The sequence below is a fragment of the Pituophis catenifer genome, unplaced genomic scaffold, assembly GCF_029215685.1.
Source record: "Pituophis catenifer annectens isolate HBS135680 unplaced genomic scaffold, rPitCat1.0.hap2 SCAF_15, whole genome shotgun sequence".
In the NCBI taxonomy this organism is placed as follows: domain Eukaryota; kingdom Metazoa; phylum Chordata; class Lepidosauria; order Squamata; family Colubridae; genus Pituophis; species Pituophis catenifer.
This window is the reverse complement of record NW_027256895.1, coordinates 20,113,461-20,168,271: the sequence shown is the minus strand read 5'-3', so window position 1 is coordinate 20,168,271 and position 54,811 is coordinate 20,113,461. Positions and strand designations below refer to the sequence as shown.

The following is a 54,811-nucleotide window of genomic DNA, read 5'->3' as shown; positions in this document are numbered from 1 at the left end:
CATGTAAAGTTAAAAAAAAATCCAAGTCTCTGTTTATATAAAAAACCCACATTTAAATATATATATATATATAAATATAGAGGGATGTGTGACTTAATTTATGAAGACAGCAATAGCTCCACAGTGCTTCACAGCACTCTCTGAGCAGTTTGTATTAGCATATTGCCCAAATCAATTTAGGTCCTCATTTTACTGACTTTGGAAGGATGGAAAGATGAATCAATCTTAAACTGGTCAGAATCAAATTCCTGGCAGTGGGCAGAATTAGCCTACAAAGCTGCATTCCAACCACTGTGCCACCATGGTTCAGATATAACTACAACTAAGATTTTTTGGCGAAAATGATATTTTTCTCATTTGATATTTCTGGTATGTAAATTTAGCAATTTCATCCATAGTTAAAAACTGTGGTTGGATACTTTGCCTTTCTCATGCATTAGGAAATGATGCTTCCAATTTCAAGCCAGGGTTTGTTTTCTATTAAAAATAACTCCAGTTCTTGGGAGGATATATATGTGCCAGTATTTTGCTTTGCATTTTCCAAGATTTTTTTTTTTTTAATTTGATTTATATGCCGCTCTTCTCCGGAGACTCAGGGCGGCTTACAATGCGTTAAGCAATAGCCTTCATACTTTTGTATATTTTATACAAAGTCAGCTTATTGCCCCCACAAACTGGGTCCTCATTTCACCTACCTTAGAAAGGATGAAAGGCTGAGTCAACCTTGAGCCTTGGAGAGATTCGAACCAGCAGAAATTGCAGGCAGCTGTGTTAATAACTGGGTGCGTAGACCACTGTACTATCAAGGCTCTACTATCTTAGATGAATAATAAAAAAATAATAAAAATATTGTACTGAAACACATTCCAAAAAATGTATTGTAGTGAAGGATGGCAAGTGCCATAATAAGAAGAAACACTTTGTAATACATTTTTAATTTTGATTATTTGGTTTTACAGAATATTTTTTCAGAATTACCAGCATATTCTGGCCTTAGCGTTTACTATAAAACAGATAAATGAAAATCCCCAAATCCTACCCAATGTCACGCTAGGCTTCCACATTTTTAACAGCCATTTTAGTCCAGGCTGGACTTACTTTGCCTCAATGTTGCTGCCTTTCACTCAGGGAAAATTCATCCCTAACTACAAGTGTGGGGTCCCAAAAACTTTGGCTGCAGTCATTGGTGGACCTGACATCGCTCTTTACATGGCAACTGTATTGTGCATCTACAAAGTTCCTCAGGTAAGATGTACTGAAGATATACATTATTCTGCCATAAATTTCGTTTTATCTATTTTTTAAAAAAAAGAAAGAACTTTCAGATTCCTAGTTATTATTTTTTGCTTGGTAGGATCACTATAGCAACAAGAATAATTGTAATTCTAAACAGACGGTGAGAATATTTGGCATAGCAAATTGTTCCTCAATTCTAGACATTGAATTAAGGTTGAAATGAGACTACTTCCAGGAAAACATATTTAGTGATAATTTAGGAGCGACACCTTGGTTGATATTTCAAAATAAAAACAACTAGTATTTCATTACATAGACTCAAGGGCAGTCAAAGAAATGAATATTCATGTTTTCAGAGGCTCACATAGACCTTTGGAATTGCATATGTTTATTTTTCTGTAGTTGACCTATGGCTCTGCTCCAGTCATGGATAAAAAAACTCAATCAATTTTCTTCCAACAAATGTTTCCAGATGAATCCCACCAACGCAAGGGCCTCTTGCAGCTACTGTTGTCTTTTAGATGGATCTGGATTGGAATTCTTGTTGTAAAAGATGAGAAAGGAGAGAAATTTGTCCAGGAGATGATTCCCACATTTTCTGAGCATGGCATCTGCACAGAATTCATAGCAGAGTTACCAAATGTAGCTTTTTACAGTGATTTTACTGATACCATAGATGAAGGATTACATATATACCATGTTCTCATGAACAGCACAGCCAATGTGATAATATTATATGGTGAAATTCAGTCCATATCAGTTCTGAGAACTTTCCTCCAGTTTTCAGAAGTGGAGGATATACCAAGGAAGAATAAGATTTGGCTTATAACTGCTCAGACAGATTACACTTCAATGTCTGTTCATAAATCTTGGAATATTCATTTCCTACATGGTGCTTTATCCTTTGCAGTTCACACAAAGACAGTCCCAAAATTCCAGGAATTTCTTCAGAACTTAAGTCCAAACAACAACCAACACGATCATTTTCGGAAAGATTTTTGGGAACAGGCATTTGATTGTTTCTTTGCAAACTCAAAAATGGAGAACTTTGAGAAGAAATGTACTGGACAGGAGAGGCTTGAGACCCTTCCCACATCTGTGTTTGAAACATGCATGAGTGGACAGAGTTACAATATTTACAATGCAGTCCATGTTGTGGCACATGCTTTGCAATCTTTGTATTTATCCAAATCCAGGAAAAAAACAATAGTGAAAGAAGGAAGAAAACAGCTTCGCAATCAAGTGTGGTGGGAGGTAGGTTTGTAATTAGAGTAGTGCAGAAACCCCAATATCAGTACTTGCAACATCTGTCAGTAAACTTCAGCAAATAATATTCTTTAGAGGTATTGACACTAAATCTGAAAGCTGTACAATTCAATTGGAAAATAACTGAAACCTTTATGGGGAAATATAACAATAAACATATTCGATAAACATATAAAATACATTGGTTGTATAAGTGTACACATCTTCTTGTAAGTGGGGATAATTAATTCATAATTAATCACATTCAAACTGATGGAAACTACTAGTCAGTACACACCTGCATCAATTCAAATGTCTCTAATATAGCTTGTGTAAAGTGCAGCTGTTCTAGTAGGAGTTTTCTGACACTTACTCAGTTGCCTCTTACAGGAAAACCTATGGTCTATAACTGTGATGGCGAACCTATGGCATGCGTGCCACAGGTGCCACATGTAGCTGTATCAGTGGGCATTCCAGATCAGTTCTGGCACACATATGTGTGCCGGCCAGCTGATTTTCGGGATTTCTGGGCCCAGCAGAAGTAAGGAAACAGGCTGTTTCCTGCCTCTGGAGGGCCTGCGGTGGGGTGGGGTGGGGTGGGGAAGGTCCGTTTTTCTTTCTCACTTGGCTCCAGATCCTCTCTATGCATCTGGGGAGGGCGAAAACAGCTTTCCCCACTCCTCGAAGGCCCTCCGGTGCCTGAAACGGCCCATTTCCCAACTCCCGTTTGGACAGGAAGTGACATTTTTTTCTGTTCCCAGCCTCCAGACACTCCTAGAGAGGCCCTCCCCAGATGCATAGAGAGGATCTCGAGCCAGGTGAGAAACTGGGCCATTCCGTGCCAGGAGGGGGGGAGAGGTGGTTTACATGTGCAGGGTGGGGTGCATAGAATTATGGGTGTGGGCATGCATCCACACAAACCTTCCCCCCCCCCCCGGCACACGATGGCAAAAAGGTTAGCCATCACTGGTCTATAAAGAGCGTAAAAAAAAACATCAAAGAGATCTCATTGTAGGAAGGTATCAGTCAGAAGAATGGATTACAAAATAATTTCTGACATACTGGATATATCATAGAACACAGTGAAGGCAGTCATCAACAAGTGGAGAAAATATGGTACAACAGTTGCATTACCAAGAATTAGATGTCCCTCCAAAATTAATGAAAACCATTAGAAAATAGGTCCAAGAGGATGCCAAGAGGCTTATAACAGCATTATAGGAACTGCAGGAATTTCTGGCAAATACTGATTGCGTCCTATATGTGACAACAATCTCCTATATTCTTCATATGTCTGGGTTGTGGGTTAGGGTGGCAAGATGGAAGGTTTTTCTTAGAAAGAAAAAACATCCAAGCCTGGCTACATTTTGCTTAAACTTACATTAGGTCTGACAAAAGCAATGTGGGAAAATGTATTATGCTCTGATAAAACCAATGTTGAAATTTTGGCAATAAAATTCCAAACAGAACAACTTCCAACTTCCTTCTAGTTTTCCCATTGACTTCACTTGTGGAAAGCCAGCAAGGAAGGTTGCAAATTACAAGCATTTAAACCTAGGAGGACGCAATAGTCACAAATGCAGGCCAGTTGCCAAGATCCAGGATTGTGATCATATGACCACTAGGGTGCTGTGATAGTGAGAATTTCAAGAAAGTCATACGTGTCACTCATTCTGCAACATTTCAATTTCAAAGGGTTGCTGAACAAGCAGTCATTACACAAACATCACTTGTATTTAGGTGTTGTTCTGCTGCCTCATTTATACAGACCCCAAATGTTGCCTAAGGAATCAATAACATTTAGATCAGGACTAATTTTATAGTACCAGAATCCTACAAGTCTGAGTGTGCTTAGCCCTCCCTCATATTCTTTTGGTTTGATGTGGGTGTGACTGAAATGTTTTCTCTTATATTTGTTAGTCCAGACTCCAGATCTTATTTGACTGTTGCCTTGTTAGTGGCTCGCTCTATCCAGTCCTTCAAGACTATTCCTCTAGAGATGGAGGGAGGTTGATTTCCTTCCTTGGTTAGCTGGCCAGAAATTGGGATATCAGACATCGTAACTGTGTTTCTCATGATTGAATGCATATGACTCCTTTAAGTGAAATTATACTGAGCCCATCTAGATCAACATAACTCAATTTCCTGCATGATCATTTCTCTCTCTCTTTTCAATATAAGATTACATATTTAAAAATGGAAGACATTTTTAAGAACAAGATTAAAAAATACCCTTACTGGAAAAGTATGTCTTACTGTACGTATGTGTGCGTATGTGTAGTGTGTATACATACTGTTCTGACCTAGGCTTCCTGATATAGTAAAAAGCACACTATTAGTCCCAAAAACCTTTTTTTTAATTTTAACTGCTGTGAATTCCTTTCATTCACAGCACGTGCTGAATCATCAAGAGTTTATAAATAGTCCAACAGCTGTCTGCCATAGTCCTTTGGATAAGGCTAGTAAACACCCACCTTTATCTTCTTTGACACGCTGCCAAAGATCTAATTGGCAATTATCTTGGCAAGGCCACATAGAAACACAGAGTCAAAAACAGAGCTTCAAAGTATAAACTGACACCATCCACAATGTTGCTTCCTGCAAAGGCCCACATGCCTTTGCTCTTCCTTTAGGTCTTATGAGAGGGGCCAATCATCTCCAAGCCTTACTCCCGAGTCGTCCCTTTTGTTTTAACTGTTCTTGCCTTCTAGCAGCTCTGCGCATGCACACACTAGGAACAGACTCCCCCCATTCCTCTGCCTCTCTGATGTCTGACTCTGGAGGTTCTGGAGTCCTCACATAACTCCCAGATGGCCGTGGCTCCATCTCTGCCTCTGACACAGAGCTCTCGTCCAAGCCTTCCCCAGACTCCAGGACTGGCCCATGTTCCTCCCCAGCCTCCTCACTGTCCAACTCTGCCACCAGCTCTGCAGACTGCTGGCGGACCACAACACATACATATATACTTGCATAAATACACACACATATACATACTTACATACATACATACATACATACATACATACATACATACATACACATATAACTTTTCAGCTACATTTTCTTTTATCTTATTACTTATCTTGCTTCTAGTCTGTTGGATTGTAACTGCAATAATTCAAATCAAACTTTATCATGACTAGAGCAAGTACATGACTCTTTAGAAGTAAGAATAGGATTAAACTTTATAGCCTTATGCATCATTGTATTTCTTATATATTTGTCAGAATTCACCTAGTAGTTTTAACAATTAATCTACAAAGTGTTGGTTCCCCCCCTTTTTTATATATATTGAGATTCTGTGCTAATTTTATTTCAGTAATCTGATATTTTACCTCTACTTCTATTTTGGAATAAATGTTATGTTATTTGATTGGTATTGGCCTACAACCCCCCCCAAAAAAGTTTATATATATATATATATATATATATATATATATATATATATATATATATATATATATATATATATATATATATATTTCTTTAAAGAGGCATCCATATATATGTTTTGAACATATGAATTAATTTCCGTCCCTTTATCCTGTTCTCTTTTTCTGTGTTGCTGTATTTCAGGTTCATTCCTTTCTGAAAAGCATCATATTCAACAACAGTGTTGGTGAAAAGATCTCCTTTGATAAAAATGGAGAATTCATTGGTGGATATGATATTATCAACTGGATCACATTTCCAAACCAGTCTTTTCTTAGGGTCAAAGTTGGAATGGTAGATCCCACAGCTCCAGTGGATGAGTTCTTCAATATTTCTGTAGATTCCATCACGTGGCCAGTAGGCTTTAATCAGGTTAGCTGTTTCAATCTAGATTTGTCCGTCTTCATTTATATACTATAAAAATATGATTACTAATGAAAATTATCATCTCTGAATAATGTTTGTACTAACTAGAAATGTCCTGGAGAAGGAAAACATTATCTGTAAGAATGTTTACTTTTCTAATAGTTGGTATAAAACATTGTACCCTTTATTTTGGCCCTGTTAGCTATGGACCATGTTTTCATGGTTTAGAAGTAAGAGCTAAAGTCCAGTGTACTATATTACACCAGTCTGCTGACTTCTTTAACTAACCAGAGCAGAAATTGTCTTTGGAGAGTGAGGTTGATAGTTATGAAAGGCCATAGATGCCAATAATGATAGATATTTAATGCATTATTATTTCAGACTGAGTCCATGTCAAAATGATGAAAGTCCCAAAGCATCATCTCTGAATAGACTAACTGCAAATGTCGTCAGGAAGAAAATAAAATAAATCTGCAATTGGTATAGAATATTTATGTTACACCTCTGTTAATTATGGACAATGTTTTTCATGATTTTTGAAGTAAAAGCTGCAAGCCAGTATACTAGATTTCATCAGTCTGGAGATTTCAAAATTCAGAGGCTGAGAAAACCATCGTTAACTAACCAGCACAGAAATTGTCTTTGGATAATAGGGATAATTGTTATGAAAGGCCATAGACTCCAATAAAGATGGATATTTAATGAATTATTATTTGAGATCAATTACTGTGTATCTCAAAATGATGTCATCACATTACTTCTGCTTATTAAGTACTTCTTCTCCCCTCTGTATCTCAAAATATTCCGCCAGTGTACCAGATTTCATCAGTCTGGAGATTTCAAAATTAACCAGCACAGAAATTGGCTTCGGATAATAGGGATGATAGTAATGAAGGGCCATACACGCCAATAAAGATGGATATTTAATGAATTATTTGTCAACTTGTAAAGACAATTTCAAGCCAATTCCATATCGAAATGATGTCAATGCACTACTTCTGCTTATTAATCCCTTTTTGTTCTGTTGATTCCACAGTAACAGTATTTCTCCAAGCACTTCCTTTCCTCTCTGTATCTTAAAATATTCTTCTTCATTCATTGATAGGCATTACCTCTATCTTTGTGTAATGATCCTTGTGAGACAGGATACAGCAAGGCGAAGAAAGAAGGAGAGTCATTTTGCTGCTATGATTGCCGTCTGTGTCCAGAGGGGAAAATATCAAAGGAGAAGGGTAGGAAATTTCCAAATTTAATGGGACTAAGCAACAAGGATACAACACTATCTAGAATCAACTATATCAGTTCCACTCTCTTCTTTTTCAGACAAGGATGACTGCTCTCCATGTCCAGAAGATCAATATCCAAATCCTGACAAAAATATGTGCATTCCAAAGCGGATCACTTTTTTGTCCTACGAAGAACCCTTAGGGATCAGTCTGACTGTTCTTTCTCTTTGCTTTTCTTTGTTGACAATTTTGGTAATAATAATCTTCATGAAACATAAAGACACTGCCATTGTCAAAGCCAACAACAGAAATCTCACCTACACTCTTTTAGTTTCTCTCCTCTTCTCTTTCCTTTGTGTGTTTCTATTTGTTGGGAGACCTGATAAGATTGTGTGTCTCCTTCGACAACCAGCTTTTGGACTGATCTTTTCTGTAGCAGTTTCTTGTGTCCTGGCCAAAACTTTTGTTGTGGTTCTAGCATTCATGGCCACCAAGCCTGGTTCCAATTTGAGGAAATGGGTTGGGGGGAGAATGATCAGTTTCATTCTTCTCTCCTGCTCCCTTGTTCAAATATGTTTTTGTGCTGCATGGTTGATAACATCTCCACCATATCCAGATTTTGATACGAAGTCAATGTCTGAAGAAGTGATCATGGAGTGCAATGAAGAGTCGGTCATGTTCTACTGTGTTTTGGGCTTTATGGGTTTTCTTGCTCTGGTTAGCTTCTCTGCTGCTTTTCTAGCTAGGAAGTTACCTGACAGCTTCAATGAAGCCAAATTCATCACCTTCAGCATGTTGGTCTTCTGCAGTGTTTGGCTGTGCTTTATTCCAACCTATCTAAGCACAAGGGGAAAATATATGCTGGCTGTGGAGATCTTTTCCATGATCTCCTCCAGTGCTGGATTATTGGTGTGCATCTTTTTCCCCAAGTGTTTTATCATTGTGATGAGACCTGAACTGAACAATAAACATCAGCTCATGAAAAGAAAGTTTTAAGGATCATATTCTTTATTTCTCCATGTTGCAGATCTTCCCCACTTGCATATTTAAGCCAGTAAACAATCTGTAGTTAGATTGGCCTTCTACGTTGCAGTTTCTATCCTGCCCCTGAGATTTGGGTAACTCATAACTTTTTTTCCTTCTGAAAGGCAATTTAAAATTGGGGATCATAAAACAAATAAATAATAGCACAAATTAATTTATTGAGATATCTCAGTATGTGACAGACATCTCTGACTAAATATATAGATTAAACGTGAATTTAAATATGTTTTTACTGGTCATCTTAATTCCTATGCATGCTAAAGGTAAAGGTTTCCCTATTCAGTTGTGTCTGACTCTTGGGCATGGTGATAATCTATGTTTCTTGGTTGAGGGAGCCAGCATTCTCCGAAGACATTTTCTGTGGTCATGTGACCAGCATTGCTAAATGCCAAAGGCACACAGAACACTATAATCTTCCAATGTGGTACCTATTTATCAACTTGCATTTGCATCTCTTTGAACTCTTGGGTGGGCATGAGCTGGGACAAGAACCGGAGCTCACAAATGTAACACTTGGGTCTCAAATCTGGATTGTCAGCTTTCCAAAATCACCCTACAAACCCTGAAGGAATGGATCAATTCTTTTATAATGCCAAAAAGGACAACAAAACCAATCCAGTGCCAAACCAGCCAATAACTGTCCTAGCAGCTGACTATGCATAATTATCTACTGGAGCAACTTGGGTTAAAAGCCAGGTTTTTTATTTATTTATTTATTTTTATTTTATTGAATTTGTATACTGCCCTACTCCTGAAGGACTCAGGGCGGTGAACATCCATAGAATAAAACATATAAATACAAAATTTAAAATAGATTAAAACGAATTAAATAATTTGGCTGAACAAATTTAAAACCCCGATAATTTAAAACCAGATTTAAAATTTCCATTTAAAAGGGGAAAGACTTAGGTCAGGCCGGCTTGATGAAATAGAAAAGTCTTGAGCGCGCGACGGAAGGTACGCAGATCTGGGATCCTCCGTATCTCAGTTGGAGCCTCTGGGTGCACCTCAAGGGGAGCCCCATGTAGAGAGCATTACAATAGTCCAGACGGGAGGTGACGAGGGCATGAGTGACCATGCGTAAGGAGTCCCAATCTAGAAAGGGACGCAACTGGCGAATCAGGCAAACCTGATGAAAAATCCTCCTGGTCACGGCCGTCAAGCGCTCTTCTAAAGACAGCCGTGAATCCAGGAGGACACCCAAGTTGCGAGCCCTTTCCGTGGGGGCCAATGATTTGCCCCCAATAGTCAGCGATGGCACCAGCTGACTATATCGGGACATCGGAAACCATAGCCACTCGGTCTTGGATGGGTTGAGCCTGAGCCTGTTTCTCCCCCTCCAGATCCGTACGGCCTTCAGGCACTGGGACATTACTTCAAGGGCATCGTTGGGGTGGTCTGGGGTGGAGATGTACAGCTGGGTGTCATCAGCGTACTGATGGTACTCCACCCCGAAACCACAGATGATCTCGCCCAGCGGCTTTACATAAATGTTGAACAAAAGGGGCGAGAGGACCGATTCTTGTGGCACCTCACATATAAGGGGCCTCGGGGTCGACCTCTGCCCCCCCCGTCAACACAGACTGTGACCGGTTGGAGAGAAAGGAGGAGAACCACCGTAGTACAGTGCCTCCCACCCTCAACTCTTCCAACCGGTGCAGCATGATACCATGGTCGATGATATCAAAAGCCGCTGAGAGATCTAACAGGACCAGGACAGAGGAACACCCCCTGTCCCGAGCCCTCCAGAGATCATCCACCAACACGACCAATGCTGTTTCCGTGCTGTACCCAGGCCTGAAGCCCGACTGGAACGGATCTAGATACGTCGTTTCATCCAGGTACTGGGAGAGCTGTCGTGCAACCATACTCTCGACAACCTTCACCACAAAGCAAAGGTTGGAGACTGGACGATAGTTAGCCAATACTGCCGGGTCCAGGGAAGGCTTCTTGAGGAGAGGTCTCACCACTGCCCCTTTCAAGGCGGCGGGAAAGACACCCTCGCCCAATGAAGCATTTATAATCTCCTGGAGCCAGCCTCGCGTCACCTCCCGGGAAGCCAGCACTAACCAGGAGGGGCACGGGTCCAACAAACATGTGGTCGCATTCAGTCTACCCAGAATCCTGTCCACGTCCTCAGGGGTCACAGGATCAAACTCATCCCAGATAACATTCTCAGGACCTGCCTCCGTCATCCCCGCTGGATCTACCCAGTCGGAGTCCAGATCTTCCCAAATCTTAGTGATATTGTCATGCAGATACTGAACAAAATCCTCAGCTCTTCCCTCCAAGGGGTCCTCCCACGCTTCCTGGTGGAGCACGGAGCGGGTCACCCTAAACAGGGCGGCCAGGCGATTATATGATGACGCAATAAGATCAGCAAAATGAGTACATTTTGCTGCTTTTATCGCCACTAGGTAATTCTTAATATGATATCTTACCAGTGTCCGGTCAGATTCAGCACGACTGGCCCTCCAACTACTATTTTTCTATTGTGAATTAGTGAATCACACTGAACCAACTCTCTGCAAAGTATATGAACCCTACTGAAGGTATTCTTTGTAGTGTTTTCATAAATCTGAAAGTGGTATTTGATTGAAAGATTGTGGCAGAACCTGCTTCCTTCATTGGCTAGTGGTTTGTGCAACAATATCTAGTTCTCTAGTTACGATCAGTTATTTTGGTGAAAGTTCAAAGATACAATGAACATCTCTAGAGCTACCTATGATTCGGATTTACTCCCTATGGTCACATGATCACATTTTGAATGCTCAGTAACCAGCCCACATTAATGTTATTTATTATTGTTTTGCTGGGAACTTCTAATTTTGAACAAAAATTATTCATGGCAAATGATAGATTTGCTTAATGATCACCACTTTTACGTTATGTCTATAAAGAAAGATTGAGCCCAGTGACCCGCTTAATGACTGTCATGATATATTGACCATAATTCTGATCTCAATTATGTTCATTAATTAAGGACTTCCTGTACTTAGAATGTTATATAAAGGGACTACAACGTAGGTTAAAGGGTTGATTAGCAGAGAAGTGACTCACCCTATTCCAAAGAGTCCCTTGGGAGTTGGGCAGCATAGAAATGCGACAAAATAAATAAATAAATAAACAAATAAATAATAAACTGCTAAGAGAATTAAACAAAACTCTATTTTGACTTATTTTCTATGAAGATGTTCAATCATCCAAGTCAAGGTGGTGTTAAAGGTACTTTTTCAAAAAACAATGAAGTTCCTTATTTTTATTTTTTTTAAAAAATCCTTCTTATCCAATAAGCTTCTTCAGTTCCATATTGTGACTCCTATATTCTTTAATTTTCAAATTAACACTATGCTTTGAGCCCTTACCAAAGCTGATTTTTTCCCCCTCTGTTCTGTGGCTGGTAAACCAAACTTCATTCTCTTATGTTATATGATGTTCTCTTATGTTACTTCATTCTCTTATCTTACCACATTGTCATTTGTCTGTTTCCCAAAGCAGTCTTCACAAATTAGCATCTGACTGCATCCCATGCCAACCTTATATGACAACAAAGTATTGCAATAAGCATCCCTATTTCTGGAAGAATACATGAAAATAGAGGTAATCTTTGAGCTACAAGAGGACATTTAATGAATGTTTGAAATTGCGACAGAAACCCCCCACACACACACACAAAAGCTACATATGACCCCTTTTCAAAATTATGATGACTGAAGAGAGCCTTGCAACCCAACCTCAGGTTCGCTACCATGCTCTTCTGCCTGTCTCCCCCCATCCTACTCCTGCAATACTTGGGTCTGCTCCCCATATGCCCATCATGCCCATACGTACTTTCAGAAGCTCTATGGACCAGTGATGGGATTCAAAAATTTTTACTACCGGTTCTGTGGGTGTAGCTTGCTGGGCATAGCATGGTTTGGTGGGTGTGGCAGGGGAAGGATACTGCAAAATCTCCATTCCCGCCCCACTCCAGGGGAAGGATACTGCAAAATCCCCTTTCCTCCCCATCAGCTGGGACTCGGGAGGCAAAGAATAGATGGGGGTGGGGCCAGTCAGAGGTGGTATTTACTGGTTCTCTGAACTACTCAATATTTTATTGTTCATGATAGGGAAGGGAATTAGGGAGATATTCCCAGAAATAAAGGAAGAATGTAGTGGTGTAGTGGAGCAGTAGTGGGTTGCACCTGGTTTGGACTGGTTTGCAAGAACCAGTAGTAAAACCGGTGGGAGGCTCTGCCCACCGAATCCGACATCATAAGGAAGCTTCTGTGCATGTGCGTGCGGCCCCTTTGCGGTAGTAAAGTTAAGTAGAACCCAGCCCTGAACTAGATTGATTGTAACAAAGAAGAAGCATAAAGCATAAAGTGATGTTATTTAAAAAATAAAATTGAACAGGGTAAAAAATGATGGAAAGAAAATAATATGGCAGAAGTTGAAATAAGAAGAGATGGAGAAAAATGATAAACTTGTGATAAAGGATGTATAAAAGAGATAAATTGAAAAAATGGGAAGATAAAGATATATTATAAGGCAGTGGTGAAATCTAAAATTTGTTACTACCGGTTCTATGGGCGTGGCCATTTTTTAAAAACACTTTTAAAATCATTTTTTCTACAACCTCTTCAGCGAAGAGGTTGTAAAAAAAATGCTTTCAAAAGGCTCTGACGATCCCAGCTGAGTTGCCTGATCAGCAGAGGCTCTTTTTCTTTTAAAAGCCTCTGCCGATCAGGCAACTCAGCTGGGATTGTCAGAGGCTTTTAAAAGCATTTTTTTACAACCTCTTCAGCCGAAGAGGTTGTAGAAAAATGTTTCTAAAAGAAAAAAAGTCTCTGCCGATCAGGCAACCTCTGAAGAGGTTGTAGAAAAAGTGTTTTTAAAAGCCTTTGACGATCCCAGCTGAGCCGCATGATCATCAGAGGCTTTTTGTTTTTCTATTTTTAAAAGCATTTTTTCAACCGAAGAGGTTGTAGAAAAAATGCTTTTAAAACTAATTAAAAAATAGCCTCTGATGATCACACGGCTCAGCTGTGCATGGGGAGGGGGGCAGGGATTTTTGCTACTGGTTCTCCGAACCACCCGCCTCCATCGCTACTGGATCGGGCGATCCTGTACGAACCGGGAGCATTTCACCCGTTATAAGGATGATTTTGATTATATACAAGATGTATAAAATGTGACCTGGTCAGCACTCTGTTCATAAAGTATGTATGATGAAAAGAAAATAATTCAATAAAACTTGTTCCAAAAAAAAAAAAAATTCTGCTATCGGTTCTCCAGAAGTGGTGGGTTGCTCCCGGTTCAGCCCGGTTCAGCCGAGCCAGTAGTGGTGACAATGTGATGTCACCAAACCAGTTCTCTTTGACTGGGAGCTCGGCCCACCCCACCCCCCACTTTATTCCTATCTTTATTTCTTGTTTTTTACCCCAGCTGATAGGCGCAGCAGAGTGGATTGCTGCACCTCAGCTGGGCAGAAACCTAATGCCCTTGCATGGAGTGCAAGTTCGGTGTGCGTGCTAGCGAAGCGAGCATGCACGTGGTGATCATGCGCAAAGCGTGTGCGCGAAAAGACCCAACACTGGTCAGAACCTGCTGAATATCACCTCTTATGGACCTCATATGGTTGTGGAAGAAGGCCAGGCCATTTCTTCCCAGCAATCCAAATGCAGCTTCCATTTTGTCCCGTCCAGAGAAATTGCTTCATTTTGCTGCTTTAGAGAGGTCTGCATAGTGCCGCAGAAGCTTCTGAGCACTGCCAAAAGCTTTTGAACGCTAGTGTAAGTTTCTGAAAGCTTGTATAAGTACATGATCAATTTATTGTCATACTCTGGACATTGCAGTTAAATCACAGGATGATTGAAATGTTTTCCTCTACTGACAAAAACCTCCAGAAAGAAACATCTTAAAGAGGATGCCTAGGTGTATTTTACATGGTTATATTTTACCTTAGTTTGCATGCAAAGTGAAAAAGAGAACACATCAGGAGTGAAATCCAGCAGGTTCTAACAGCTTCTGGAGAACCGGTAGTGGAAATTTTGAGTAGTTCGGAGAACCAGCAAATACCACCTCTGGCTGGCCCCAGAGTGGGATGGGAATGGAGATTTAGCAGTATCCTTCCCCTGGAGTGGGGTGGGAATGGAGATTTAGCAATATCCTTCCCCTGCCATGCCCACAAAGCAATGCCCACAGAACCAGCAGGGAAAAAATTTAGATTTCACCCCTGAGACACATGTCCCTTTATAATGAATCACTTCTAAACATCTATAAATATAGAGGAATGTATGTCTTACCAGACCTTGGTAAGACAGGAAAAGGAAGCAGTTTGTCTGCAGGCTGTGCACTGGCAATCCTAATGTGGCTGTAATATTGTCCTGGCCATTTATGGGTGTCACAAAATGGCGGCCACCAGACTGTGGAAACCGTGTGACGGCAGGAGAACAAAGTAATTTATCGCTGGGCTGTGCAGCAGTGACCTGAATAAGGCCGCCATTTTGTCCCCACCCACAAACAGGCAGGAGACAAAATGGTGGCTGCCAGACAAGCTGCTTCATTCAGCTGCCTTAGAGAGTTTTCCACTGTATTACAGAAACTTCTGTAACAAACTTTGCAGAGTTTGTTCAGAGGCTGTGTGGCATTGATCTTGGATGGCTAGTTTCAGAACCATGCCATGCAGCTCTGCAAAGAAAAAGTCATTCCAGAACTCTGGAAGGCCTCAGAGCTGTTCAAAATAGGAAGATATGTTTGACCTGGTGGGGTATAGGAATCAGGCCTAATAAGGCCTGGGAGGACACAATGGGATTGGGAAAAGGCCTATTAAGACCCAAGACGTGGGGAGTATGGGACATCTTGGGGATGAGGGAAGCCATGGGAAGGCTGGGGCAGGCAGGTCTGGGCCTGTAATAGACATCCAACAGCCTCCCCACCGCCTAGGCACACACACACACACCCGGTTCCATTTAACGTACAAGTTTGTTTACATTTTATTGGGGAGAGCAGGAATGGGGGGGGGCGGTCATTAGGTGACATGTTTCACCTAACGACTGCTGCAACATGTGACTGTAATGGGCAGGTTTCATTAGGATCGTATCTTGAGGACTACCTGTAATTGGAATGGAACGGAGAGAATAGATAGAAATATATTTTAGTGTAATGTAGTGTTTCATTCTTCTATCCTGCTCCCTTGTTCAAATATCTTTTTGTGCTGTATGGCTGATAACGTTCCCACCGTATCCAGATTTTGATATGAAGTCAATGTCTGAAGAAGTCATCATGGAATGCAATGAGGAATCCATCATGTTCTACTGTCTTTTTGGGCTTTATGGGTTTTCTTGCTCTGCTTAGCTTCTCTGCTGCTTTTCTAGCTAGGAAGTTACCTGACAGCTTCAATGAAGCCAAATTCATCACTTTTAGCATGTTGGTCTTCTGCAGTGTTTGGCTGTGCTTTATTCCAACCTATCTAAGCACAAGGGGAAAATATATGCTGGCTGTGGAGATCTTCTCCATGATCTCCTCCAATGCTGGATTATTGGTGTGCATCTTTTCCCCCAAGTGTTTTATCATTGTGATGAGACCTGAACTGAACAATAAACATCAGCTCATAAAAAGGACATTTTGACAACTCTTTCCATTTGTTTCATATCCTTTATATGTAGATTTTGGAGAAGTTTTCCGCCTGCACAATTAAGTTAGAGAACAATGTGCAGTTATATTTGACTTGCTATGTTGCAATATTTACCCTGTCCCTTATATTTGGATAGGGCAGAACTGTTTTTCCTTCTGGAAGTCAATTACACATGGGTACCTTAACATACATATATTTAAAATAAATAAATAATAGTACAAATTACTTTATTGACATCTTTCAGTATGTGATGGTGAGCCCTGACTACTTATATAGGTTTAATGTGAACTATAAATTTGTCTGTGTCTTAATTCAATGCACACTAGAATGTGTAAAAAGAAATGAGATTAAATACAAATAAGGCTTTTGTTTAAATAGGGAAGGGACAGTGGTGGGATTCAAATAATTTTACAACTGGTTCTCTGCCCTAATTATTTCTTCCAACAACCATTTCACCAAACTGCTCAGAAAGTTAACAACTGGTTCTCCCGAAGTGGTGCGAACTGGCTGAATCACACCACTGGGAAGGTGTCAACTCGCAAATCATCCCTGGCCTGCTCTTGAGTTGCCATAGGCCAGGGGGATGGGAAACCTGCAAAATGGCACAGCAGCCAAAGACAGATGCACATTCTATGCTTATCTCTCCTAAGGCTGTATCCCAGGGTTACCTGTAGCAGCTGGAGTGGAGTGACCTCTACAACCCACAAAATTGCTCCGTTGGTGAATGTGATTGATGACACACCCTGGGGAGGGGGGAAACAGGGTCATAATTGGAACGTAAATTATGTAGGGTCAGAGCTGGCTTTACCTGGGAACATGCTGACATGAAGCTCCTAATAAATAACTGAATTTCTTTTGAAGCTTGTCTCAGATCGCTCAGCAAAACCTGGGCACTTCACAAACCACGCTGCAAAGGATTGGCTTCAAACAGGATTCAGGTGTATTCATTCACCAGGCTTGCCGCAGACAACGCTGAGTTCAAATGATGATAACACAAAGTCGGCGTTGGGATCTATCGCAACCCAACGCCATTTAAATAGCAGTGCCTCTTAGCTAGCCAATCTGCTACGCTTCCGGGGTTACAGCCTCGCACTTGCGCAGACAGTTTTGCCACCCGAATGCCTGAATGTAAGATGATCCGAATGGCCCCTAGCCCGGCCTCAGGGTGACCGTCCGCCTACCGAACCGCTAGCACCCCCCTTCACCATGAATGTGTCATTTTCCCTCCCCCTTGCAGCCGTAATCACATCTTCCAGAGTGCGTCTGGTTTTTCTTGGTAAGTTCGTTGCCTTGAGGTTTTCCCCGGTGTGGCGAACAGGGAACGGCGCGACAGCTTGGTTCAAAACTCATGGTTTAATTAGGGCATCCGTCAGAACCCTGACAGAAGGTCTATGGATTGTTTCTGAAGCAATTGGACAGAAGGAATTCTTTGCTGCACATCCTGTGTAGTGGTTGCCTACAAAATGCTATTGGGTTTCCTTCTTTAGCAGGAGGTTGGACTAGAAAATGCAAAAGGAATGCTATTGGCTTTCCTTTTTTATAGGTAGAAAACCTTGAAGGTCCCCACCCCCCACAACTCTATTGTTTTGTTATTCTGTTAAAGTATGGGGTCAATTTAAAAGACTTTCCAGCTGGCAAAGAGGTTTTCTCTTTAGTAGCAAAGACCAATTTATTTTATTGGTTCAATTTATATGCCACCCTTCTCTGGAGACTCAGGGTGGCTTACAATGTGTTAAGCAATAGCCTTCATACTTTTGTATATACCTGCTTAGTAGGGCTTTTGGCCCCCTCTAAGCGGTGTTCTTTTTTATACAAAGTCAGCTTATTGCCCCCACAATCTGGGTCCTCATTTTACCTACCTCGGAAGGATAGAAGGCTGAGTCAACCTTGAGCCTGGTGAGATTTGAACTCACACTAATTGCAGGCAGCTGACAGCTAAGTGCTACTTAAGTGCTACTTAACAGTGCTTTAGTCTGCTGCTCCACCAAGGCTCCTTTAATGAAATCTCTTTGGACAAAAATAATTATAGTAAATTCAAATTCCATCAGACATCCAAATTTACCAATTCTCTGCAAAGTACATTAAACATCCTGTAGGTTTTCTGTGCTGTTTTTGTTAATCTGTTTTTCAAGTTTTTTATTTTTTATAAATGTATCAAATCAATAAGATTTTCAGATTTTCATAAATCTGAAAGGGGTACTGGATTGAAAGATTGTGGCAAAAACTACCTACTTCCTTCATTGACCACTGCCACCTGCAACTATTTCTCAAATTACAGTTCCTTAGTGTCAATTCAAAGATATTATAGACATATTCAGAGCTACTTAACTCACCCATCCCACGATCACATGATCAATTTTGAATGGTCACCAGTTGGCCCACATTTATAGGTGCAGCATCTCACAGTCATACAAGCATCATTTATGGATTGTTGTTGTTGTTGTTGTTTGCTGGAAACCTGGCAACCTGGACTACCCAGTAAATATAAATTTAACAAAAAAAGTGGAGTTGAGAGTGGACTTGAATGGACCAGAACAGAACAGGACAGAATAGATCTACAGTAGCTACAATCAATGCCTATACATATGGCTATAACTATAAGTATATCTATATTTGGTTTATAGATCTCAAGATATTATTTTTGTCTTGTGGCTCATTCCTTCTTGCCTTAAGAGGCCCTCAGATGTTTTGAAGATGTTTACATAGGTGACAGTGTCTCTATCGTAATGGATTTAGCTTGTTTGTCTCTTCCAAATCCTATGGGTCTCCATGGTAAAAGGAGGAGCTGACCCTGAAGGATGTTATTTATTGTTCTCATGATATTCCATCCTATGGATGGAAGCCCCAAAGCTTTGTGAGTTGAGGAATGATAGTATGTTACACTCTCTATTTCCCTTTGAAAAACATCTCAAGAAGACAGGTCTGTCTGATCTACTTCAAAGATCTTGTGGCAAACAGAGGCATTTGTACACAAAAAGAAGACATTCATGGAAGATGCTAGCATTCATGCAGTTACTCTTAATAGTACTGCCTCAAGTAGTGTGCAAGGATCCTAGCCTTCAGTGTGATTTTTGTGAGCTTCCTCCTATTCATCACACACATCATCAGCTTGGAGAGATTAACATTGCTGGCATTATTTCTGTATTCTTTACATTTTCTAAACCCATTGATTTCAGTCGACATCCTTCACAGGGGTTTCATGATGGACTTATGTACGTACAACATCGTTTCATTGTCAAGTTCTGGACATTGCTGTTAAATCACATGATGCTTCAAGTTTTTTCCTTTAATGACAAAAATTTAAAAAAAGCATCTTAAACAAAATGCTAGATTTATGAAGTTATATTTTACTTTAGTTTCCATGTAAAGTTGAAAAAGATCCAAATCTACATTTATATAAAAAGAACCATCTATATAGAGAGTATATAAATATAGAGGGACATAATTTATGAAGCAAGAAATGGTAATAGCACTTAGATTTATATACAGCACTCTCTGAGCAGTTTACATCAGCATATTTTCCAAATCAATTTAGGTCCTCATTTAATTGATGGTGGAAGGATGGAAGAATGAATCAACCTTGTGCTGGTCAGAATCAAACTCCTGGCAGCAGGCAGAGTTAGCCTGCAAAACTGCCTTCCAATCACTGTGCCACCATGGTCAGATATAACTACCACTATGGTTTTTGGCGAGAGGGGCAGGACACATATTCCATAAAATGTGTTGCACTGAAAGATTGCAAGTGTCAAAATAAGAAGCAAACAACTTTTACTGCATTTTTCATTTTGATTCTTTTGGTTTTACAGAATATTTTTTCAGAATTACCAGCATATTCTGGCCTTAGCGTTTACTATAAAACAGATAAATGAAAATCCCCAAATCCTACCCAACGTCACGCTGGGCTTCCACATTTTTAACAGCCATTTTAGTCCAGGCTGGACTTACTTTGCCTCAATGTTGCTGCCTTTCACTCAGGGAAAATTCATCCCTAACTACAAGTGTGGGGTCCCAAAAACTTTGGCTGCAGTCATTGGTACACCTGACATCGCTCTTCACATGGCAACTGTATTGTGCATCTACAAAGTTCCTCAGGTAAGATGTACTGAAGATATACATTATCATTCTGCCTTACCTCCCCAGACATCTGTATGCTTTTGTTTGCAAAAAGGAGAGAACTTTCAGATTCCCAGTTATTTTTTTGCTTGGTAGGATCACCATAGCGACATGAATAATTGTTACTGAATAGATAGTGGATATATTTGGCATAGCAAACCATTCTCCAATTCCAAACGTTAAACTAAGGTTCAAATCTGAAATATTCACAATGAGACTTGTTCCAGGAAACGGTATTTAGTGATAACTTAGGAGTGTCATCTTGGCTGATATTTCAAAATAAAAACAACTAGTATTTCATTACATAGACTCAAGGGCAGTCAAAGAAATGAATATTCACGTTTTCAGAGGCTCACATAGACCTTTGGAATTGTATATGTTTATTTTTCGGTAGTTGACCTATGGCTCTGCTCCAGTCATGAATAAAGAAACTCAAGCAGTTTTCCTCCAACAAATGTTTCCAGATGAATCCCATCAACATAAGGGTCTCTTGCAGCTACTGCTGTATTTTAGATGGACGTGGATTGGAATTCTTGTTGTAAAGGATGAAAAAGGAGAGAAATTCCTCCATGAGGTGCTCCCCACATTTTCCGAGCATGGAATCTGCACTGAATTCATAGTAGAATTACCAAATGTAGGTTTTTATGGTGATTTTATTGATACTATGGAGGAAGGATTACATATATACCATATTCTCATGAACAGCACAGCCAATGTGATAATCTTATATGGTGATATTCAGTCCATATCAGTTCTGAGAACATTCCTCCAGTTTTCAGAAGTGGAGGATGTACCAAGGAAGAGAAAGATTTGGCTTATAACAGCTCAGACAGATTATACTTCAACATCTATTCATAAATCATGCAATATCAATTTCCTACATGGTGCTTTATCCTTTGCAGTTCATACAAAGACAGTCCCATATTTCCAGGAATTTCTTCAGAACTTAAGTCCAAACAACAACCAACATGATCATTTTTGGAAAGATTTTTGGGAACAGGCATTTGATTGTTTCTTTGCAAACTCAAAAATGGAGGACTTTGAGAAGAAATGTACTGGACAGGAGAGGCTTGAGAATCTTCCCACATCTGTGTTTGAAATGGACATGAGTGGACAGAGTTACAATGTCTACAACGCAGTCCATGTTGTGGCACAAGCATTACAATCTTTGTATTTATCCAAATCGAGGGAAAAAACAGTAGTGAAAGAAGGAAGAAAACAGTTTCACAATCAAATGTGGTGGCAGGTAAGTCTGTAATTAAAGTAGTGAAGAACCCGCAACATCAGTAATTGCAACATCTGTCAGTAAACTCTAGCCAACAATATTCACTAGGGATATGGACATTAAATCTGAAAGCTGTACAATTCAATTGAAAAAATAACTGAAATCTTTTATGGGGAAAAATAACAATAAACATAAACTATAAAGTGTTTTAATAAGTGTGCACACCTTACTGTAAGTAGGCATGTGTCTATGTTCAGAATTAAAAAATCATATTCAAACTGATGGAAACTAGTAGTCAATACACACCTGCATCAATTCAAATGTCTCTAATCTAGCTTGTATAAAGTCCAGCTGTTCTAGTAGGATTTTTCTGACACTTACTCAGTTGCCTCTTACACGAAAAGCTATGATCTGCAAAGAGCATAAAAAACATTAAAGAGATCTCATTGTAGGACGGTATCAATCTGAAGAAGGGTACAAAATAATTTCTAACATACTGAATATATCATAGAACACAGTAAAGGCAGTCTTCAACAGATGGAGAAAATATGGCATAACAGTGTCATTACCAAGAATTAGATGTCCCTCCAAAATTAATGAAAAAGCAGAAGAAAACTGATCCAAGAGGCTGCTGCCAAGAGGCTTACAACAACATTATAGGAGATGCAGGAATTTCTAGCAAGCATTGATTGTGTTCTATATGTGATAACAATCTCCTATATTCTTCATATGTCTGGGTTTAGTCAAAGTGTAGACAATTATGAACAGTTCCAAATATCAGTCAATTTTGGCACAAAGACTTCAGGCTTGTGATAAAATGCTGAAGATGAAGAGAGTTTTCACCTTTCAATATGACTACGACCCAAGGCAATCAGCAAAAGAATGGGTTTATCAGAAAAAGAACAAATGTTTGAAATAGCCCAGGTAAATTCCATATTGGAATCTAATAAAAATCTGTGGGCTGACCTGAAGAGGGCAATACATGGAAGATGCCCTTTCAATATGACAGAGGTGGACTGCTTTGGCAAGGAAGTGTGAGCATACATTGCCAAGATAAATGTGCCATGCTGATAGGTTCCTACTGCAAATGACTGAAAGCTGCCATAAAATCAAAAGGTGCTTCAACAAAATATTTTTTTAACAGCGTGCATGTGTATACAACCACATTATTATACATGATTATTTTTATTTCTCCCCCCAAAAAGGTTTCAGTTTCAGTTCAAGTGAAAAAAAGTAAACTAAATTGTACAGTTTTTATATATGAAAGGTGGAAAAAAATGGAAGTGATTTATCTTGGTCTGATATTTTTATATCTTTAGAATCTGACATTTTAACAGGGGTATAAAGCAGCATGGTGGCTCATGAGGAGACCCGAGTATTCCTGCATGGTAGGGTGAGATCCCATCAATTACTCCAGCTTCCTAGCAGTTTGAACACATGGAATTACAGTAGATATTTAATTTCCAATTTATATACCGCCCTTCTCCCTGCGGACTCAGGGCGGTGTACAGCCAAGATAAGAACATAGAATACAAATATTAAAAACAGTTAAAAATATATATATAAATTTGGCCCGAAAGTTAAGAAATCACAAACTGATTAAAAGAATTTAAAAATTTCTTCTTAAACCAGCCCGGCTTACTGGAAAAGATGGGTTTTAAGGGCACAACGGAAGGCATTGAGGTCATGGATTCTCCTTATCTCAGGGGGCAACTGATTCCAGAGGGTAGGAGCCCCCACAGAGAAGGCCCTCCCCCTGGGGGTCACCAGCCTACATTGTTTGGCTGATGGCACCCTGAGGAGGCCCTCTCTGTGGGAGCGCACGGGTCGATGGGAGGTCGTCGGTAGCAGCAGGCGGTCTCGCAGATAGCTAGGCCCTATGCCATGGAGCGCTATGCCATGGAGCCATGGAGATATATAGGGACCACTTCGGTGGGCATGTTAATGGGGTCATGAAAGGAGCCTTCATCCAGGCATCACTTAGGCAACAGTGATGTCATTGGCTAATCCTTTCAACTAGGAAGCTCCTTGATGATCCCAACACAAAAAAGATTGCAAACAGGGGTAAAATTCCATAAGTGGAATTTGGTTTTCTAAAATTATTGTCTAAATTAATTTAGATTGATTTTACTTTCTAAAAGTTAGTCTGTCTTCCATTTTGCTGTACATTTTATAGGTAGTTTATAAGTAGTCCTTACTTAACGATGCTAATTGAGGTCTGAATTTCCATTGTCAAGTGATGCAGTTATAAGTGTGATGTTTCTTGACTATGTGGCTTACCAACAACAGTTGGCGAAGACTCCAGTTACCATTGTTAAGTGAGGACTGCTTTTATCTTATTATTTATCTTTTTTCTAGACTGTTGGATTGACTGCAATAATTCCAATCCAACCTTAGTATGGCTAGAACACATATAAGGTTCTTTAGAAGTAAAAATAGTATTAAGGTTTTGTAGCCTTATACATCCTTGTATTTCTTATATATTTACCAAACATCATATAGTTTAAATAGCTTTCACAATTAAATTACAAAGTGTAATTTTTTTTGCCTTTTTATATTGCAATTCTGTGTTAATTTTATTTCAGTAATCTAATATTTTATCTCTACTCCTATTTTGGAATGACTGTTAGGTTGTTTGTTTGTATTGGCCTACAACTAAAAAAATATTTTTTTTATATTTTCTTTCTTTAATGAGGCCTCTACATTTTGAACATACAAATTATTCTTACTTCCCTTTATCCTGTTCTCTCTTTGTCCCTTTTTCTGTGTTGCTGTATTTCAGATTCATTCTTTTCTGAAAAGGATCAGATTCAACAACAGTGTTGGTGAAAAGATCTCTTTTGATAAAAATGGAGAATTCATTGGTGGATATGATATTATCAATTGGATCACATTCCCAAACCAGTCCTTTCTTAGGGTCAAAGTTGGAGTGGTAGATCCCACAGCTCCAGCAGACAAGTTCTTCAATATTTCTGTAGATTCCATCACATGGCCAGTAGGCTTTAATCAGGTTAGCTGTTAGAATCTAGATTGTCTGTCTCCATTTATATACTATAAAATATAATTATTAATGAAAGTTTCAGAGCATCATCTCTGAATAAAGTTTCTACTAAATAGAAATGTCCTGGAGAAGGAAAACATTATCTGTAAGAATGTTTACTTTTCTAATAGTTGGTACTATTTTGGCTCTCTGTTAATTAGACAATGTTTTCATGGTTTAGAAGCAAAAGCTGAAGTCCTACATTTCATCAGTCGGTTGACTTGAAATTTGGAAGCTGAGAAAACCATCTTTAACTAACCAGTACAGAAATTGTCTTTGGAAAGTGAGGATGATAGTTATGAAAAGTCATAGGTAAATAAATAAAGATAGATATTTAATGAATTATTATTTCAGACCAATTCCATCTCAAAATGATGAAAGTCCCAGAGCATCATTTCTGAATAGACTAAATACAAAAAAATCTGCAGTTGGTATGGAATATTTACATTGGCCCTCTGTTAATTATGGACAATTTTTTTCATGGTTTTTGAAGTAAAAGCTACAAGCCAGTGTACCAGATTTCATCAGTTTGGAGATTTCAAAATTAACCAGCAGAGAAATTGTCTTTGGATAATAGGGATGATAGTTATGAAGGGCCATACATGCCAATAAAGCTAGATATTTAATGAATTATTTGTCAACTCTAAACCCAATTTAAAGCCAATTCCATATCAAAGTGATGTCAATACACTGTTTCTTATTAATCCATTTTTCTTTTGTTGATTCCATAGTAACAGTATTTCTCCAAGCACTTCCTTTCCTCTCTGTATCTTAAAATATTCTTCTTCATTCATTGACAGGCATTACCTCTATCTTTGTGTAATGATCCTTGTGAGACTGGATACAGCAAGGCCAAGAAAGAAGGAGAATCGTTTTGCTGCTATGATTGCCGTCTGTGTCCAGAGGGGAAAATTTCAAAGGAGAAGGGTAAGAAATTTCCAAATATGGCACTAAGCCCCATTATACCCTATGTATATGAGGTTACAAAACTGTCTATAATCAACTGTATCAATTCCACTGTGTTCTTTTTCAGACAAGGATGACTGCTCTCCATGTCCAGAAAATCAATATCCAAATTCTGACAAAAATATGTGCATTCCAAAGCGGATCACTTTTTTGTCCTATGAAGAACCCTTAGGGATCAGTCTGACTGTTCTTTCTCTTTGCTTTTCTTTGATGACAATTTTGGTAATAATAGTCTTCATGAAACATAAAGACACTGCCATTGTGAAAGCCAACAACCGGAATCTCACCTACACTTTCTTAGTTTCCCTCCTCCTCTCTTTCCTTTGTGTGTTTCTATTTGTTGGGAGACCTGATAATATTGTGTGTCTCCTTCGACAACCAGCTTTTGGACTGATTTTTTCTGTGGCAGTTTCTTGTGTACTGGCCAAAACTTTTGTTGTGGTTCTAGCATTCATGGCCACCAAACCTGGTTCCAAATTGAGGAAATGGGTTGGGGGGAGAATGATCAGTTTCATTCTTCTCTCCTGCTCCCTTGTTCAAATATCTTTTTGTGCTGCATGGCTGATAATATCTCCACCATATCCAGATTTTGATATGAAGTCAATGTCTGAAGAAGTGATCATGGAGTGCAATGAAGACTCGGTCATGTTCTACTGTGTTTTGGGCTTTATGGGTTTTCTTGCTCTGCTTAGCTTCTCTGCTGCTTTTCTAGCTAGGAAGTTACCTGACAGCTTCAATGAAGCCAAATTTATCACCTTCAGCATGTTGGTCTTCTGCAGTGTTTGGCTGTGCTTTATTCCAACCTATCTAAGCACAAGGGGAAAATATATGCTGGCTGTGGAGATCTTTTCCATGATCTCTTCCAGTGCTGGATTATTGGTGTGCATCTTTTTCCCCAAATGTTTTATCATTGTGATGAGACCTGAACTGAACAATAAACATCAGCTCATGAAAAGAAAGTTGTAAGAATAATATTCTTTATTTCTCCATGTTGCAGATCTTCCCACTTGCATATTTAAACCAGAAAACAATCTGTAGTTAGATTGGCCTCCTACGTTGCAATTCCTATCCTTCCCTGGAGATTTGGGTAGCTCATAACTTTTTATTCCTTCTGAAAGGCAATTAAAAAAATAAATAGTATAAATTGATTTATTGAGATATTTCAGTACGTGATCAATATCTCTGATTAAATATATAGATTAAATGTGAATTTTAAATCTGTTTTTACTGGTCATCTTAATTCCTATGCATGCTAAAGGTAAAGGTTTCCTTATCCAATTGTGTTCGATTCAAGGCATGGTGCTCATCTACGTTTCTTGGCTGAGGGAGCCAGCATTGTCTGAAGACATTTTCTGTGGTCATGTGACCAGCATGGCTATATGCCAAAGGCGCATGGAATGCTATAACCTTCCCCACCAATGTGGTACCTATTTATCAACTTTGAACTGCTGGGTGAACAGGGGCTGGGACAAGAACCAGCGCTCACCTCATTTTGCAGGGCTTGGGTCTCAAATCTGGGCTGTCATCTTTGCAGCTGACAAGCTCGGTGTTTTTAACTGCTGAGCCATCATGTCCCCTCACCATATGAACACTAGAATATGTAAAAATTAAGTGGGGATTAAATACAAATAAGACTTTCATTTAAACGGGGGGGGGGCTATGAACTGATTCTGTAGCAATTGGACAGTGGGAATTCTTTGGTGCACATCATGTGTAGTGATCACCTACGAAACATGGTGTAAAATCAAAATATCTTTTATAGGGACATATGCCTTCTCCTCAGTAGCAAAGACCAACGTGGAAACTCCTGTGCTACTTTTAAGCCTTCAAAGAATTCTGCTTGATGATTATAATCTCTTTCATATTTTAGTTGAAAGAAAATAGAGGCTACTGCTATTTTGAACCAAGCTAGAGAAAAGAAGACAGAAAAGAGAGAAGAGAGAAAGGAGAAGAGAGAAGAGAGAAAGGAGAAGACTGTAAGGAGGAGAGAGAAAGAAGAAGAGAGGAGAGAGGAGAAAAGAAAAGAAAAGAAAAAGAGGGGATGGTGTACAGTGGTGATCCTTCGGAACTGATTTGCTCACAAATGCTGATACAAATCTCTGATTAGTTGGCTATAGTTTTGTCCTCTTATTCACTAATATTAAAATCACCATGCAAGCCCCCAAGGAACAGATCAATTCTTTGATAAACCAGGCAATAACTGTCCTAGCAATTGACTATACATAATTATCAACTGGAGCAACCTGGGTTAAGGCCAAGCTTTTCTATTGTGAATCAGTGAATGACTCTGTACCAACTCTCTGCAAAGTATATTAACCCTCCTGGGGTGTTCTTTGGGGTTCCTGGGATTTCATAAATCTGAAAGTGGTATTTGATTGAAAGATTGCAGCATAAACTGGTTCCTTCATTGACTAGTCATTTCTGCAACTATATCTAGTTCTCAAGCTACAATCAGCTTTTTAGTGAAGATTCAAAGCTACAATGGACATCTCTAGGGCTACCTATGACCCGGATTTAAGGTCCTGCCATCTCCCTATGGTCATATGATCACATTTGGAATAGTCAGTAATCTGCCCACATTAAAGGATAGTTGCAGCATCCTGCAGTCATTTATGATTTTTTTTTTTTTTTGCTGGAAACTTCTAGTTTCTAACAAAAAATATTCATGGCAAATAATGGATTTGCTTAATGATCACCACTTTCACCTTCCGTCTATAAAGAAAAATTGTAAAATTGAACCCAGTCACGAAGTGACCTGCTTAATGACTATCATGAGAGATGACAATAATCCTGAGCTCAGTTATGTTCATAGGTTAAGGACTTCCTGTACTTAGAATGTTATATAAAGGGACTACAACATAGGTTAAATAGTTGATTACTGGAAAAGTGATTCACCCTCTTCCAGCTTCAAAGAGTTAAACAAAACAAAACAAAACAATTCTGACTCAATATTTAGGGTGATTGTCAATCACGCAGGTCAAGGCTTTCTCAAAGGTGCTTCCCCCCCAAAACAACAACAACAACAACTGAACTTTGTTGGTTTTTTAAAAAGATGTTTTGCTTCTTATCCAATAAGCTTCTTCAGTTCCGCATTCTGACTCCTATATTCTTTAATTTTCAAATTAACACTGTGGTTTGAGCCCTTATGAAAGCTGACTTTTTCCTCTGTCCTGTGACTCGTAAACCAATCCTCACTTGGCTACGTGCTTACTACACTGTCATTTGTCTATTTTCCAATGCAGTCTTCATAAATGACCGTAGCATCCGACTGCATCTATACCACTCTTACATGACGACCAAGTATTGCAAAAAAACCATCCCTATTTCTGGAAAATACATAAAAATACAGATAATCCTTGAGGTAAAACAGGCCATTTAATGAATTTTTGAAATTGTGACAGAACCCCCCCCCCTTCAAAAAAGCTACATATGACGTCTTTTCCAAATTATGATGACTGAAGAGACCCTATGGTTCTTTGCCCTTACAACCCACCACAGGGGCACTGTCATGCCCTCCTGCCTATCTCCCTCCATCCCTCCTTGCTGGACCCCTGCAGTACATGGGCCTGGCTCCCCATATGCTCATCATGCCTCACAATTACTTTCAGAAGCTCTCTTTTGTGGAAGGAGACCCGGCCATTTGTTCCCAGATCATGTGGCGGCAATCCAAACACAGCCAACATTTTGTCCCATCCATTTGGCAGCCACCAATGATGTTGTTTCCTTTTGCTGCTTTAGAGGGGTCTGCAGAAAGAGTAGTTGGAATGGAATCGAGTGTAATGGAGAGTAGAGTAGAGAAGAGAAAGCAGTATACTTTAGTGCTTTTTGGCTGTATATACTCTTTTGGACTGTATATACACTGCTGCACAGCCCAAAAGTATACGTAGACCTGAATACAGCTGCCATTTTGTCCCCACTCACAAACAGGCAGGGGATAAAATGGTAGCTGCCAGACAAGCTGCTATTCTGTTCTGTTCTCTATTCCATTTTTTCCACTACATTCCACTGCACTAAAGTATACTGCTCTCTGTTCTCTATTCTCCATTAACAGTAGCAGAGTTGGAAGGGACCTTGGAGGTCATCTAGTCCAACCCCCTGCTCATGCAGGAGACCTGTACTAGGGATTCGAACCGCTGAACTGCCGACCTTTCTGATTGATAAGCTCAGTGTCTTAGCCACTGAGCCACCTAGTCAGGCTACACTTGATTTCATTCCAACTACAGGTAGTCCTCAAAATATGACCCTAATGGAACCTGACCACTAAAATAAAGTGTGGGTTGTTAAGTGGAGGGGATGGTTTCTAGATGGAGGAAGTCTAGCAGAGGCCTAGACCTGCCTCCCCTGGCCCTCCCATTGCTCCCCTCACCCCCAAGATGTCCCATACTCCCCACACCTTGGATCTCAATAGGCCTTTTCCCATTCTCATTGTGTCCTCCCAGGCCTTATTAGGCCTGATTTCTAACCGACCGGGCTAAACTTTCTTCTCCTCACATTTTGAAGTGAGTGCTGGAATGACTTTTTTTTTGCGGGGCCAAATGGTTCTGAAAGCAGCCACACATTTAGTAACATCCAGGTCAATGCTACACAGCCCGTGGACAAACTTCTTCATTTTGCTGCCTGAGCAAACTCCGCAAAGTGCTGCAGAGAGCTTCTGCAACATCCAGAAGTTTGTGTAACACAGTTGTTGGAAATGAATTCAACCAACAAGCATGGGTCAATGAAAACAAAGAGACTTTATTAAAAGAAAATAATAAAAACAATTTTGCAAAATAGGGTGGTATCCCAGCAAATCTCAACAAGGAGTTTGAGCCAGGAAGCCACACCTAAAGTTTCAAAAGCATTACGTTTTATAGTTCCCTATCCCGACGCCTCCCCCCATGCCCCTCCTCCATCGCATCGTGACTGATTACGGCTAATCCGGAGCGCCTTTTAGAGAGAATATCATCTCTTTCTCTAATTACATGTTCATCAATACCTCCCTTTAACTACTCCTAAAATATTTTGCAAGCATGGCTCTTTCTTATCTCTATTGCCTTGGCAATAAAGAGTGGGCCTCTTTCTAATGGGCCTCAAACAAAAGAAGATCTATTCTAACACAACAGTGTTATATATTGGTATGCTTTCAGCATGTTCTCCAACTATCTTAAAGCAGAATAATGTCTAACAAATTTAACAGAGCCTTGGTGGTACAGGGGTTTAAAGCACCCTGTTATTAAGCTTATTAAGACCAGCTGCCTGCAATTACTGCAGGGTTCGAATCTCGCCAAGGCTCAAGGTTGACTCAGCCTTCCATCCTTTCTAAGGTAGGTGAAATGAGGACCCAGTTGTGGGGGCAATAAGCTGACTTTGTATAAATATACAAAAGGATGAAGGCTATTGCTGAGCACATTGTAAGCCGCCCTGAGTCTTCGGAGAAGGGCGGCATATAAATCAAATAAAAAAAAAAAAAAAAAAAAAACAGAGTAGCAGAGCTGGAAGGGACCCTACAGGTCATCCAGTCCAACCCCCTGCCTGAGCAAAATTGAATCTTCACTTATATGCATTTCTAATCTATATACCTACATACTATTTTATTTTTGAATTTTCTCATATCCTACACAGTGGAGACCTCTCTAATCATTAGCTGAATGATATCAATGCCTATACCCACACATATATTTACATTTGTATTTTGCTTAATGGCTCTAATGGTTTTATTTTTCTCTGGTAGCTCATAGGCAGGAGAACAAAGTAATTTATCCCTGGGCTGTGCAGCAGTGACCTGAATATGGCCGCCATTTTGTCCCCACCCACAAGCAGGCAGGAGACAAAATGGTGGCTGCCAGACAAGTTGCTTCATTCAGCTGCCTTAGAGAGTTTTCCACTGTGTTACAGAAACTTCTGTAACAAACTTTGCAGAGTTTGATCAGGCAGCAAAATGAAGGAGTTTGTCCATGTATTTCATCTCAACAATACCCCTTCTAATACCAGATTGATTTAATCGAAATAATTACAAGTATTGTAACTATAATATACTATTTATATATTTACACATAGTTTCTTTGTTAAATAAATATGCTGATTTGATGGGAGTGGTTTAGTTAATATATCTGTGGTTTGTTCTTTTGTTTTACAATATACCGCCTTTATAAATCCCATTTCTGATAACTGTCTCACATGTTTATATTTAATGTCTATATGTCTGGATCTTTGACCAATTGCGTCAGCTTTAGATATGTCAATGGCGGCTTTGTTGTCTTCCCGTATGATTATTGGATATGCAGGCTCTTTCCAAATGTCTATCATTAAATCATCAAACCATATTAAATTGTTTGCCACTTTTGACAAACATACGAACTCTGCCTCTGTAGTTGAGGTTGATACAAGCTTTTGTTTATCCGTGTACCAATGTATTGGGCTTTCATTTAAATATATGACATAACCTGAGGTGCTTTTTCTTGTTTTAATGTCAGTAGCCCAGTCCGCATCTGCATAACATGAGAGTATTGGTGACTTGGATATGTTTGGAGTGAGTGTTAATGTGGCGTTCATTGTATGTTTCAGATACTTTAGCAATCTTTTAACAGCTTTCCAGTGATATATCTTCAGGTTATTTACATGTCTAGATAGTAAATTGACAGGGAGAGATATATCGGGTCTGGTCCAATTAGCTATATAGAGCAATGAACCGATTGTTGATCGATATAGTGTATTTTCATTAAAAGTTTCATCATCATTACACATATTTCTTATAAAATCAGCCTGCATAAGCATATCAGATGGTTTAGCATTGGTCATGTTGCATTTTAATAACAATTCTAATTTTTTTTCTTTTGATAGTACAAAACCATTCTCAGTTTTGGTAATTTGAACTCTCAGGTATTTATCAATCTTTCCCAATGATTTTAGTGAAAAATGGTCATTGAGTTTTTGAGCAAATTGATCACACTTGGATTTACTTTTACCAATGTATAAAATATCGTCAACATATACTAATACCTTTTCATAGGAACCCTGATCTCTCCTGACAAACATACATTTGTCAGCTGATGTGGAGGTGAAACCTATCAGGCCAAGTGTTTCAGAAAGACAATCATACCAACGCTTACCCGATTGTCACAGACCATAGAGACTTTTCTTTAATAACCTTGTTTTGCCCTCATCTTGGTCAATTCCTGGTGGTGGTCTGACATAAATTTCTTTATCTAGTTGTGCGTGAAAGTACGCTGTCTGTACATCAAATTGAAACACATGTTCGTTTAGAATTGATGCAATGACTAGTGCGGTTTTTACACTTTCTGACCTGACAGTAGGAGAATAGGTATCTGTGTAATCATCTGGAAATCTTTGAGAAAATCCTTGTGCTACAATTCTTTCCTTATATAAATTTTTGTTATCTTCTAAATGTTTTATCTTGAATACCCATCTCGTTCCAATTGTTTTTTTGTGTTTGGGGACTCTAGCTGGTGTATATAATTTTAGTGCCCTTAAACTATCCATCTCTGTTTGCATAGCATTTTTCCACTTTATTTGTTCCTCCTTGGGAAGAGTCAAAATGTCCTCATAGTTTTTTGGCGCAGTGACATCGCAATTAATGGACATCACATAGTCCTTTAAGATTTTAGGCATGTTCCCTTTGTTTGATCTAGGTGATCTTCTGATGTTTTTTTCTGCGTTATTAGTATTTTCAGATGATTCGTTGGTGTTCTCTTCATCAATGTCTCGTGTATTAATGATGTGGTGGCTTCTTTCCAATTCTTAATAGCTACTTTATGTTTGATTGATTTGTTGATGTGTATGTGAGGTTTTGATTGTGTTTGATTATCTTTATATGTATGTTTATCTAATATGATTTCGTTTGAATGTATTTTGCTCCAATTAGCATTTTCATCAAAATTCGCCGATCCTGAAATTATTATTTTATGATTGTTGTCCATAAATCTATATGCTTTGGTTTTGGACTCATAACCTATGAATCTTAGCCTTTTTGAAATTTTGTCCCCCTTTCGTCTAAATTGTTTGGGAATATGTACGTTGGCCATTACCCCAAAGACATGAAGGTGAGATAATTTGGGTTTGCAGTTATACATGATTTCATATGGGGTTTTTTGAATTACACTAGACCATAATCTATTCAATGTATAATTTGAATATAGAACAGCCTCTCCCCAGTATGAAAAACTTAATCCTGCGTCTTCCAAAACACACCTAACCATAGTCAGTAAAATTCAATTTCTGCGTTCAACTACACCATTTTGATATGGCGAAAACGGTGAAGTTTTGTAACGTATCACACCATTTTTGTTACTCCAATTACTAAATTCTTTGCACATTAATTCAGAACCTCGGTCTGTCATTATCTGTTTGACTTTGATATTATGTTGAGTTTCGACTCTCTTATAAAATTCTTTGAATTTTGCAAATGTTTCGCTTTTGGGTTTGAGAGTGTACACAAAACCGTATCTACTATGGTCGTCAACAATCGAAAAGAAGAAACGTTTGTTGCCAATTGAAGGCTTCAATGGGCCAACTAAATCCATGTGCACCAGTTGAAAAATGTGTGTGGTGCTCCTTATAGATTTCTTTGGTCGGGGTCTGTTTTTTAATTTTGAGCTTTTACAAATAGAACACTCTAAATAATTATCACAGTTGTTTACTTTAAGACCTTTAGAACAGTTTAACATCTTTTTTATAATCGGGAAACCAATGTGTCCCAATCTTCGGTGTAATAGGTGGGCACAATTATCATGTATAGGTTTACTGATAGAAATACATTTGTTATTGATTGGTTCAGTTACAACATGTTCAATATCAATGTTATTAACATTGTTACTATTTTCCCCTTCTGTATTATATTCATTAGTATTACAATCATCATCTATATTCTCTTCCCCTTCTTTTCCATAGTCATCAGTATTACAATCGTCATCTATGTTCTCTTCCCCTTCTTTTTTCTCTACGCCATCATTATCATCATCTTCGTTAGTAAAGCTAGAACTTATCTGTTCAATAGATTCGTGAGATAGTATATAGTAAGGTAGTCCTCCTGATATAACTATGATTCCTACTTCTTTTCCAATGTTAGTTAACAATACATTACAATATCTGAATAATACTTTTATTTTTGTTTCTTTACTCAACTTTACTGTAGCAAGAACATTGTAAGGTATTTCTGGTACAAAAAGAACATCACTTATATTGCCAATACCTGAAATATGAACATTTCCCTTCCCATCAACTTTTACGAGTTTTTGATTGGCTACTTTAATGTTGAATGACATTGTGGTGAAGGAGGTAAACAATTTTTTGACACATGAAGTATGTGATGTAGCCCCAGAGTCTAATAACCAATAATTTCCTTTCTTACCCCTGTTAAGGATGGGATCAATATCCCTGAATCAGTTTACATATTCACTATTGTTCCTATCTTTTTCTCTTTCGGATACTCTACCCCTTCTTGGACTAGGTGATTTCTTGCCCCTTGAGTTAATACTTATTCTTTGATTACTATGAGTCCTGCCATAATATCTCTGCCCGGAATTAGATCTCTTTCTATGGGCATTGATATTGTGTGTTTGGACATATTCATTAATTGGTCTTTCTCTAAAATTTCTTGGGCAATCTTTCTTAAAATGATCCTTTAAACCACATGTATAGCACCCTTGTAGGACATTTACTTGCTCATCAAAATCCACCTTCCTTGTATTTCTGTTTTCCCTACACATTAATGCTCTATCCCTTCTGAGGTTATCCTCAGCTATTAATCTTCTAGATAGACTTTCAAGAGATAAATTTCCGTATTCTGGATTATCTAACTGATTAAGAAAGTTGTCCCAGGATGAATTGAGGGAATTGATAATAATACTAATAAAACTCTCTTCAGATATAATTTCTCCCCTTCATAATAATTGAGATCTCATAGCATTTAATTTAAGCAAATGTTCACTCATGCTCATAGCTGGCTTTAATCTGGCAGAGTGAAATTCTCTAGAAATTCTAGAGGTAGTACTTCTGTTTTTGCTGTGGAAAAAAATACAGTTTTTTTTCCATATTTCGAATATTGTAGAACCATTGGGTATAATGTAGTAAATAGCTGGTTCAAGTGAGCTTAGCAATAAACAGAATGCTTTATGGTGGATGCAATCCACTTCTAATGACCACGGTTTTTCGGGTGGACTCAATATGAGGAAAAGTGCATTTTCTCTCATTAAAATGATTTGAAATTGTTGGGCCCATTCTATTAAATTATTACCTGTGGCGCATAATTTAGGGAAACCGTTTGGCAGAATGTTAGGTTGTGTACCACTGTTATTCACAAATTGTTGTTGAAGGTGACCCTGAACGTGAGAATATTGACAGAAGGGTATGGGTATGCATGTAGTAAGATTTGAAAATTCTGTTGGTCTTTCTTGACAGGTGATCGAATTTTGTTGAAGTAAACAATGATTTATCTTGTGTTGATCGCTGATTGAAGATGCTCTCTGTGTGGTTGCTGTCAGATGTAGCATTTCAGAAGATTGTTGAACATTTGGATTCTCACCTTTCAAATTCAGTAGAAAAGGATTGTTGCCTGAAGATTGACTTTGTTTAGCAGGGTAGAATCCTTGCATATAATAATCGCCCTGTTGATGTTGTAGATTGGATGACATCATAGGTACAGTATTGTTAGGTATGCTTCCATGAATGGTTTGATCTCCTGAAGTAGTTGCAGTCATTGCTTGAGGTTTTGTTGAAAAAATGCGATAAAACTGAGAGATATCTTCAGTAAACATTGTATTCATCCCAAGAACCTCAGTTGAAGCTGGGTTGTTGTTTACAATGTTGCTTTTCGAAGATGCTTCTGTCTGAGTTTTCTTTAAAAACCTGGCTGCTTCTTCTGTCTTCTGAGCTGTTGTTGGTGAGGTACCTGAATAGCGATCTGCTTCAGTGTTTTTAAAGATTGGGAGGTTTAAAATGCTGCCAAATGCGGCTTCTAAAGTCTCTATTGCCTTCGCAATTTCTGTATCTGAAGGTAAGATTTGTCTTTGATTTTTGGGAGTTCGGTTGTCTGTATTAAACTTCTGTAGTGCATTTGGGTTGTTTGAGATGCATTCGTTGTTATTGGTCATTGGGCGGCCATTTTGATTGATTGAGTTTGAAAAATCTGTTGCTCTGAAAATGGCGCCTTAGCTTCGTTATCATGTTCCGACAACATCAAATTGTCTCCTGAGGGGCTCGTTGGGTCAGCATCATTAGCTTTGATATAATCTTCTAAAAGCAATTTTATTTCCGCTTTTGAATTTTTACTTCTTTTAGATATATTAATTATTTTAGTTATAGTAGAATCTATATCGTTACCTTTAAAAGGTGTTTCATCTTGTTTCTCAATTTCTTCAGTGGATGTATTTATATTTTCTTCATCCGGAACAGCTCCTATTATTGTCTTTACGGGAGTCATTTGAGCCGCTATTTTGTGGGTGAAGGCTCTCATGTTAATTCTTCTTTTTTCTGATTCTGACATCTTTTTTTTTTTTAGTGAGTTAAGTTTGGCTAACCATCCTCTTGCTACCAAATTGTTATATTAAAAATGATCAAGCCAGCTTCTCGTCGCCGCCAGACAGTCCCTCGGGACCGCCAGCCCCATTGCCTGTAAAGAGCCGCCTTTACATCAGAAAGGCGGCTCGAAAAACTCCATTTCCATTAGGAAATGTGAGACAGAGCCGGCGGGGGTAGGTAGAGCTCTCTGCAAAACCCCAAAGGTTTTTTTTTTTTACCTTTGGGGACGAAGCAGATGAGGCTCCCTATTTCCCCTGCCATCGCTCCGGGCTTTGGGAGACCTCTGCCTTTTTGCAGAGCTAGGTGACAAGAACAAACCTATTAAAGAAAACTAACAGATCAATTAAAGAGGATGAAGTTGGACCTGTGACCCTGAATCGCAAGTATTTTCATTTATTTTATAAAAGTTACTGAAGAAAGGAAAAAAAAGAGTTTTTAAAATGGCGACTGCCGGGCTTGAGAAAGGGCTGAAAGGGAAAGTCCTTCCGTCTCCTATTAAGATACAAAGTAGTGGAATAAATACTCCTGGCTACAATTGAAGATAAAGCTCCACTTTTGTGTTTTCTTTCCTGGAGATTTGGTATTGATCTTGTTTGGAAAGAAGCTTTTTTCTTTTTACTTTGCTTTTTTTTTTCTTTTCTAAAAAAGTTTGCCTGTGTGGAAATATGGTGTTTAGGTTTACAAAGCCGGACAAACAAGCAGTGGGGGGGGGGATTCCCCCATCCACAAATTATATGAACAAGTTTTTAACTTACAGTCTCAGAAAACTGATTTTAATATAATTGAATTTCTCCTGGAGGAGATTGTAAGAAGGGATGAGATTATGAATCAGAACTTTGAGAAATTTAAGCAGGAAATTAAGGAACTGGTGCAATTAAAGTTTGATATTTTGCAACGAAAGATTACAAAAATGGCTAATGGCTTCACAGAATTTATGATCCAGTTGGATACAAATATTAATTTATTAGAGTCTAAAATGGAGGAAATTGAGGATAACTTGGACAATAAAATACAAAAAATTGAAAATGATTTGATAAACACTCAAGACAACAGCTTAGAAGAAAAACCTAAAATGGAAGCTGATTCAAAGATTTGTGATGCAGAAAACATACAACAACGGATTGAAAAGGAAGTTTTAATGATGCAATATAATTTTACTGAATATGCGATTAGACTGAGAGGATTACAGGAAAATAACAGAGATGACTTAAGAAAAATATCTTCTAAAGTTCTGGCTGGGATCTTAAAGGTTCAACCTGAGGAGGTATTTTGTAGGATCGACAGAGTTTATAGAATAAACTCCTGGATTGCAAAGCAAAGGAAATTGCCTAGAGATGTGGTGATTTATTTTACAGATAAAGAAATAAGAAATAATATTGTGCAAAAATCCTTCAATTCTACTTTGCAATTGTTTGGAAGAAAGATTTGGATATACAAAGAACTATCGCCTAAGATGTTATTGGAAAGAAAGAAATTTGGTTTTCTGTTGACTGAGCTTAAAAAATGAAACATCTTATTCAGATGGAATGCTCCAATTGGTATAATATTGAGATATCAAGGAGAAAGATACCAATTAAATACTGTTGAAAAAGCGGAAGAATTTTACCAAAATTTTTAAAAATGAACTCAACATCTTTATGCACAACACAAGATAAGCAGAAGGAGTTGGAAATAAAGGAAAAACATCGAGCTACAGAGCTTTTTGTAGATGAATTGCCTTTGGATTCTTTAGACACCTCAGCTGGATTATCTATAAATAAGAGAGAAGAGGCACCGGATTCTAATGTGATGATTCATCAAGTCACAGAAAAGCATGAAAATCAATTAATTGATACACAATTTATAGAAAAGAAATATGAGTCACAAAAGCAAAACCAACAAGATCAAGTCATAAATCAGAATGAAAACCGATCAGTTGATATACAACTTGCAGAAAGGAAATTTGGATGGAGATCAAACCCACAAAAAGAAAGGAAAAAAAGAAACAGGTCTCACAAAAAAAACTTCTAAATTAAGCAACAGTAAAGCCAGTCACTTTTAAAAATACATGACTGAATACATGAAAAGATAGTTGAGGCGAAGTAGTGGTTAATATTATCCTGAGGAGAGTGACAGACCTCTGCAATGCCGTAATTTTGGGATGTGAAAAGGGCCTCAAAGGGTTGGATTGGAATTATCTATTTTGGTTTTCTTTTCTTTTCATTGATAAATGTATTATATTTATGCTGAGCTATAAGGCAAGAGAGCTACGCTGGGGCATGCAGAAGATCTGGTTGTTACCCCATTATGATGGTGGGAATTAATAATCCTGAAGAAAGCCACTACTACAGATATTATATGGAATATAATTATAATGTCACTCGGGTGGTTGTTTTCTTTTTTTATATATATAAAGATATTCATTATTGATGGGGGCAGATGATAACTGAGGATTTTGAACATTCTGTTGCAACCGGGATGTTACGTTACCCTAATATGGGCGATGGAGTCAGCAATCCAGTGGAGAGACATCAAAGAAGACATTATATGGATTATAAATTTAAAGTTATTGCTTTTATCTATATAAGGGAATATTTTTTTAGTAGGGTGGGCAGAAGAATAAAGATATTAAGAATTGTTGTGTATGGTAATTTTGTAGGGAAGTGGGTGGAGACAGGCTAGTTTATTGATTGTATAGCTTAAGAAAAGGGATGCTTAAGAGATATTTTTATGGGAGTGGAGGAAATGGATAGAGTTGAATAAATGTAAAATTAGAATTTATGGGGAAGGCTGCTTTGAAATGTTATATTAATATACACAAAAGATTAAATGTTAAAGTAGGATTTATTATATAGTCTTAAAGTGGAAGGTTGTTTTGAAATGTTATATTAATATACAGACATAAGTATGGGGGAGGAGAAAAAGGGCAGATTATTGTTAAATTGGGAGTTATAATAATATTACTATGCTAAACCAGAAGTTACTATATAATGTTATAGTAGAATGTTTTTTTTTTGAAATGTATAGTAAAAGGGGGATATAATAATATTATTAGAAAGAAAGGGTCAGTATTTGGGGGATGGAGTAAGGGGATGGTAAAGTATTATATAATATGTTATGAATTTGGATTTTACTTTGAAGAAGTCACAGGGGGAGGGGTGGAGAGGGGGGGGTTAGGGAGGAGGGGGGGAGAAAAAAGGGGGGAAAATCTGTATTTGAAAAACTTTTTCAATAAAAAAAAATGATCAAGCCAAACAACTCCATATGATTATAATCAGTATATATATGTTTTATTTTATATCTAAACTAATAAGTCAATCCTTAAATATTCTATCTCAGTACATTACTTCACTGAAACACAGACGAGAGTGAGAGAAAAGAGAAGGTGAGTAACTTTTATATCAGGTGGGAGGGGGGAGTGGAACATTGCATTATGGGACATCTAGTTTAAATAGAACATGTTATATTGATGATGTTTATACCAGATTAAAACACTCTGGTATTTCATCTCAACAGTCCATGGGCTGTGTGGCATTGATCTTGGGTGGCTACTTTTAGAACCATACAGCCCTGCAAAAAAAAGTCATTCGAGAACTCTGGAAGGCCTCAGATCTCTTCAAAATAGGAGGATATGTTTAGTCTGGTGGGGTATAGGAATCAGGCCTAATAAGGCCTGAGAGGACACAATGGGATTGGGAAAAGGCCTATTGATACCCAAGACATGGGAAGTATGGGGCATCTTGGGTATAAGGGAGGCCATAGGAGGGCCGGGGCAGGCAGGTCTGGGTCTGTAATAGACATCCAACAGCCTCCCCACACACATAGGCAACCCCCCCGCTCCACTTAACCTGCATATTTGTTTACATTTTATTGGGGAGAGCAGGAATGGGGTTATTAGGTGACATGTTTCATCTAATGACTGCTGCAACATGTGACTGCAATGGGCAGGTTTCATTAGGGTCGTATCTTGAGGACTACTTCAATTGGAATTGAATGGAATGGAATGGAGAGTAGCGAATAGATAGAAAGATATTTTAGTGTAGTGTAGTGTAATGTAAAAATAGAATAGAGAACAGAATATAACAGAGCAGAATGTATCTCTATCAATGCCTGTACACATATATTTACATTGGTATTTTGCTTTATGGAGCTAATGCTTTTATTTTTCTCTGGTGACTCATCAGTCCCTCCTCTGGAGGCTTTGCATGTTTTGAAGATATTCACGTGTGTGACTGTCTCATTATCATTATGGAATTTGACATTTTGTCCCTTCCTATGGGACCCCATGGAAAAAGTAGGAACCAGCCTTGAAGGATGCTATTTATTGTCCCCATTCCAACCCACTGCTGGGAGCCCCAAAGTCTGTGAGTTGATTTGATAGTATGTTACATTCGCTAGTTTTGTCTGAAAAACATCTCAAGGAGAGAAGTCAGTTTGATCTACTTCAAAGATCTTTTTGCAGACAGAAGCCTTTGTACACAGAAAGAAGACACTCATGGAAGATCTTAGCATTCATGGAGTTACTATTAATAGTATTGTCTGAAGTGGTGTGCAAGGATCCAAGTCCTCACTGTGATTTTGATGAGCCTCTTCCTATTCACCACACATATCATCAGCTTGGAGATATTAATATTGCTGGCATTATTTCTGCCTTCTTTGCATCTTCTAATCCCATTGATTTCAGTCAGCATCCTTTTCAGGGATTTCAAGATGGAGTTATGTAAGTACATAATCAATTTATTGTCATGCTCTGGACATTGCAGTTAAACCACAGGATGCTTGAAATGTTTTCCTCTACTGACAATACCTCCAGTAAGAAACATTGTAAATAGAATATCTAGGTGTATTTTAAATGGTTATATTTTACCTTAGTTTCTACGTAAAGTAAAAAGGGGCCAATTCTCCTTTTATAACAAATCACATCTTAATATCTATAAGTAGAGAGAATGTATACCTAAATGTATGAAGGTGCAACTACCAATAAGATGGGGAGAAATATTTCCCATAATAACTTTTTTTATTTGATATATCTGCAATTTCCTTCTTGATATAAAACATTAAACATTAGGTTGGATACATTTCTCACCTTTTCAGAAACAGTGCTTGCAATTTCAGCCTATGTTTATCTTTAAAATTACTTCAGTTCCTATAGAGGTATATATGTACTAGTATAATGCTTTGCATTTTCCAGGTTCTGAGTTGAATAGCAAAGATAAAACACTAAAACTCATTCCACAAATGTGTCGTACTGAACGGTTGGAAGTATCATAAGATGAAGCAAACATTTTCTTATGCATTTTGTCTTTATTTATTTTTTACAGAGTAGTTTTTCAGAATTACCAACATATCCTGGCCTTAGTTTTTACTCTAAAAGAAATCAATGAAAATCCTCAGATTCTACCCAATGTCACACTGGGCTTCCAAACCTTTAATAGCAATTTTAGTCCAAGCTTGACTTACTTTGCCTCAATGCTTCTGCCTTTCACTCAGGGAAAATTCATCCCTAACTACAAGTGTGGGATCACAAAAACTTTGGCTGCTGTCATTGGGGCACCTGACATCTCTCTTCACATGGCAGCTATATTGTGCATCTACAAATTTCCTCAGGTAAAGATGAGCTGAAGATATACCTTATTATTTTATTAGTTTTTATTATTAGTTTCAGTTCAAAGATATTACAGACATCTTCAGAGCTACTTAACTCCTGATGGTCAACTCACCCATTCCACAGTCACATGATCACATTTTGAATGCTCAGCAATTGACCCACATTTTTTAGGTGCTTGCAGCATCTTTCAGTCATGCAAGCATCATTTAGGGGGTGTTATTTTTGCTGGAAACCTCCAGTGCTTTACCATGAGCATCATGACTTATGACCAAGAGTCTGCACTCAATTGCAGTCATAGGTTGAGCACTTCCTGTATAAGACCAATGGTTTGATCCCTTGACTAATGGTTTTGAACCAAAGTTGATTTTTCCCCCCTCTGTTATGCAGCCAGTAAACCAATCTTCATTCTGCTGTATGCTTAGCACGCTGTCATTTGACTGTTTCCCAATGCAATCTTTGTAAATCAGTATTCTACTGGATACTACTGGAAGCGCGGGAGGACCCCTTGGAGGGTAGAGCTGAGGACTTTGTACAGTATCTGTATGACAAAATCGCTCAGATTCGGGAACACCTGGACTCTGGCTGGGTAGATTCAGGGGGGATGATGGAGGCAGGTCTTGAGAATATTACCTCGGAAGAGTTTGATTCTGTGACTCCCGAAGACGTGGACAGGATACTGGGTAGACTGAGCGCGGCCACATGTTTATTGGACCCCTGTCCCTCCTGGTTGGTGCTGGCCTCCCGGGAGGTTATGCGAGGCTGGCTCCAGGGGATTATTCATGCTTCCTTGAGTGAGGGTGTCTTCCCCACCGCCTTGAAGGAGGTGGTGGTGAGGCCTCTCCTCAAGAAGCCTTCCCTGGACCTGGCAGTGTTGGCTAATTATCGTCCAATCTCCAACCTTCACTTTGTTGCGAAGGTTGTTGAGAGTGTGGTAGCGTGACAGCTTCTTCAGAACCTGGATGAATTGGCTTATCTAGATCTGTTCCAGTCGGGCTTCAGGCCTGGGTACAGCATGGAGACAGCATTTTTTAAATCGGCCAAATCTATTTAATTATTTTAATTTTTAATTATTGTTGTGTCTTGTGTTTTTAAATTGGCTGTACACCGCCCTGAGTCGTTCGGGAGAAGGGCGGTATAGAAATAAAATTATTATTATTATTATTATTATTATTATTATTATTATTATTATTATTATTATTATTATTATTATTATTAGTCACATTGGTCGATGATCTCTGGAGGGCTCGGGACAGGGGTTGCTCCTCTGTCCTGGTCCTATTAGACCTCTCAGCAGCTTTTGATACCATCGATCATGGTATCAGGCTGCACCGGTTGGAAGAATTAGGGGTGGGGGGCACCGTGTTGCGGTGGTTCTCCTCCTTTCTCTCTGACCGGTCGCAGTCTGTGTTGACAGGGGGGCTGAAGTTGACCCCAAGGCCCCTTGTATGTGGGGTGCCACAGGGGTCGGTCCAATCACCCCTTCTGTTCAACATTTATGTGAAGCCGCTGGGTGAGATCATCTGTGGTTTCGGGGTGAAGTACCATCAGTACGCTGATGACACTCAGCTGTACATCTCCACCCCGGATCACCCCAATGATGCCCTTGAAGTGATGTCCCGGTGTCTGGAGGCTGTACAGATCTGGATGGGGAGAAACAGACTCAGGCTCAACCCATCCAAGGCCGAGTGGCTGTGGTTTCCGACGTCCCGATATAGTCAGTTGGTGCCATCACTGACTATTGGGGGCGAGTCATTGGACCCCATGGAGAGGGCTCGCAACTTGAGTGTCCTCCTGGACTCACGGCTGTCTTTAGAAGAGCATTTGATGGCTGTGGCCGGGAGGACTTTTTATCAGGTTCGCCTGATATGCCAGTTGCGTCCCTTTCTGGATCGGGACTCATTACTCATGGTCACTCATGCCCTTGTCACTTCCCGCCTGGACTACTGTAATGCTCTCTACATGGGACTCCCCTTGAGGAGCACCCGGAGGCTCCAACTGATCCAGAATGCGGTCGCGTGGGTGGTTACTGGAGCGACGTGGCGCTCCCATGTGACTCCCCTCCTGCGCGAGCTGCACTGGCTCCCGGTGGTCTTCCGGGTGTGCTTCAAGGTTCTGGTTACTACCTTTAGAGCGCTCCATGGCTTAGGACCGGGATACCTACGAGACCGCCTTCTGCCACCAATAGCCTCTCACCGACCAGTACGCTCCCATAGAGAGGGTCTTCTCAGAGTGCCGTTGGTCAAACAATGTCAATTGGCGGCCCCCGGGGGTGGTTCTTCTCTGTGGGGGCACCCGCCATCTGGAACGAGCTCCCCCCGGAGATACAGAAGATCCCAGATCTGCGCACTTTCCGCCGCACCCTCAAAACATTCTTATTCCGGCAGGCTAGTCTGGCCTAACCTCCCTTTTGAATTGCTTTTAAATTGGTTTTATAATTGGGGTGTTTTAAATCTGGCCAAAGTATTTAATGTATTTTAAATGGTTTTTAATGTTTGTATTATGTATATTTTACTTTTTTGGCTGTTCACCGCCCTGAGTCCTTTGGGAGTAGGGTGGTATATAAATTTAATTATAAATAAATAAAAAAATAAAATAAAATTATATGCCAATAGTAGAATTCAACCACATGACAATCAAGTATTGCAATACACATCCCAATTTCTGGAGAAATACCTGAAAATAATTGCAACAGAATGCAATGGAAGGTAGAGAATGGAGAGTAGTGTGGTTTAGTATAGTGGAAGAATGGAATGGAGTCAAGAAGTGTTTTTTATTAGGGCAACCTGGACTACCCAGTAAATATAAATTTAACAAAAAAAGTGGAGTTGAGAGTTGAGTGGACTGGAGTTGACCAGAATGGACCAGGACAGGACAGGACAGAATAGATCTACAGTAGCTACAATCAATGCCTATACATATGGCCATAACTATAACTATATCTCTGTTTTGGTTTATAGATCTCAAGATATTATATTTTTCTTGTGGCTCATTCCTTCTTGCCTCAAGAGGGCCTCAGATGTTTTGTAGATGTTTACATAGGTGACAGTATCTCTATCGTAATGGATTTAGCTTGTTTGTCTCTTCCAAATTCTATGGGTCTCCATGGGAAAAGGAGGAGCTGACCCTGAAGGATGTTATTTATTGTTCTCATGATATTCCATCCCATGGATGGAAGCCCCAAACCTTTGTGAGTTGAGGAATGATAGTATGTTACACTCTCTATTTCCCTTTGAAAAACATCTCAAGAAGACAGGTCAGTCTGATCTACTTCATAGATCTTGTGGCAGACAGAGGCATGTGTACACAAAAAGAAGACACTCATGGAAGATGTTAGCATTCATGCAGTTACTCTCAATAGTACTGCCTCAAGTAGTGTGCAAGGCTCCTAGCCTTCAGTGTGATTTTGATGAGCTTCCTCCTATTCATCACACACATCATCAGCTTGGAGAGATTAACATTGCTGGCATTATTTCTGTATTCTTTACATTTTCTAAACCCATTGATTTCAGTCAACATCCTTCACAGGGGTTTCATGATGGACTTATGTACGTACAACATCGTTTCATTGTCAAGTTCTGGACATTGCTGTTAAATCACATGATGCTTCAAGTTTTTTCCTTTAATGACAAAAATTTAAAAAAAGCATCTTAAACAAAATGCTAGATTTATGAAGTTATATTTTACTTTAGTTTCCATGTAAAGTTGAAAAAGATCCAAATCTACATTTATATAAAAAGAACCATCTATACAGAGAGTATATAAATATAGAGGGACATAATTTATGAAGCAAGAAATGGTAATATCACTTAGATTTATATACAGCACTCTCTGAGCAGTTTACAACATCAGCATATTTTCCAAATCAATTTAGGTCCTCATTTAATTGATGGTGGAAGGATGGAAGAATGAATCAACCTTGTGCTGGTCAGAATCAAACTCCTGTCAGTGGGCAGAGTTAGCCTGCAAAACTGCCTTCCAATCACTGTGCCACCATGGTCAGATATAACTACCACTATGGTTTTTGGCGAGAGGGGCAGGACACATATTCCATAAAATGTGTTGCACTGAAAGATTGCAAGTGTCAAAATAAGAAGCAAACAACTTTTACTGCATTTTTCATTTTGATTCTTTTGGTTTTACAGAATATTTTTTCAGAATTACCAGCATATCTTGGCTTTAGTGTTTACTATAAAACAAATCAATGAAAATCCCCAGATTCTACCCAACGTCACGCTGGGCTTCCACATTTTTAACAGCCATTTTAGTCCAGGCTGGACTTACTTTGCCTCAATGTTGCTGCCTTTCACTCAGGGAAAATTCATCCCTAACTACAAGTGTGGGGTCCCAAAAACTTTGGCTGCAGTCATTGGTACACCTGACATCGCTCTTCACATGGCAACTGTATTGTGCATCTACAAAGTTCCTCAGGTAAGATGTACTGAAGATATACATTACCATTCTGCCTTACCTCCCCAGACATCTGTATGCTTTTGTTTGCAAAAAGGAGAGAACTTTCAGATTCCCAGTTATTTTTTTGCTTGGTAGGATCACCATAGCGACATGAATAATTGTTACTGAATAGATAGTGGATATATTTGGCATAGCAAACCATTCTCCAATTCCAAACGTTAAACTAAGGTTCAAATCTGAAATATTCACAATGAGACTTGTTCCAGGAAACGGTATTTAGTGATAACTTAGGAGTGTCATCTTGGCTGATATTTCAAAATAAAAACAACTAGTATTTCATTACATAGACTCAAGGGCAGTCAAAGAAATGAATATTCACATTTTCAGAGGCTCACATAGACCTTTGGAATTGTATATGTTTATTTTTCGGTAGTTGACCTATGGCTCTGCTCCAGTCATGAATAAAGAAACTCAAGCAGTTTTCCTCCAACAAATGTTTCCAGATGAATCCCATCAACATAAGGGTCTCTTGCAGCTACTGCTGTATTTTAGATGGACGTGGATTGGAATTCTTGTTGTAAAGGATGAAAAAGGAGAGAAATTCCTCCATGAGGTGCTCCCCACATTTTCCGAGCATGGAATCTGCACTGAATTCATAGTAGAATTACCAAATGTAGGTTTTTATGGTGATTTTATTGATACTATGGAGGAAGGATTACATATATACCATATTCTCATGAACAGCACAGCCAATGTGATAATCTTATATGGTGATATTCAGTCCATATCAGTTCTGAGAACATTCCTCCAGTTTTCAGAAGTGGAGGATGTACCAAGGAAGAGAAAGATTTGGCTTATAACAGCTCAGACAGATTATACTTCAACATCTATTCATAAATCATGCAATATCAATTTCCTACATGGTGCTTTATCCTTTGCAGTTCATACAAAGACAGTCCCATATTTCCAGGAATTTCTTCAGAACTTAAGTCCAAACAACAACCAACATGATCATTTTTGGAAAGATTTTTGGGAACAGGCATTTGATTGTTTCTTTGCAAACTCAAAAATGGAGGACTTTGAGAAGAAATGTACTGGACAGGAGAGGCTTGAGAATCTTCCCACATCTGTGTTTGAAATGGACATGAGTGGACAGAGTTACAATGTCTACAACGCAGTCCATGTTGTGGCACAAGCATTACAATCTTTGTATTTATCCAAATCGAGGGAAAAAACAGTAGTGAAAGAAGGAAGAAAACAGTTTCACAATCAAATGTGGTGGCAGGTAAGTCTGTAATTAAAGTAGTGAAGAACCCGCAACATCAGTAATTGCAACATCTGTCAGTAAACTCTAGCCAACAATATTCACTAGGGATATGGACATTAAATCTGAAAGCTGTACAATTCAATTGAAAAAATAACTGAAATCTTTTATGGGGAAAAATAACAATAAACATAAACTATAAAGTGTTTTAATAAGTGTGCACACCTTACTGTAAGTAGGCATGTGTCTATGTTCAGAATTAAAAAATCATATTCAAACTGATGGAAACTAGTAGTCAATACACACCTGCATCAATTCAAATGTCTCTAATCTAGCTTGTATAAAGTCCAGCTGTTCTAGTAGGATTTTTCTGACACTTACTCAGTTGCCTCTTACACGAAAAGCTATGATCTGCAAAGAGCATAAAAAACATTAAAGAGATCTCATTGTAGGACGGTATCAATCTGAAGAAGGGTACAAAATAATTTCTAACATACTGAATATATCATAGAACACAGTAAAGGCAGTCTTCAACAGATGGAGAAAATATGGCATAACAGTGTCATTACCAAGAATTAGATGTCCCTCCAAAATTAATGAAAAAGCAGAAGAAAACTGATCCAAGAGGCTGCTGCCAAGAGGCTTACAACAACATTATAGGAGATGCAGGAATTTCTAGCAAGCATTGATTGTGTTCTATATGTGATAACAATCTCCTATATTCTTCATATGTCTGGGTTTAGTCAAAGTGTAGACAATTATGAACAGTTCCAAATATCAGTCAATTTTGGCACAAAGACTTCAGGCTTGTGATAAAATGCTGAAGATGAAGAGAGTTTTCACCTTTCAATATGACTACGACCCAAGGCAATCAGCAAAAGAATGGGTTTATCAGAAAAAGAACAAATGTTTGAAATAGCCCAGGTAAATTCCATATTGGAATCTAATAAAAATCTGTGGGCTGACCTGAAGAGGGCAATACATGGAAGATGCCCTTTCAATATGACAGAGGTGGACTGCTTTGGCAAGGAAGTGTGAGCATACATTGCCAAGATAAATGTGCCATGCTGATAGGTTCCTACTGCAAATGACTGAAAGCTGCCATAAAATCAAAAGGTGCTTCAACAAAATATTTTTTTAACAGCGTGCATGTGTATACAACCACATTATTATACATGATTATTTTTATTTCTCCCCCCAAAAAGGTTTCAGTTTCAGTTCAAGTGAAAAAAAGTAAACTAAATTGTACAGTTTTTATATATGAAAGGTGGAAAAAAATGGAAGTGATTTATCTTGGTCTGATATTTTTATATCTTTAGAATCTGACATTTTAACAGGGGTATAAAGCAGCATGGTGGCTCATGAGGAGACCCGAGTATTCCTGCATGGTAGGGTGAGATCCCATCAATTACTCCAGCTTCCTAGCAGTTTGAACACATGGAATTACAGTAGATATTTAATTTCCAATTTATATACCGCCCTTCTCCCTGCGGACTCAGGGCGGTGTACAGCCAAGATAAGAACATAGAATACAAATATTAAAAACAGTTAAAAATATATATATAAATTTGGCCCGAAAGTTAAGAAATCACAAACTGATTAAAAGAATTTAAAAATTTCTTCTTAAACCAGCCCGGCTTACTGGAAAAGATGGGTTTTAAGGGCACGACGGAAGGCATTGAGGTCATGGATTCTCCTTATCTCAGGGGGCAACTGATTCCAGAGGGTAGGAGCCCCCACAGAGAAGGCCCTCCCCCTGGGGGTCACCAGCCTACATTGTTTGGCTGATGGCACCCTGAGGAGGCCCTCTCTGTGGGAGCGCACGGGTCGATGGGAGGTCGTCGGTAGCAGCAGGCGGTCTCGCAGATAGCTAGGCCCTATGCCATGGAGCGCTATGCCATGGAGCCATGGAGATATATAGGGACCACTTCGGTGGGCATGTTAATGGGGTCATGAAAGGAGCCTTCATCCAGGCATCACTTAGGCAACAGTGATGTCATTGGCTAATCCTTTCAACTAGGAAGCTCCTTGATGATCCCAACACAAAAAAGATTGCAAACAGGGGTAAAATTCCATAAGTGGAATTTGGTTTTCTAAAATTATTGTCTAAATTAATTTAGATTGATTTTACTTTCTAAAAGTTAGTCTGTCTTCCATTTTGCTGTACATTTTATAGGTAGTTTATAAGTAGTCCTTACTTAACGATGCTAATTGAGGTCTGAATTTCCATTGTCAAGTGATGCAGTTATAAGTGTGATGTTTCTTGACTATGTGGCTTACCAACAACAGTTGGCGAAGACTCCAGTTACCATTGTTAAGTGAGGACTGCTTTTATCTTATTATTTATCTTTTTTCTAGACTGTTGGATTGACTGCAATAATTCCAATCCAACCTTAGTATGGCTAGAACACATATAAGGTTCTTTAGAAGTAAAAATAGTATTAAGGTTTTGTAGCCTTATACATCCTTGTATTTCTTATATATTTACCAAACATCATATAGTTTAAATAGCTTTCACAATTAAATTACAAAGTGTAATTTTTTTTGCCTTTTTATATTGCAATTCTGTGTTAATTTTATTTCAGTAATCTAATATTTTATCTCTACTCCTATTTTGGAATGACTGTTAGGTTGTTTGTTTGTATTGGCCTACAACTAAAAAAATATTTTTTTTATATTTTCTTTCTTTAATGAGGCCTCTACATTTTGAACATACAAATTATTCTTACTTCCCTTTATCCTGTTCTCTCTTTGTCCCTTTTTCTGTGTTGCTGTATTTCAGATTCATTCTTTTCTGAAAAGGATCAGATTCAACAACAGTGTTGGTGAAAAGATCTCTTTTGATAAAAATGGAGAATTCATTGGTGGATATGATATTATCAATTGGATCACATTCCCAAACCAGTCCTTTCTTAGGGTCAAAGTTGGAGTGGTAGATCCCACAGCTCCAGCAGACAAGTTCTTCAATATTTCTGTAGATTCCATCACATGGCCAGTAGGCTTTAATCAGGTTAGCTGTTAGAATCTAGATTGTCTGTCTCCATTTATATACTATAAAATATAATTATTAATGAAAGTTTCAGAGCATCATCTCTGAATAAAGTTTCTACTAAATAGAAATGTCCTGGAGAAGGAAAACATTATCTGTAAGAATGTTTACTTTTCTAATAGTTGGTACTATTTTGGCTCTCTGTTAATTAGACAATGTTTTCATGGTTTAGAAGCAAAAGCTGAAGTCCTACATTTCATCAGTCGGTTGACTTGAAATTTGGAAGCTGAGAAAACCATCTTTAACTAACCAGTACAGAAATTGTCTTTGGAAAGTGAGGATGATAGTTATGAAAAGTCATAGGTGCCAATAAAGATAGATATTTAATGAATTATTATTTCAGACCAATTCCATCTCAAAATGATGAAAGTCCCAGAGCATCATTTCTGAATAGACTAAATACAAAAAAATCTGCAGTTGGTATGGAATATTTACATTGGCCCTCTGTTAATTATGGACAATTTTTTTCATGGTTTTTGAAGTAAAAGCTACAAGCCAGTGTACCAGATTTCATCAGTTTGGAGATTTCAAAATTAACCAGCAGAGAAATTGTCTTTGGATAATAGGGATGATAGTTATGAAGGGCCATACATGCCAATAAAGCTAGATATTTAATGAATTATTTGTCAACTCTAAACCCAATTTAAAGCCAATTCCATATCAAAGTGATGTCAATACACTGTTTCTTATTAATCCATTTTTCTTTTGTTGATTCCATAGTAACAGTATTTCTCCAAGCACTTCCTTTCCTCTCTGTATCTTAAAATATTCTTCTTCATTCATTGACAGGCATTACCTCTATCTTTGTGTAATGATCCTTGTGAGACTGGATACAGCAAGGCCAAGAAAGAAGGAGAATCGTTTTGCTGCTATGATTGCCGTCTGTGTCCAGAGGGGAAAATTTCAAAGGAGAAGGGTAAGAAATTTCCAAATATGGCACTAAGCCCCATTATACCCTATGTATATGAGGTTACAAAACTGTCTATAATCAACTGTATCAATTCCACTGTGTTCTTTTTCAGACAAGGATGACTGCTCTCCATGTCCAGAAAATCAATATCCAAATTCTGACAAAAATATGTGCATTCCAAAGCGGATCACTTTTTTGTCCTATGAAGAACCCTTAGGGATCAGTCTGACTGTTCTTTCTCTTTGCTTTTCTTTGATGACAATTTTGGTAATAATAGTCTTCATGAAACATAAAGACACTGCCATTGTGAAAGCCAACAACCGGAATCTCACCTACACTTTCTTAGTTTCCCTCCTCCTCTCTTTCCTTTGTGTGTTTCTATTTGTTGGGAGACCTGATAATATTGTGTGTCTCCTTCGACAACCAGCTTTTGGACTGATTTTTTCTGTGGCAGTTTCTTGTGTACTGGCCAAAACTTTTGTTGTGGTTCTAGCATTCATGGCCACCAAACCTGGTTCCAATTTGAGGAAATGGGTTGGGGGAAGAATGATCAGTTTCATTCTTCTCTCCTGCTCCCTTGTTCAAATATCTTTTTGTGCTGCATGGCTGATAATATCTCCACCATATCCAGATTTTGATATGAAGTCAATGTCTGAAGAAGTGATCATGGAGTGCAATGAAGACTCGGTCATGTTCTACTGTGTTTTGGGCTTTATGGGTTTTCTTGCTCTGCTTAGCTTCTCTGCTGCTTTTCTAGCTAGGAAGTTACCTGACAGCTTCAATGAAGCCAAATTTATCACCTTCAGCATGTTGGTCTTCTGCAGTGTTTGGCTGTGCTTTATTCCAACCTATCTAAGCACAAGGGGAAAATATATGCTGGCTGTGGAGATCTTTTCCATGATCTCTTCCAGTGCTGGATTATTGGTGTGCATCTTTTTCCCCAAATGTTTTATCATTGTGATGAGACCTGAACTGAACAATAAACATCAGCTCATGAAAAGAAAGTTGTAAGAATAATATTCTTTATTTCTCCATGTTGCAGATCTTCCCACTTGCATATTTAAACCAGAAAACAATCTGTAGTTAGATTGGCCTCCTACGTTGCAATTCCTATCCTTCCCTGGAGATTTGGGTAGCTCATAACTTTTTATTCCTTCTGAAAGGCAATTAAAAAAATAAATAGTATAAATTGATTTATTGAGATATTTCAGTACGTGATCAATATCTCTGATTAAATATATAGATTAAATGTGAATTTTAAATCTGTTTTTACTGGTCATCTTAATTCCTATGCATGCTAAAGGTAAAGGTTTCCTTATCCAATTGTGTTCGATTCAAGGCATGGTGCTCATCTACGTTTCTTGGCTGAGGGAGCCAGCATTGTCTGAAGACATTTTCTGTGGTCATGTGACCAGCATGGCTATATGCCAAAGGCGCATGGAATGCTATAACCTTCCCCACCAATGTGGTACCTATTTATCAACTTTGAACTGCTGGGTGAACAGGGGCTGGGACAAGAACCAGCGCTCACCTCATTTTGCAGGGCTTGGGTCTCAAATCTGGGCTGTCATCTTTGCAGCTGACAAGCTCGGTGTTTTTAACTGCTGAGCCATCATGTCCCCTCACCATATGAACACTAGAATATGTAAAAATTAAGTGGGGATTAAATACAAATAAGACTTTCATTTAAACGGGGGGGGGGGGCTATGAACTGATTCTGTAGCAATTGGACAGTGGGAATTCTTTGGTGCACATCATGTGTAGTGATCACCTACGAAACATGGTGTAAAATCAAAATATCTTTTATAGGGACATATGCCTTCTCCTCAGTAGCAAAGACCAACGTGGAAATTCCTGTGCTACTTTTAAGCCTTCAAAGAATTCTGCTTGATGATTATAATCTCTTTCATATTTTAGTTGAAAGAAAATAGAGGCTACTGCTATTTTGAACCAAGCTAGAGAAAAGAAGACAGAAAAGAGAGAAGAGAGAAAGGAGAAGAGAGAAGAGAGAAAGGAGAAGACTGTAAGGAGGAGAGAGAAAGAAGAAGAGAGGAGAGAGGAGAAAAGAAAAGAAAAGAAAAAGAGGGGATGGTGTACAGTGGTGATCCTTCGGAACTGATTTGCTCACAAATGCTGATACAAATCTCTGATTAGTTGGCTATAGTTTTGTCCTCTTATTCACTAATATTAAAATCACCATGCAAGCCCCCAAGGAACAGATCAATTCTTTGATAAACCAGGCAATAACTGTCCTAGCAATTGACTATACATAATTATCAACTGGAGCAACCTGGGTTAAGGCCAAGCTTTTCTATTGTGAATCAGTGAATGACTCTGTACCAACTCTCTGCAAAGTATATTAACCCTCCTGGGGTGTTCTTTGGGGTTCCTGGGATTTCATAAATCTGAAAGTGGTATTTGATTGAAAGATTGCAGCATAAACTGGTTCCTTCATTGACTAGTCATTTCTGCAACTATATCTAGTTCTCAAGCTACAATCAGCTTTTTAGTGAAGATTCAAAGCTACAATGGACATCTCTAGGGCTACCTATGACCCGGATTTAAG

At 38.7% G+C, this 54,811-nt stretch overlaps 3 protein-coding genes across 3 annotated transcripts; all 3 read left to right on the top strand.

Annotated features, from left to right (window-relative positions):
• Window positions 1-1,209: 1,209 nt before the first annotated feature.
• Window positions 1,210-8,501, top strand: LOC139324658 (vomeronasal type-2 receptor 116-like). Its single transcript, XM_070954391.1, has 5 exons — window positions 1,210-1,245; window positions 1,639-2,490; window positions 6,058-6,285; window positions 7,385-7,511; window positions 7,603-8,501. Exons 1-5 carry the CDS (start codon window positions 1,210-1,212, stop codon window positions 8,499-8,501), a joined length of 2,142 nt encoding a protein of 713 aa, XP_070810492.1.
• Window positions 8,502-20,223: 11,722 nt separating this feature from the next.
• On the top strand, window positions 20,224-26,477 carry LOC139324557 (vomeronasal type-2 receptor 26-like). The gene is made up of 5 exons (XM_070954269.1): window positions 20,224-20,259; window positions 20,675-21,526; window positions 24,288-24,515; window positions 25,346-25,472; window positions 25,579-26,477. The coding sequence occupies exons 1-5, from the start codon at window positions 20,224-20,226 to the stop codon at window positions 26,475-26,477; spliced, it is 2,142 nt and encodes a 713-aa protein (XP_070810370.1).
• A 20,527-nt stretch (window positions 26,478-47,004) lies between these two features.
• LOC139324556 (vomeronasal type-2 receptor 26-like) lies at window positions 47,005-53,256 on the top strand. The gene is made up of 5 exons (XM_070954268.1): window positions 47,005-47,040; window positions 47,456-48,307; window positions 51,069-51,296; window positions 52,125-52,251; window positions 52,358-53,256. Exons 1-5 carry the CDS (start codon window positions 47,005-47,007, stop codon window positions 53,254-53,256), a joined length of 2,142 nt encoding a protein of 713 aa, XP_070810369.1.
• Window positions 53,257-54,811: the final 1,555 nt, after the last annotated feature.

Excerpts from the sequence above, each read along its gene's own strand:
- LOC139324658 (XM_070954391.1), top strand. The coding sequence starts at position 1,210 with ATGGCAACTGTATTGTGCATCTACAAAGTTCCTCAG. Across the intron at positions 6,286-7,384 it reads GGCCAGTAGGCTTTAATCAG|GCATTACCTCTATCTTTGTG; the intron begins GTTAGCTGTTTC and ends ATTCATTGATAG. Across the intron at positions 7,512-7,602 it reads GAAAATATCAAAGGAGAAGG|ACAAGGATGACTGCTCTCCA; the intron begins GTAGGAAATTTC and ends CTTCTTTTTCAG.
- LOC139324557 (XM_070954269.1), top strand. The coding sequence starts at position 20,224 with ATGGCAACTGTATTGTGCATCTACAAAGTTCCTCAG. Across the intron at positions 20,260-20,674 it reads GCATCTACAAAGTTCCTCAG|TTGACCTATGGCTCTGCTCC; the intron begins GTAAGATGTACT and ends ATTTTTCGGTAG. Across the intron at positions 21,527-24,287 it reads ACAATCAAATGTGGTGGCAG|ATTCATTCTTTTCTGAAAAG; the intron begins GTAAGTCTGTAA and ends GCTGTATTTCAG.
- LOC139324556 (XM_070954268.1), top strand. The coding sequence starts at position 47,005 with ATGGCAACTGTATTGTGCATCTACAAAGTTCCTCAG. Across the intron at positions 47,041-47,455 it reads GCATCTACAAAGTTCCTCAG|TTGACCTATGGCTCTGCTCC; the intron begins GTAAGATGTACT and ends ATTTTTCGGTAG. Across the intron at positions 52,252-52,357 it reads GAAAATTTCAAAGGAGAAGG|ACAAGGATGACTGCTCTCCA; the intron begins GTAAGAAATTTC and ends GTTCTTTTTCAG.